The sequence below is a fragment of the Cannabis sativa genome, chromosome 7 (assembly GCF_029168945.1).
Source record: "Cannabis sativa cultivar Pink pepper isolate KNU-18-1 chromosome 7, ASM2916894v1, whole genome shotgun sequence".
Lineage (NCBI taxonomy): Eukaryota > Viridiplantae > Streptophyta > Magnoliopsida > Rosales > Cannabaceae > Cannabis > Cannabis sativa.
The window spans coordinates 52,348,463-52,416,400 of NC_083607.1; the positions used below are offsets into that span (position 1 = coordinate 52,348,463).

General features: G+C 32.9%; 2 protein-coding genes and 1 long non-coding RNA gene across 12 annotated transcripts; 1 reads left to right on the plus strand and 2 right to left on the minus strand.

Annotated features, from left to right (window-relative positions):
• Positions 1 to 12,193: 12,193 nt before the first annotated feature.
• Positions 12,194 to 14,003, plus strand: LOC115696851 (berberine bridge enzyme-like 26). Its single transcript, XM_030623735.2, has one exon. The coding sequence runs from the start codon at positions 12,241 to 12,243 to the stop codon at positions 13,864 to 13,866; it is 1,626 nt and encodes a 541-aa protein (XP_030479595.1). The 5' UTR covers positions 12,194 to 12,240; the 3' UTR covers positions 13,867 to 14,003.
• Positions 14,004 to 17,753: 3,750 nt separating this feature from the next.
• LOC115696854 (ras-related protein RABA5c-like) lies at positions 17,754 to 46,029 on the minus strand. Of its 9 annotated transcripts, XR_009688813.1 has the most exons (4): positions 38,461 to 38,591; positions 37,540 to 38,381; positions 36,508 to 37,382; positions 35,444 to 36,113 (listed from the first exon to the last, which is right to left on the minus strand). XR_009688813.1 is itself a non-coding variant. In XM_061118934.1 (2 exons), the coding sequence occupies exons 1-2, from the start codon at positions 45,797 to 45,799 to the stop codon at positions 17,900 to 17,902; spliced, it is 516 nt and encodes a 171-aa protein (XP_060974917.1). In that variant the 5' UTR covers positions 45,800 to 46,029; the 3' UTR covers positions 17,754 to 17,899. The 9 variants fall into 9 exon arrangements, 3 of the variants coding, with proteins under 3 accessions (XP_060974917.1, XP_060974919.1, XP_060974918.1); XR_009688814.1 differs by lacking the exon at positions 35,444 to 36,113 and adding an exon at positions 32,770 to 33,177 and having other exon boundaries at positions 37,540 to 38,572; XR_009688812.1 differs by lacking the exons at positions 37,540 to 38,381; positions 38,461 to 38,591 and adding an exon at positions 38,592 to 38,784 and having other exon boundaries at positions 36,508 to 36,525.
• Positions 46,030 to 49,599: 3,570 nt separating this feature from the next.
• LOC133039873 (uncharacterized) lies at positions 49,600 to 51,524 on the minus strand. Of its 2 annotated transcripts, XR_009688818.1 has the most exons (3): positions 51,191 to 51,524; positions 50,255 to 50,311; positions 49,600 to 50,143 (listed from the first exon to the last, which is right to left on the minus strand). It is a non-coding gene; the product is annotated as an uncharacterized LOC133039873 (long non-coding RNA). The 2 variants fall into 2 exon arrangements; XR_009688817.1 differs by having other exon boundaries at positions 49,600 to 50,311.
• Positions 51,525 to 67,938: the final 16,414 nt, after the last annotated feature.

The window sequence follows — 67,938 nt, forward strand, 5'->3', positions numbered from 1 at the left end:
CCTAATATGAATTCTAAAACAATGAATTAAACACATATAAAGTTTAGTAAACCTTACATTGGGTGCAGCGGAATATAATGACTCCTTCCATTCAGATCTCTAACCCTTGATTCCTTTATGTAGCAGAGCATTATCAAGATCTGAATCTGGATCTCTTTCTCTCCTTCCTTTGATGCTAATTCTCCTTCTTGTTGTTTGGATTCTCCTACAGTCTTACACTATGATTGAGATACCACTTGATGTGAGTGGGCACTACTCTATCACTCAAGGAATTTTCGAAATTTGAAGAGAAGAAAAGAGAGAGGAAAGTGGCTATTGGCTTTTTTTGAAAGAAACAAATGTGCAAAGTCATGAGTTTCTTGAAGCCAACACTTTCTATTTATAGAATGTCATCTAGGTTTAAGTTAGAATTGTATGGCATTAAAATAATGGTAAACCCTTTGCATAGTGGGCGGCCATATAAGAAAATTGGGCCTCACTTTGCAACTTTCCCATTTTGTTATTTTTCATTCTCATTTTCTCAAAAATGCTAATTTTCCAATTTTAACCATTTAAATGCCAATTCTAATTGTTTAATAACTTAAAAATAATTATTAAATAATATTGTCATTTAATATATTTATTAATTTAGACATATAAAGTATCTTAATTAATAAATAAACCTAGAATTTCTTTTCTTTACAATTTCGCCCTTGCTTAGTGAAAATTCATAAAGTAGACATAGTCTAACTTTAGAATTATAATTGATTAATTAAAATCAATTAACTGAGTCTTACAAGTAGTATGGTCTCAACTAGTATGGGGACTATGGGCCTATATATACCGAGCTTCCAATAAGTTGAACCGAATTTACCAAGTAAATTCCTTAACTTATTAATTCCTTATTGAATCCACACTTAGAACTTGGAATTGCACTCTCAGTCATATAGAACGCTCTATATGTTCCACGATATAGATACGTCATTAGTTATCCATTGTTATAATCCTACTTTGATCAATGACCCTCTAATAGATGATCTACATTGAATAGGCACTAAGTTACCGTTACACCTTCAATGTATTTTATCCTTAAAACACTTAGCTCCGTATAAATGATATTTCAGCATAGTGAAATGAGATCTCCACCATTTATCTCTGTTTAGCCAAGCTCGAAGGATATCATCGTTTCACTTCTAAATTCCTATAGAAGTTATAGACTCCATATTTATGTTAGCGCTCCCACTCAATTGAAGTTTCAACAGCATAACGACTATAATTGAACGTTTTCAAAAAATTTAAACCTATTAATAACAACAAAACATAATTTAAAATAATATAAAAGTATCACAACAACATTTACCAATACAAAAATTTACCATCCATCCGACCACAGTACATGTATTCGTAGAACCTACTTCACCACGGATGAATATTGAAGATATTCAAACTTATCTAACATGCATATTATTCTACCCATCAATCCGACTGCAATACAATACATCGGAGAACCTACTAAATTACTAGTTAGTATTAACTATAGTATACTAAATATAATTTGTAACTAACTAGTAACTAATTTTACTTTAAATTACTATCTATATAATAATTAGCGCGCATCACGCACCCATGATTTATCTATAACGAAAATTAACAAAAAATCCTAACAACCAAATTTAAGAGAAACTTATATCAAATAATTTTATCCTAACTCTATTGAAATTTCGGCAACATAACGGTTATAATTGAACATTCCCAAAAAATTTAAAGTAAATAAAAAAAAAACAATCTAAAACAAGTGATGATGACATAGATGATTAATCATCATTCCATTTCTTATTAATATTTTAATTCGAGTTTTTTGAGTCAAGTGTGTTCTAGGATAATAGAATTTAGGGTTCTAGTTCTAGAAACATAATTATCTTTACTTTAGTTTAAGTTTTAAGATACATCTTTGGTATGTTGAATTTTATGTGATATTTTATTCATCCTTAGGTATTCTAAATATTATTTCAGTATAATTTGTGAGACTTACGCGTCAAACGCCTCGAGACTTACGAAATTAATAACTAGTGTTATACCTGAAATTCGGCTGGATGACACGTCTCATGGTAAAGAGAATGTGAATCGGTGTAATATATTTTTATGGAGTAACTCATTAATTGCATAAGTATCAGAGTACATTTGTAACTCGCTGACTGGTCTTAGGCGAGGAATCAATATACGAACTGGCACTTAGTGTATTAACGAGAAACCATATATGTCGCTGAAGGAGAATAGCGAGGCACCGGAGAAAAGTAACACATACCTCAACTTGCAATAAGCAAACAAAGTGTAAAAGTCGGATCAGCTCGAAGAACAAGAATGCGAGATGACCATCTTGCTACGAGGAAACTTCCTATAGTTTCATCTCACTGACAAGAGCGAGGCTAATAACCCTGGAAAGTCAGAAGATTTCTGCATACCTGCGATCGACGTAAGACATATCTTGTCGATCTCAAAAAGAATAATGGTTCCAGCTCGCTATTGGGATCACTACAATCAAGTTTCTGTCGAGACATCTCCAGATTCAACAATTAAAGACGTGTTTAATACACGATATTCTTGACCCAGTAAAAGCGGGAAAATCACAGATATATGGTTTTCAAAATCATAGCTATATAATTTTCAAAATCATACACCGCATTTATATTTTTATGTAACCAGATCCTACGATTTTAGGGATAATGGCTGTAATCATATTTTGGTCAGCGTTGTAATTAACTGCCACTATGCAATTATAAATAGTGGCAAACAAACTTAAAAAGGGACGAAAAAAAACTCTTATGAAAGAGGCCCTAAAAAAATACTTAGAAATTTGAATAAGATTGACTCGTGGATTATGCAGAATTTTAAATGCAAAACCACGTAAAAAATTGGTGTTCATATTATTATTTCTCTATAGCTTTTATTTTTTCTGTGTTGAATTATCATCGTGATGCTCAAATTTGGTTAACAAAAATCTTCGTTAACAACTAGTAACTAAGTATAGTATACTAAATTACTAACTAGTAATTAGTGCTAATTCTACCAAAATTTCAGCACCATAACGACTATAATTGAACATTCTCAAAAATTTAAAGCTATTAATAACAATAAAACACAATCTAAAACAATCACAATAATATTTAGCAATATAAAAATTTACCATCCATCCGACCGCAGTATATGTATTTGCAGAACCTATTAAACTATGAATATGAATATGTAAGATATTCAAACTCATCTAACATGCATATTATTCTACTCATCTGACCGTAGTACAATATATCGCAGAACCTACTTCACTACGGTTAAATATTTAAGATATTCAAACTCTACTAAGCATTTAATAAAAGTTAGTAAATGTGTCCCTAGAGCTAGCTAGAAACCAATCAACACCAAATAAGTCAGATCCTTGCAAATTGACCTCACAACCTACAATGTAAAAAATACTACAAAATTAAAAAAAATATTTATTTTAACTACTTTTTAGTTATATAATTAATAAGTAACTAGTTACTAACTAGTTAATTTATTACTAACGAGTTACTAAAGAGTCGGTCCCCACGGTGGCCACCCGTGTAGCCCGATCCAAGTTTGGGTCTTCTCCTCTTAATCACATTGTGATCAACGCGCATGGACATGCATGCAACACATGCACACGTGAAAACAATCACCCAACATCCTTTTGAGCCTCATGGCTTGCAGCCGCAACCTTTGAGATTGGTTGCTCGTCATTTGTGGTCTAAAACTCGTCATCTTAATGAGTCCAGGGTTTACTTCTTAAACCCGAGCTTACTCATCAATAGAAGATTTGTGGAATTTTAATGTTACATTATTTAAAAAAATTTATAAATAAATTTAAAATAAAAATTACATCAAAACCTATACCATAAATATGGTGTACAACTTTTCTAGTAAAACTATAAAAATTCCTAACCCAAATTTATGATATAATTAACGTTTCACATTCATGCATAAAAATTAATTCCATCCATTCACAATATATCAATATATATAAATACATAATTACCAACACAATATTTAATCTATGTCATTATGAAGATTGCTTTGATACCAATTATTGGTTTTTATGGTCCATATCAGAGTCATAAAAGTGGAAGAAAATTTTTGATAAAACAGTTTTTTTATCTAATATGAATTACAAGCCCAAGGATCTCAACATAATATATATAGATTAAATCTAATCTACTGAAAGAAAATCAATTACCTCTTGAAGCCTATCGGGGTATTCTTATTTCTTTTTGTATAACAATTGGACATCCAATCTAAGAACTTCGTTGAAGAATCCACATCTTGATCTTCCAAGCTAGCCTCAATATTTAGGAGTAGACTGGGCTATTAGATCTTATTGAATGCAGATTTAGGTATTACAGTGTGCACTCAACTCATAAGACACTGTAATGAGATTAGAGTTTTGATCTCACACACACTTTGAATAGTGTGTACACGTGTGTGTGTGTGTGTGTGTGTGTGTGTGTGTGTGTGTGAGAGAGAGAGAGAGAGAGAGAGAGAGAGAGAGAGAGAGAGAGAGAGAGAGAGAGAGAGAGAGAGAGAGAGAGAGAGAGAGAGAGAGAGAGAGAGAGAGAGAGAGAGAGAGAGAGAGAGAGAGAGAGAGAGAGAGAGAGAGAGAGAGAGAGAGAGAGAGAGAGAGAGAGAGAGAGAGAGAGAGAGAGAGAATAGGGTTGAAAAATTCAATTCTATTTTCTCTCTGCTTCCTCAATTTATTTCTCTGTTAATTGTCTTTCTTAAAGTCTGTTAACTGTTATATTTATGATACTATGTATCCCTACATATAATGTTATAAATAAAACCTTTAATCTCTTATATAAATAAAAGATAAATATCTAATTTGATTTGAATTCAAAATTCAAATTCAAATATAAATATCTAATAATTAAATATCAAAATATTAGTAGATCTTTTATTTTAATAGTTATCCTTTTAATTAAATAATTATCCAGTAATTTATTTAATTAATAATTAAAAGATAATTAACTTAATTTAATTTAAATTATTTTAACTTAATAAAATAATTAAACCAACTTAATCATATGTCTTTATATGTCACCCTACACGTATAGAATGGGCCTACACGTGTGGGTCAAATTTTAAGGTCTAAAATTGATTTCTCAATTTTGCCATAAGTAAGATTTATTATTTATTCTACCAATAAATTATAATTGATTAATTCTCATTAATCTCTTATTTCACAAGGATTAAAAAATATATTTGTCTCTTTAATATTATTTAGTAGTAATATTATATTTAACTATTTAATATAGTTTTATCTAATAAAACTAAATAGTTAAATACCATTAAGTATACGATTTATAATTGCCATAATTAATCAAAACAATAATTTTACAAATTATTATTTGCCCTTAAAAATTTATTTCCAATAGAAATTAATTCTCACTCAAAATTTATTCATCAAATAAAACCTTTTCCTGTACAGTGTTGTATAGAGGTGACTTGAAGATCATGGACCTATATTTCAAAGCTCCAATAAATCTAAGATTATTGTTAATCTCATCAATAGAATGATCTGGTTTATTAATTCTATTATTACTCCACTATAAATATGGAATTCCACTCTTTGACAGTATAGAATTATATTTACAGAATTCTTACTTATAGTCCATTGATATAATTAATATAAGTAGTTCACCCTCTAATTATTAGTTTATGATTAGAGTTGGTTAAAATTATTATTTTACTCTTCTAATTATCTCTTGATTCCTTATGTATCATTAATTTAATGGGAACCGTTAATCTATAACTTATTATAGATTTGAATCCATATGTTAGCAGTACTCCTAGAATTAATACTATAAGGAAACTAATATTTGACCCATTAGGAAAGCTTGGATTTCACTATTGTATAATATGTTTTGAGCCACTCATGTTATTAAGCTCCCAACATAGAAGTTGTAAGAATCATCTTCTTTGAGAAACTTTAACGAGTGAATCAAAGAACTCAATGAATACAAACATGAGTTCATGTATACTCAGGATTCAGGCTGATCTACTAATGGTCATCATTGTGATATGATAAAGTCTTTTCATGGTAAAACGAAAGTTAATGAAAGATGTTTATTACATATTGATCTAGTCATATACAATCTAATTATACACAGTACCTTTACTACATGTCCATCGACATATGTGATCAAAATAAAAATCACACACACTAGAAGTATAGTGTATAGTAAACCGTACTTAGCAGTTCCATATTAAAGATTCCGAAAACTTTAATACACTACCTATTTTATTCATATTGTATAATCTAAAGTCTTTTGTATATCCTTACGAGAATATACTTTCTCCATATGAATAAATAATTTTCAAATATTTAATAATTATACTCTTATAATTAATATATCATTTATCTTATAATTGTATTTCATATATTCTCTAAAATTTTATTCATTAATTACTTACTTTTAAGATAAAAAACCCAACAAGCACATGTATCATACCACCATCCCTTCACTTTCTCTCTCATAAAATTCACCTCACTAAGAGTAGCAATGATATCCTCCTCGATAGTATTAACTTTGGGTCTTTTAAAGTCTTTTTTATGCTTACAATTCTTTGTATATTGTTTATTTTTTCCACACTTAAAATATGGATCTTTTCAACCTTTGAATTGGTTAGGATTAGACTTTGGACCCAAGGTGTTACTCCTTTAGTTATTACCCTTGTTCTTATTATGAACTTTATAAGATACATTTACTTTGGAAGTCTCTCCATTAGACCCCTCCACAAGCTCATCATTACATATTGATTCCTCCTCATTTCGAATATGTTTTTGGATTTCTTTCAAAGAATAATCCTTATTTTTATGAAGGATTCTCTTCCTATAATTCTTTCAAGATGGTGATAATTTTGCCACTATTGTACTAACTTGAAATGCCTCAAGAAGTTTAATTTTGAGCACTTTTAATTTTTAACAACTACTAGCAACTCATAAATTTGGGGTAAAAGAGGTTTACCATCAAGAAATTTTAAATCAAAATATTGAGAAATTAAAAATTTCTTGGTACCTTCCTCCTTGATGTTGAACTTCTTTTCAAGGTGATCTTGAATTTCTTTGGCATCTTTGGTATCAGTGTATAAGTTATAGAGCCTATTTTAGAATGAGTTCAGGATGTGTTGTTTACAAAGAAGATTGTCATCTTCTCTCTTTTTTCTTTGTGCCTTGACCTCATCGGTATCCTCCCTGGTAGACGTGAGTAAGGGCTCCAAAGTGGACTCAAGAATATAGGCAATCTTGAGTGTAGTTAGGAGGAACCTCACATTGTCTTGCCACCTAGTGAAATTGGTGCCATCAAAGCAGTCAAACCTCACCAAGTCTTAGTTCGTCATGTTGATTGGTTCTCCTTTCATTGAAAACAAAATAAGTTTTTTGATTGTTAAAAAATATAGAGATCGATGGAAGAAAATAAGTAAGATACAAAAAAATATATAATCAAGACAATTACGATTCTATTAAAAATGTTATAAGGACTGAAAGATTAAGTAAAGTATTACAACTCTAAGCACAAAAATACACTTAAAAGAGAGAGTATAAGATTAGAGTTACAACTCAAAACTCTAAAATATATATAAATATAAAATTAAGGGTAAATACTATTTTGGACCATGTGTTTTGCAAAAGTTACTAATTGAACCATCTATTTTGTTAAATGATAAAATGGACCCTGTATTTTCCAAAATGGTGAAAATAGGACCATGTGCTTAATTTTTGACAATTTTTTTTTTAATATAATCAACTTGAAGACAATTCCTAAAACGAACAGAAACATAAAATGTAAACTGTTTTGTCATAACACCTTTAGATCGAATTATTATTAAATTTTATTTTGACAAAAAATCAATTTAGGGTCCTATATTGTACCATTTTAGAAAATACAAGGTCCATTTTGTCATTTAACAAAATAGATGATCTAATTGGTAACTTTTACAAAACACAGGATCTAATGGTATTTATCCTAAAAATAATACCAGATTATATATATAAAAGTATATATATATGTATATATGATATATATATATAATATAGAAATTTATATGTGTAATATAATAGTTATACATGAGAGTATATCGTAACATATATAGTATATATAATATTATATAGGATATAATAATATATTATATAAAGTATATATATTATATAAAAGAGATGAAGAGTAGAATATAGTAATAGAAAATAGATTGAGAGAGGAAAAAGAATCCAAAGTGATTGAAGGAAGATCACAAAAAAGTTTGAACAAAGTTTCAACAGCTTTGTCTGAAAAGCTTATTTTCTCATCTACTAACACTTAGGTGGCGTTTGGTTGGGATGAATGAAAATATAATAATAGGAATAGGAATGAGAATAGTAATGGAATGGAATAGATATTATAATACATAAAAAAATTGATAAAAAAAATTATTAAATTTTTTCTCATCATGCATTGGAGTGGTCTTTCCTTCCATTTCAAAATAGAATAGTCATTCCACCAAAATGATGGAAAGGTCATTCCATTAGAATGACATTCTAAGACTTGAACATTATTTCCTCTTCATTCCATTCCATTTCATTACTTCCAACCAAACACCACCTTAGGGTTTTATGCAAATACTTATGGGAATTATCAAGTCTCAAAGAACCTTCTAGCTTAATGTTTGAAGAGAGAAAAGTGGTGTGTCCAAGAATGAACCATAGGACCCTATTTATAGTGTTTAAGATGAACTAAAATTGAAATTGAACTCCCACCCTTCCTTGGTGGTTACCAAATGAAAACATAGGATTAAAAGGGATGAAAAATGTTGGCATGGAAGTAGGAAACGCCACCATTAAAGAGGTGAACGTTTTGCAATATTTCACTGAAAATTATTTCTAGGCAACATATCACTTGGAGTGTTACCTACAAACCCGTATTGAGAATTCATCACAAAATGTCAAAAACCTCATAACGTCCCTTCTGGTGACATGTCGCCTAGTACGAGGCGATATGTCGCGTGGTACAGTTTCAACAACTCAAATTTGACTTTCTTAACTTCTCTTCGAGCCAACTTGTCACCAAATGTTTCAATCTTCATTTTAATCGTATAAATTATGTGAACGTTTTCCAATAAGTATAAACTCATAGTTATCAATCCCATAACTTATTGTCTAATAACTCACATATTAACATTATATAATCAAGTATGATCCATGAATTACAAATTCATATTCATATTTTATAACTCCTTATAAGTTACAATTTCTTGAGTAAATAAATGTAACTCCCATTCACTTTATGTATTTACTTCTTCCTATTACAGTAGTGATTGAGTAAAATACCTATTGATAGAGATAATAGTTTATAACCTTTGATTTAATCTAATGGCTTAAATTAACTCTCGAAAACTACACCATAATTAATATATTTATTTATTTATAATTAACTTTGAATATTATTAATTATAAATTTAACTAACAAAATTCCAAACCTAACTTCAAACCATAATGTCTACTAAAAATTTAATTTTAATTATATATTTTTTAATTTTAAATTTATACCATTTTAATTAAATTTATTTTAAAACAATAATTATACTTATAGAAAACTATAACATGTTCAACTTATAACAATCAATATAAGCACTCTTAAAACAATCAAAACGTTATGAGTTCAATCCTTAAAGTAATATTTTTTTTTCTTTATTTATATTTAATTTAAGATAATTTTAATTAATTTAATAATTTCAAAATTTTATCATATTATATTAATTAATTTACTTTTCAAAATTATAATGTTTATTGTATTTAAAAATTTTAGATATAAAATTAATTATTTACTTTAATTACATTATTTATATAATCATGCATAAAATAGTAAATAATACATATTTATAATATTTTTTTTCTTCAACTTAGTTCAATATATTTAAAATTTTTAAATATTATATTAATTATTTTTCTTAATAACACTATATCTATATAAATTATGCATGTACTAGTTAGCTATAGTAGTATACATATATAGTTAGAAAGAGTTAATGCACATTATCCTATCTCTTGTTAAGTGACATGAGTTCAAGCCTTGACACCTTCATTTAATAATTTTATACAATTTATTTTTTGCATATTTCATTTATTTCATTTTTTTGAAGAGTTTTTTATCTCTTCTGTACCATTCTCAATAACGGTAATCATACAATCCATTCCACACTATTTTGAGTGCATTCGATTTATACTAAGTAAGAATTTTATATTTTGGATTCAATCAAATCCACGTAATAACTCAAATCCAATTCGCAAAAGAGCGGATTAGATTGATTAGTTTTTAATGTTGAATTACTTAATGTTTTTTTTTTTCACATAACTAACAACAAAATAAAAATAAATTATTGTTATTTTATGTCGCCAACAACAATTTAAAATAAATAAAACAAAAAATAACAAACACAAGGGAAAAAATTATATGTATAAAAAAATATTTAGTTTTATTTTACTGTGTGTACTTGCATAGCAAATAAATTACCACTGTGTGTACTTACATAGTAAATAAATTTTACAACAATAAACTATTATATTTGGATGATATTAATGTCTTACCACACGTTTTATAATTATCCAAAGTTGTCATAGACTAACAAATTTAGATGAGATCGACGGTAATTGAGATCGTTCCGATATTTTTTAGTGCAAAACTTTTCATCTATTTATTATGCATTTTTATTTGGCAAAATTTATTATTCAATTTTTTATTTGATAAAATTTTTCATTTGATTATTATTATTACTGCATGTGTTATTTTATTGTTCACTATTATACTTTATGTAAAACAACTATCAGTATATATTAACAAATAAAAATTTAAGACTTTCCACCACAATAATTATAAATTTTAAAAATTTTATAATATTAAAATTGTTCCAAACCTTAAACCCTAAACCCTAATATCTCTATATCATAAAATGTAACCAGATTTATCAAAATATCTCTAGCAAGAATAAATACAGAAAATGTAACTAGATTTATCATAATATCTGTAGATCGAATTATCATTAAGTTTTATTTTGATAAAAAAATCAATTCAAGGTCATATTTGTACAATTTTAAAAAATACAGGGTCCATTTTGTCATTTAATAAAACAGAGGGTCTAATTGGTAACTTTTATAAAACACGGTGTCTAAAATTGTATTTACCCACATATATTAACAGAAAAAAAAATTGAAAATTTCCCACCACAATAATTACAAACTTTCAATTATTATAGTATAAGGATTGTTTCATATATACTAATAATGAAAAAATATTGAAGAAATTTAAATTATTATTTGGAAGAAAAATCAAATTATTCAATTAATTTAAAAACTTAAATTAAAAATAATAAAAAAACATTTCTTTACAAATGAATGAATTTATGACATTATAGTTGATGTAAGACAATTTTACCATTTACACTATGATTATATTATTGATTGTATTGATTATTTTGTACTCTTTTAGCTATAATTATTGTTGAGTAGAAAATAAAATTAATATATAAATTCAAAATTAATAACTAATTAATTAAAATTATAAAAAATTATAGGTTTGGAGTTAACTTTGGAGTATTGTTAGTTGGATCTAATTATTAATATTTAAAATTAATTATAAATAAAAAAAATATTAATTATGGTGTAGTTTCTAAGAATTAATTTAAGCCATTTGATTAAATCAATGACTATAAATCATTATACGTATAAATAGGTAAAATGTACAATACCTATTTTATTAGCTCCCACATATAATATATCACTTTATTTTTTAATATATAATATATCACTTATTTTAATTTTAAAATTATATTACTTAATTTTTAAATAATATAGCATTAAAGTGCCCAACACCATATTGATGTAACGCGTTGTAAGGGGTTAACCATTTCTTTATGTTATTTATTAAATTAAAATGTGTGGAACCCAATATTAAATTCCACTAAATAAGAGTATGCCCTTTCTCAGTTTTTGACACTCTAAGGTGGGCTTTAGCATTTTCTCAAAAAAAAAAAAAAATAAATAAATAAAAATAATAAAATGATAATTTTCTATCTCTACTCTCATCTAATCAACCTACCAATTTAACTTTGACTCACCGACATTTCTCTCTTCAATATATAAATATACAATTATGTAAACTGACACAATTGTCTATAAGAAGGAGAGCAAAATCAAGCTTGTTAGAAGATATATACGTTAACATGATTTCAAAATCACCATCCCTAGCAGTACACAAACTGCTACTATATTCTCTTCTTTTTCTCCAAACTTATTATTCATTGGCAACCTCAGCCAATTCAAGTACTGCTAAAAATTTCATTGAATGCGTCTCAATTAATTCTGAGCTTTCAGTTCCAGTCGTCACAACACTTTTCACACCAAACACATCGTCATTCACTTCTGTCCTCGGATCCACACCAACTAATCTCAGATTCTTAGAGCCCTCAGTTCCGAAACCCCAGTTCATCTTTACACCACTCCATGATTCCCATGTCCGAGCAGCTGTGATATGCTCAAAGCAGTTAGGCTTCCATTTCAGAGTTCGTAGTGGAGGCCACGACTATGAAGGAGTTTCCTACGTGTCTGAGATAGAAACTCCTTTTATTCTCATAGATCTCATCAACCTTCGACTCGTCCATGTTGACATCGAACATAACTCGGCTTGGGTTCAAGCTGGTGCTACAATTGGAGAACTTTACTACAAAATTTCTCAGAAGAGCAAAGTCCATGGCTTCCCAGCTGGGATTTGCCCGACTGTTGGAATTGGTGGCCATATCACGGGTGGAGGTTACGGTGCCATGCTTAGAAAATATGGCCTCGCAGCTGATAATGTTATCGACGCTCGAATCGTTGATGTTAACGGTGGAATTCTCGATAGAGAAATGATGGGAGAGGACTTGTTCTGGGCGATCCGTGGTGGGGGAGGAGGGAGCTTTGGAATCATTCTTTGGTGGAAGATTAAGCTTGTACCAGTGCCTGAAATAGTGACATTTTTTAGAGTTGGTAAGACGTTGGAACAAGGTGCAACCAAACTTGTCTACCGGTGGCAACAAGTTATGGATAAGCTTGATGAAGATCTCTTCATTGATGTTCTTTTTCAGATAGTTCATTCTAGCACTAATGAAAGAACACTCAAGATTAGTTACAACGCACTGTTTCTTGGGGACTCTAATAGACTGCTTAAGGTTCTTGGTGATGGTTTTCCTGAATTGGGTTTGGAGAAAAAGGATTGCATGGAAATGAGTTGGGTTGAATCAGTTCTTTATGTGGATGGATACCCAAAAGGAACACCAGTACAAAGCCTTCTCCAGGCAAAAAATAGATTCAGAACTTACTTCAAAGCAAAATCAGATTTTGTCTCAGTTCCAATACCTGAGAAAGCCCTAGAAGGATTGTGGACAAGGATGTTGAAGGAGGAGAATCCTGCTATGGTTTGGACTCCATTAGGTGGAATGATGAGTAGGATTTCGGAATCGAAAATTCCATACCCTCACAGAAAGGGAATCCTTTTCATGAGTCAGTACTTAACTACCTGGGCAGATGGAGACAAAGACCCAGAAAGGCACATTGATTGGATTAGGGAGGTGTATGAGTACATGACACCTTATGTTTCCAACTCTCCAAGACAAGCTTATGTCAATTATAGAGATCTTGATTTGGGGATTAACAAGAAGAACATGTGCTTCAATTGGCCAATTACTGATCATTGGGGTATAAGGTATTACAATGAGGATAACTTTAAGAGATTGGTACGTGTGAAGACCAAAGTTGATCCTCATAATTTCTTCAGGCACGAACAGAGTATTCCACCTTTAATTATTTACTAGATTTTATTTCTATAAGCACAATGAATAAATTGAGAAGATAATTATGAATTCTTCTCTTTCTTAAATTTTCATGTCGTCATTAATTGGAAGATGGATAATAAATTATAAATATTAATTAATGATGTTGGTTGGGCTTTCTATTAATCTTTATATAAATGTTCAAGTTATGTATTATTGTATGTTTTACTTGTGCTATACGTACTAACTTACTGTAGTTATTATTGAATAAAAAAATTGTTAGATTTGATATTAAATTATACTATTTAAATTTCCAAGTAATATGCATATTGTAGTATAGCTTGTCACATGGGACATCAATTTTTAATAAGTAAAATTAATATTTGGGTTCAAGTGGACAAGAAAGAAATACAACGTAATAAACAAGATCCTCGTTTTATGTGTTTTATGTACTGTTAAAATGTGGTTTGAATCTCAACCTTGATTCAATTAATATGTAATATTTCACGTGCATGAAAGTTAAAAGAAAATACAGAGCTGGAGATTGCTCCACCGGAGCTGTGGCAGGGGGGCGTGCCTGAGTGAGAATACTAAATTTTCAAAACTTTTTTAATCTAATTATGTATTTATTTATATCTATTACTTTGTATAAATTCCTAAGTAGAAATTACATAAATTATAAATTTTTTTGTAGTGTTTATTCCAAAGTCAACCTCTGACGGAGCGAGTTTCGACGATCGCGGAAGAGATCTTCGGTCTAACACTGTTGGAGGTCACAGACCTGATGGAAGTCCTCTGTGAGAAATTGGGTGTAACGCTCTATCGCATAAGGACGTCACGTGTGTGATTTTATAAACTAATTTAATACTAATAAATTAATTAATTATTAAAAAACGTGATAATATTAAAAACTTGACTAATATAAATCACTAAAAACAGACATTATAACGGCAGTAGAAAGGTATTTTTGGGATCTCTGTTATAAAAGATTTACCTAAAAGACTATATACAATAACAATTCAAAATACATTAGATACAACCAGTCCAAAATAACTCCTGGCAACTCGGCACACAGGCTGATTGGGTCAATATGTACATTGTTGGAGAAGACTCACTACACCAAAATTTAATATAAGTGACAGTTCAAAATGTTACTATTAGTTACTTATAGTGACATTTATGGTTTTAGTGGCATTTGTACCAAGTGTAAGATATGCCCGTGTGACTAAAGGTAAAATGTCACTATATTATTTGTTTAATAACATTTGAAAATGTCACTAAATTCTTTATTTTTTACAATAAATTTAACTGACATTTATAAAAATGTGAGTAAAATATATATTATTTTTAAATTTGTTATTTAATATATATCCAAAATGTAATACAATTTTTTTGTTATTTATTAAATATTATTTAAGTATCTCAATGCATAACTTTATATTGGTCATGTCATAATGACATTCTTGATAATTGATATATCATATGTAAATATGTAGTATTGAGAAAATTTCCAATAATATAAAATCGCCATTAATGGCATTATTTTTGTACAAATTATTCGTATAACACCAATGAAATGAAAAAGAAAATGTTTACATTAGTCTAATTTTGAAGAACAATAATAATCTAGAATAAAAAAAATACAACTTTTGGATCCAATACAAACACCATCTTCATGAACTTGCAACTTGTACATAAAGGCTAGGAGTCCAACTTGCTGATGACAAAGATGCAACATCGCTCACAATCATTATTTTCAATTTGTTGTTGATGAAGAAGATGGTTGGCTTCTTTTTCTGTCACGAAAAGAGTTTGGGAGAATAACATCTGTAAATAAATCACTCTCTCCCATTGTCAAATTATGCATTTGGATAATAATCAAGTATTGAAACATAGTATAGAGTCAATTCGTAAATTGTATATTAGCTAAGAAGAGCAAATCACAGTCATCTGCAAGTAATACTAAGCTCTACATACAATGCAAGTAATCCTATAATCATTCATCCACAATTTGATTAAGAAAATTAAACAGAGCATATAAACTACACACAGATAAACAAACATATTAAGGACCTCATTTATTAAAGAATAAACATTATAAAACAGTCACAATGTAAGTACAAACTATATGAACATATTAATGATACACAGGCTAAAAAAAGTACTAGAATATAGAATTAGAAATACTAGTATATTAGATATTGCTTACCGTGACCATATTGTCAATCATTATTATTTTCCTTTTTAATAATATACATAAATTTTGTTGTTTAGAAATACAAATCGTGCAATTCACATCTACATAAATTTTTTCTTTGTTTGCCAACTACTTAGCCACATCCCATTTATCAACTTAGACTTAGTTCATTGACCTTTTTCGTTTAAAACACTAGTTAGATTGCCTTCTCATAATCTGTTAGGCCGATACCAACTAATCTCATGATGAATAGTACTAAAATCAGCTGACTTCCAGCCCACATTTCATGTATTTTTTGATTTTTTATATGCTGCTTTTCAGAAAATCTGGATTACTGAAATCTTTTGACTAATTATCGTAGCGTGGAGAGGATGACAAAAAAGAAACCAATTCACAGGCTCCCAGAGACTTGCCTTTTTTGCCTGTGTTCGGCCTGCCTATTCTTCTGCTAAGTTTTTCTACTGTGCTTTTGTATGTGAGAATTTGAGCTGCTTAGGCTTACATGATCAATTTTGTATAAAATAGGATGATTATGGTCATGATCAATTGTTTATGTGTAATTCAAAGTTTAAGTTTTGTTATTTTATTTAATGGTGGTTTATATTTGTGTATATGTGAAATGCACGATTTGTAATAATGTGGTGGTGGTGGTGGCCGGTGGGGCAGTGATTCTGATTTTTTTTTTTAATTTTTTTTTGAGAATGTTTGTTTCGGTTCAAAAAGTCAATTACTGTCGGTGTACTACTATTTGCTTCGGTTATAAACTGAAGTAAAAATTAAAAGTTTTTGCTTCAGTTGATAACCGAAGCAAAAAATTACTTAGTGTCTTTATTATTATTCTTTTTTAATAAAAAAAGTATGAAAAGAACATTTAACAAAAAAAAAAGTCTTATGAGAAGAAATTAATGGTAAAATAAAATAGTCTTTAATTATATTAACTCTAACAAAAAAGGGGATATACATTTTAAATTAATTGAAGTGGAGCATTTTAATTTGATTGGGATAGAGAGAGAAAAATTGGGACATAAGATTTGGCTCCCATAAGGGGACCCCTCCCTTTGAAAACAACCAGCCATATGGCCATTAATTCTTACATATCAGCATAATAATTGTCCTACTCTTAACATAAAGCAGCTGACAAGAATCAAGTCTATCCATAAGGTTCCAAACGTCCATGGCCATCGGTCTCAACTCCCAGTAAGAGGAAATAAACATACAATTATGTAAACCGACACAATTGTCTATAAAAAGGAGAGCAAAATCAAGCTTGTTAGAAGATATATACGTTAACATGTTTTCAAAATCATTATCCGTAGCAGTACACCAATTGCTACTATATTCTCTTCTTTTTCTCCAAACTTATTATTCATTGGCAACTTCATCCAATTCAAGTACTGCTAAAAACTTTATTGAATGCGTCTCAATCAATTCTGAGCTTTCAGTTCCAGTAGTCACAACAATTTTCACACCAAACACATCGTCATTCACTTCTGTCCTCGGATCCACACCAACTAATCTCAAATTCTTAGAGCCCTCAGTTCCAAAACCCCAGTTCATCTTTACACCACTCCATGATTCCCATGTCCAAGCAGCTGTGATTTGCTCAAAGCAGTTAGGCTTCCATTTCAGAGTTCGTAGTGGAGGCCACGACTATGAAGGAGTTTCCTACGTGTCTGAGATAGAAACTCCTTTTATTCTCATAGATCTCATCAACCTTCGACTCGTCCATGTTGACATCGAACATAACTCGGCTTGGGTTCAAGCTGGTGCTACAATTGGAGAACTTTACTACAAAATTTCTCAGAAAAGCAAAGTCCATGGCTTCCCAGCTGGGATTTGCCCGACTGTTGGAATTGGTGGCCATATCACGGGTGGAGGTTACGGTGCCATGCTTAGAAAATATGGCCTTGCAGCTGATAATGTCCTTGACGCTCGAATCGTTGATGTTAACGGTCGAATTCTCGATAGAGAAATGATGGGAAAGGACTTGTTTTGGGCGATCCGTGGTGGTGGAGGAGGGAGCTTTGGAATCATTCTTTGGTGGAAGATTAAGCTTGTACCAGTGCCTGAAACAGTGACATTTTTTAGAGTAGTATATTCGCACTGATGCCTAATAACAATGCTCTAAATTATACTATTTAAATTTCCAAGTAGTATGCATATTGTAGTATAGCTTGTCACATGGGACATCAATTTTTAATATGTAAAATTAATATTTGGGTTCAAGTGGACAAGAAAGAAATACAACGTAATAAGCAAGATCCTCGTTTTATGTACTGTTAAAATGTGGTTTGAGTCTCAACCTTGATTCAATTAATCTGTAATATTTCACGTGCATGAAAGTTAAAAGAAAATACAGAGCTGCTGGAGATAGAGCTGTGGCAGGGGGGCGTGCGAGAGCGAGAATGCTAACATTTCAAAACTTTTTTAATCTAATTATGTATTTATTTATATTCATTACTTTGCATAAATTCCTAAGTAGAAATTACATAAATTATAGAATTTTTTGTAGTGTTTATTTTTTATGGCATAATTAAATAATATATTTAGTGTATAGGTTTTGTGTTTTGCTTACATTTTTGTGGGATTTTTATATGTCATATTTTTGTAAATAAAACTAATTTTACTATTATTTATAGTTTCTCCATATTTCGCTTCTCTAGGTTAACTGTTTGTTAGGTCAATCTGAACTTGCCTGCAACCATCCCCGCACCCCTCTCCAACTCGCCTGACCAACAAAATCGTCCGCCCTAGACTATGAAAAGAAAACACCAGAAGTGTTTTCATGCGTGTATGAAGATTCATTATCATCATCATCACTTCTTTTGATCTTCTTCCTCAATAGGTACCTGCAACCCTCACCAAACGTAATTGAACACAACTGTTTTGCTGGAGCAAAGTCAACCTCTGACGGAGCGAGTTTCGACGATTGCAGAAGAGATCTCCAGTCTGACGCTGTTGAAAGTCCTCTGTGAGAAATTGGGTGTAACGCCCTATCGCATAGGGACGTCACCTGTGTGATTTTATAAACTAATTTAATACTCATAAATTAATTAATTATAAGTGATAATATTAAAAACTTGACTAATATAAATCACTGAAAACAGACATCATAACGGCAGTAGAAAGGTGTTTCCGGGATTCCAGTTATAAAAGATTTACTCAAAAGACTATATACAATAACAATTCAAAATACAATAGATACAGCCAGTCCAAAATAACTCCTGGCAACTCGGCACATGGGCCGATGGGGTCAATATGTACATTGTTAGTAAAGACTGTCATCTCATGGTTGTTCTTACGTTTCCCTGCCCTTACCTGTACTATAGAGCACCGGTGAGTCACATAGACTCAGCAAGAAAAATAATAAAGAAGGATACATTAAATAGTTAATTATACATTTCATTATCAAAAAATGATTATACCATAACATTCATGAACAATAGTTAATATAACCAGCCATATGCATAAAAATAGATAGACTCATACATTTGCATTGCCTAATCAGGCAAGCCTGTGTCATAATGCAATATCATATATAATACTATTGCACCACTTAATCAGGTGAACTCGTGCCACGACTTGGCACCAATATAACGCATCGCCTAATCAGACAAGCTTGTACCTATGCCTAGTTCTCATATGTCATTAACGCCCATACCTACACCCAATAAGTCACGAGGAGGACACCTTACAACGGTTTCATTCTGTGCCATAACCTGATAATTTTCATACTACTATCGCCCGTATCTAATAAGGTACGCCGCTAGTTAGAAATCTAAAGCGATTTTGATCTATGCCATAAGGCAATTTTATATTATTGTCACCCGTATCTAATAAGGTATGTCGCTAGTTGGAAACCTAACTGCGGTTTCAATCTATGCCATAACCAGGCATTTTCATATTACTGCCGCCCGTATCTAATAAGGTATGCCGCCAGTTAGAAACCTAACAGTGATTTCGATCTATGCCATAACCAGGCATTGTCATATTACTACCACCCATATCTAGCAAGGTACGCTGCCAGTTGAAAATCTATTAGCGGTTTCGATCTATGCCATAACCAAGCATTTTCATATTACTGCCGCTTGTATTTAATAAGGTACGCCGCAAGTTGGAAACCTAATAAGGTGGATAGGGATCTAAGACCATGGTCGGCCACATCGTTGGTGGGGTATGATGTTATAAATATTATTGCCTAAAAATTAATAATTTTTTAATAATATATTTATAATTTTTTTATGTATAAAATAGGCTAATTCCGAGACGTGGGAACTTTTTTAGTGTTGTGGGCACTTTCCAAAAGTTCCACTATAAGAACAACAAATGACGCGATGAATACTCACAAAAATCGCATGTAAGTAATTTTATATCTTTTAGAAATACTTTTTATATTTAATTTATATTCAATATAATAGTTTATTAAATACTTTTTTAGGCCAAAATAGTTGAAATTCGTGAAACTTAACCAGCGCCAATCGGTGTCCCCCTACAATACGATGTAGACTCTACCCAGTTCCTCGCAGACATGCCTATTATGACACAGATGCTGGGTGAGTGGGCATGCCACTTGAGTAAAATGGGCCAGTTACCGAGACTTAGGGAGGGGGCTTAGAGGGCAACTTCCAGGGCAGGTCCCTCTGGGCAACCTACTATCACTCAGGAAGAATAAGAGGCCCTGAAGTAAAGGGTAAAAGAGTAAGAAGTACGGAACGAGTGACAACAATAAATTTTGCATACTAAGAATCAATACCTGGACACGTTTTAGGAGCAGTTCAGGTATTTGTCTAGCGTCGTTCCTGGCTTCAACATGCTTTCGATTGCTCCGATTCCACCGATTTCACCATTTCAGCCTCCTGGTCTTGGGTCTTCTTCACAGGCTAGCCCTCCCACTCAAGACGACAATAACGATGTTGTTGACTTGTAGTTTAGTTTTAGATTAACATTTTATTTAATTTTGTAATTATAATCTAAATTTTAGTTTTATAATATAGTTCGGATTAAAGTTTTTTAACACCTCAACGAAAAAAAAATCTCATCTTGATTATTTATCAATTTTATTTTCTTCAACTATTATTTAGAAAATATCAGTAACAATTATAGAGACCGTGAACCAAAAATTTATTATACATGAAATTTTTAAGCTTTAATATTATAAATAAAATATATAAGAAAAAAGATTATTTTTGAAAATTTTCCAAAGTTTTTCTTTTTGTAAAGGTTCTGATACCAAATACAGTTCATCACTTATGTAATTTAATTCTCATTTTTCTTAATTTTTATATAAAAAAGACAGAATCTTTGAATGGAATTTTTGTCTTACTCAGCAGATAGGAACCCAGATGATTATAAAATACCCAATCAATTAAAAAAAATTGCAATAAAAAATTGATGATCGAGTACCCAAAAATCTTATCTGTTTGATCATAATCGAAAATAATGAAATAAATTAAAGTGAAATTGAAATGGATAAGAAAGAAGATAAGATTAGTACTTACTGGTAAGTTCATCGAGCCAACGCTTGACACTTTCAAAGGTAGACTTGCGAGTGATATCGTAAACGACGAGAGCACCGACGGCGCCGCGATAATAAGCTGAAGTGACTGCCCTGAAACGCTCTTGGCCGGCGGTATCCCAGATCTGGGCTTTGATCTCTTTTCCGTCAATATCGACGACCTGGGTCTGAAACTCAACCCCAATTGTGGCTTTTGAAGTCGGGTCGAACTGGTTTGTAGCGAAACGGGAGAGAAGGTTGGATTTACCCACTGCTGAGTCTCCGATCAAGACTATCTTGAACAAGTACTCTTCTCCTTGTTCTTCCGCGATTGTTGATTAGATATATATATATATAAGACTTTTTCTTGATGTCTTATATATTATGTTCTCAGAGAGAACCCAGAAGAAGAAGAAGAAAGAAGAAAGGTTTAGTTTAGTGTGAGTTTTGGGGTTTAAGGAGATTTGTAGACACAATGCGTAATTGGCGGGGATGATTTTATTTTATTTTATTGACGCGTAAAGCTACACTAATTTCCACTTCAAACCAGATAATACATAACGATAATATCTGTTTAATCAGATTTATTATATAAATAAATAATATCTTTTTTTTTAATCAAAAGTATCCAGATTATAATATAGAATTGGAATAATCATATTCCTAATGAAATTAGAATTAATATTGTCCTATATATATATGTACCACCTATCTAATTAAAAAATTTATATTACGAGATAACACACACGTAGTCATAATAAATATGGATAATCAACCATTCTCCCAAGTTTTTATTTACCCAAGATTTAATAGTGGTTTTGAAGAAAATGATCCACCATCATCACCATTAATGAGGGTGGAGTTGAAAGTGATCCAAATGTACTATTCAGATACCGATCATAGCGACACCTTCATCTCATACAACTCCACTCACCAATTCCAATACCAAATTGATCACCTATTCCAAGAGACCTCACCATCCATCAACACACTCATTACCTCCATGTTTTCAGACGAACTGATCCCCTTCCCCTTGGTTAACATGTACTGGAGCAACCCCAACCTTCCTAACATGTCCCAGTTAAAGATGGCAGTAAGCTTCCACAGAATGGTCAACATGGTCTCGTTGCCCCTCACCCTCGTCAGTACTCTCCTTCACGTACACCGCCCTCGTCACCGTCGTCATGTCTCTATCACCTTGACTCTGGATAACAGGATAATGATCCCTAACAAGGTTTTGCTTGATCTACGTATCGCTCAGGCATGGGAAAAAGTACTTAATCGTTTAACGCCTGTTACCGCCTCTTTCCCCGCTCAGGCTGATCCTGAAGTACGTCACCCACCATCTTCGTCGACAAGTGTTGATAATGATGATCAAATGTTGAATCATGTTGACCCGAAGGAGGATGAGCATGATGATGAGGATTGGTTCAATCATGAATCACCTAGGTTATATGTGGTAGTATGAATACATGGAACGATCAAGATTTAGTGTAGTACAACACTTAGGGTAATTACTATAGAAACTTATTTTACATCTTATTTAGTATATTAATTAGTATCATAAAATGTGTTATTAAAATTTAGGACTTTAAACACAATGAATAAATGACTCATTCCCTTCAGTATTTTAATTTTTGAATTTTTTATTTACCTATCACTAACTACTCAACCCGACTCAAATCTTATTTTCTTTAAATATCTATGTAACTACATTCTATACATGTTCATTTTTTTTATACAGGCTTTCGATTTCGGTTTTAAGTTAATTATTTATTTAATTAAAATAATAGAATAATTAATTTTGATCAATAGCTAAGATTTATCAATCTTACTCAAAATCTAATTCAAGTCAATTTTTAAATTCTTATTACAACCATGTCATTAAATAAAATATTATTATTGATTAATTATATAACATTAATATAATATAGGGTAAATAGCGGTATAAGTACACAAAATTTTAAGCTTACAAGTAGCATAAACTCAATGTTTATTTTTAGTAGCATAGGTATCCAATTTTTCTAAAACATTAATTTTCTTCTAGTTTCGTCAGTACAAATTCTGTTTTGAATTTATTAAAAAAATATAAGAATTCAGGTCTTATATGTGCCATATTTAATATAATAACAGAGTTAGTACTGACACAATTAGAGAAAAATTATAGTTTTACAAACATTAGGTACTTATACCGCTAAAAATAAATATAGAGTTTATGCTGCTTACAAACTCAAAGTTTTTAGTACTTATGCCGCTGTTTACCCTATATATTATAAAAATATTTGTGAGATAAATATCTTATATTTTCTTATTCATACACTTATATTATACTAGGCGAAAGTTACGTGCATTGCACGTATGCTTAGTCGTATATATTCAATTTTATTTAGCAAGTGATAAAATATGCATATTTCTTATATTTTTATTTTACATTCAAATAGTCATTCTAATATGCTTAGAAATATTTCAACAGCAAAAAAAAATCAATTAATTTAGTATGTCTGCGCCTGTTGAATTAAACCACATATTACCTGTACACTGTAAAAACCAGATTATTACACAGAGATTTACAAGGCAGTAAAATAATCCCTAGGTGGCCTTTGGCCTCTATTAACCTAGACAAAAGCAGTTAAGTTAGTTACAAAGTTGATTAATACTTTGTAACTAACTCTCCTCTCTTTGTGCTATAATACAACATATATAAAAACCAGTATGAACAACAATTAAGTAACAGGCAGAGAAACAAAAACTCAGAGCAGTACTACAGAAACAGAAACAGAAAATCAGAGGCATAACAATATACAACAAAATCAGATCCTTTTCACAGAGAAGAAACAAACTGTTTTTTGGGGGAGTTTTTTGAAGGAGGCTTACAATGGAGTAAGCTTTGGAACCCAAGGTGTGGTTCGGATATCCAAGATCTCAGGAAGATTGTCCATGAAATAAAGAAGAAATACACAACAGTTAGTACAAAATTCGAGAGAAACAAAGAGAATAGAGAGGAAGAAAATACTGTAAACATATTCAGATTACCAAACAATACCTGTGTGTTTTGCAATCCCACCTTTTGTAATCATCTGATCATTGAAGATCCATAGTGAACGAGACGAGCTCGAAGAGGACGTACCCAACACGATTTTGGGGAACCTCTATAAAACTCGATGTTATTTCTTCCTTTTCTTTTCTGCACTTTTATTGTTGTGTTTTATTTAATTTCTGCTTGGGATTTTTTGGGTATTTTGTTGGTGTTCTTCGTGCTCTTCAAAGACGAACAATGAAGAACAAGGCTCGGTTTTAAGGGGGTTGTTCGAACTGGGTAGAGGGTTATTTCTGGGTTTAATTTTTGGTTTTTCTGGGCTGTTATTGGTACTGCTGTCTTCGTGTTCTTCAGAGAAGAACATCAAAGACGAAGGCAGCTCTAGGGTTTCTCTGCTAGGGTTTTGAAAGTGGAGGTTGGGCTGTGTGTGTTTGAGTGTTTGAATGCTAAAAAGGGAATATATATGTCTAATGCAATTTAGGGTTTCTAAATGATATAGAAACGACTTGTAGTACATGAAATAGGGGCTGTCGTTTGTGGGGTTTAAAATCAAGGGTCAAACTTGTGCTTGGACTAAGGATTAAAGGTCAGGTTTGACCTTGTATTTGATTTGTTTCTTTTGTTGTGGTGTAGGTTAATTTAGGAATAAATTCCTACAGTGGTATCAACAAGGCACAATCTGCAGCAAAGATTAATCAAGAAAGCATAAGGAATGCATAAAGTAATCATTAAGAAAGCATCAAGAAACACATTCATACCAGCAAGAATTCAAATACACAAAACTAGATTGCAAAGAACAACAACAGGATTATACTAAACTCATTATCTATATAATTTCTTTGAAATAACTTTATACATATACAATTATGAGTTCCATGAAGGTTGATATAGATAAGTTTGATGATTCAGGTGATTATCGTATTTGGAGGAAGAAGATTAGGGCTCTATTGGCTCAACACAAACTGTTGAAGGTTCTCAATTCACTACTGGAATCCTACAGGGAGGTTAAGACAGCCATTAAGTATGGGAGAACTGAGAGCACTCTTGAAGAAGTAATCTCAGCTTTGAAATCAAAAGATTTGGAATTGAAAGTTGAAAGACCGGGGCATACTAATGGGGATGTTAACATAAGTAGGGGAAGGCCTGGACAAAAGAAATCATGGCAAAACAGGGGTAGAAGCACTAGTAGGGGTTCACATAAGGGCATCAATCATCATCACAAAGGGAGGTCAAATTCTAAGGGTTCTAAAGATCCTAATGGGTGCTATCATTGTGGAAAGTTAGGGAATTTCAAGAGAGAATGCTACTTTTACAAGAGAAGCAATGGGAAACAAAATTCAGATCATCAAGAGGAATCAAACAAGCAAAATAAGACTAAGAATGACTATTAAAATGCAAACCTAAGTGATGGTTATGATAGTGGAGATGTCTATGTGGCTGCATCATCTTTTAAAGATGATTGGATTATTGATTCGGGTTGTACATTTCACATGACTAACAATAAGTCTTATTTGTTTGATTACAGAGAATCTAGAGGGGGCAAAGTAATTATTGGGAATGACCAAACATGCAACATTTAAGGTTCAGGTTCTATTAACTTTAAAATGTTTGATGGCATTATTAGAACTTTAACTAATGTTAGATTTCTATTAGTGTACTTGATGATCTTGGTGTTGTTAGCAAAATTGAGGTAGGTACAATCAAATTGGCCAAGGGGTCTATGACTATCATCAAAGGACACAAAAATGTTGGTCTATACTACTTGCAAGGAAGCCCCATAGCTTGCTGCCACAACACCAAGGAGTATGTTACAGAAGACACTAAGGTTGTCCTATGGCATAGAAGATTGGGACACATTAGTGAAAGAGGGCTACAACTCATGAGTGAACAAAAGCTACTTGGTGAGGATAAGGTAACCAAGGTAGATTTTTAAGAATTTTGTGTACTAGGAAAGCATCATAGACTTAAATTTCAAACTGACACACACAAATCACAAGGTATCTTAGATTATGTTCATTCAGATTTGTGGGGTCCTGAGAAAACCCTAACTTTTGGGGGTAGTGCCTATTTCTTATCTATTGTTGATGATTATTCTTGGAAGGTTTGTGTTTATCTGTTAAAGCATAAAAATGAGGCTTTTCAAAAATTTGTACATTGGAAATTACTTGTTGAAAACCTAACTAACCGGAAATTTAAAACCCTAAGGACAAATAATGGCCTAGAATTTTGTAATGATGAGTTTACAGGTTACTGTCAAGACAATGGAATCCAAAGGCACAGGACAGTGAGGAAAACCCCTCAGCAAAATGGTGTTGTTGAGAGAATGAACAGAACCATATTGAACAAAGCAAGGTGCATGCTTTTCAATGTCGGGCTCGCAAATGGATTTTGGGGAGAAGTCGTTGTAACTACTACATACCTAATCAATAGAAGTCCCTCTAGTGCAATTGAAGGTAAAACCCCTGAAGAAAGGTGGACTGGTAAACCACCTGACTTGTCTAATTTGAAAGTTTACGGGATGTGCAGCTTGTGCACATCAAAGTGTAGGCAAGTTAGAGCCTAGGACTCTAAAATGTGTGTTTTATGGGTTACCCCGAGGGTGTAAATGGCTATAGATTGTGGGTAAAAGGGAAAGGAGGTTTCAAAACTCTTATTAGTAGAGATGTGATTTTTCAAAAAAATGATTTTCCTTGTAAAAATACTAATGAGCTTGATGCAAGTTCCACAGAAACTAACCCTGCAGGTACATCTATTGGAGTCACTCAAACCGGCCCAACTGAAGTGGAGCCGAATCCAGATCAGGTGGAACCAATTCAAATGGAACCTCAAGAAGCACCAAATTAGGTGGAAAAAATTCAGGTGGAACGTGAAGTTCAAGATGAAGAAGACAGGAATCAGGAAGACCTTACAGAATATTAGCTTACAAGAGATAGAGCTAGAAGAGTTCCTAAACCTAACCAGAAGTAGAGTTACAATGTGTGGGATGAGAGTATTGCCTATGCCTATATGTGGAAACTTAAAGCTGAGATCTATGAGCCTCAATCTTATGAAGAAGCACTTAAAGATAGAAATTACAAGGCTTGGTTGAAAAGCAATGAAGGAGGAAATGTACTCTCATAAAGAATAAGACTTGGAGAGTTGTACTTAGACCTGATGGCAAGAGTGTGGTATCTTGCAAATGGCTTTTCAAAGTCAAGGAAGGGAGGACCGAGGATGAATCGGTAAGGTTCAAAGCGAGATTGGTGGCAAATGGGTTCACACAGAAAGAAGGGGTAGACTTTACATAAATATTCTCAACAGTGGTGAAATATAAGACTATAAGGTTGATGCTCTCACTAGCTACTCAGTTTGACATGGAGATTGACGAAATGGATGACCACAACTTTTCTACATGGGGACCTAGAAGAAGACATTTATATGGAGCAGCCAAAGGGGTTTGTGGCTAAATGCAAGGAAGACCATGTTTGCAAGCTTGACAAGTCTCTATATGGATTGAAGCAATCCCCGAGACAATGGAACAAACGGTTTGACACTTTTATGACCAAACAGGGGTTCAATAGAAGTTATTATGACCACTATTTGTACTTTAAAGGTTCGGAAATTGCTAAAGTCATTTACTTGCTACTTTATGTGGATGATATGCTAATAATTAGCAAGGAAAGGTCAAATGTTAACAAGGTCAAGGATTTGCTCAAGTCGGAATTTGAAATGAAGGACATAGGTGTGGCTACTAAGATTTTGGGGATCAACATTCTAAGGGACAGACGCAAAGGGAAACTCATGCTACATCAAGAAGACTATATCAACAAGATCATAGAAAAGTTTTCTATGAAAGATTCAAAGGCTGTTTCACTGCCGATTACCAACCAATACCTTATGTCTAAATCTATGTGCCCGAAGAGCAAGTTAGAGCAAGAAGAGATGGCTAATGTTCCCTACTCTAATGCAGTAGTGTCCATAATGTACTTGATGGTTAGTACTAGACCTGACCTTACTTATGTTGGAAATTATTTTACCAGGATCTTAGATCTACTCACAAGTATGTTGATTAACACCCTAAATATGAACTTCTAAAACGATTATAAAATAAACACATATAAAGTATGAGAAACCTTACATTGGGTGCAGCGGAATATTATGTCTCCTTCCGTTCAGATCTCTAACCCTTGTATCCTTTCTGTCGTAGAGTATTATCAAGATCTGAACCTGGATCTCTTTCTCTCCTTTCTTTAGTGCTGAAACTCCTTCTTGTTGAATGTCTTTCTTCACAATCTTCCTCACTATGATTGAGGTATCACTTGCTGTGTGTGGCCACTACTCTAACACTAAGAGGTTCGAAATTATTCAAGGAAGAAGAAGAGTATGAAGGTGGCGGCTAGGGTTTAAAAAGAGAAGGCTCAGGTTTTTCTCTGAAGGAAACCAGAAGTAAAAGTGTTAATTTCCTGAAGCCTTCACTATCTATTTATAGCATTCCACATAGGGTTAGGTTTGAATTATTTGGCATTAAAAAAATAAAAATATGAGATGATAAAGCCTATAAAAGTGGCCGGCCATGGCTATGTGGATTTGGGCCTCACTTTTTGCAATTTTGCAGTTTTATCATTTCTGCATCTCATTTTCTCAAAAACGCCAATTTTCAAATTCAACCATTTAAATGCTAATTCTAACTATTTAATAACTATAAATAATTATTAAATAATATTTTCATTTATCATATTTATTAATTGAACCATACAAAGTATCATAATTAACAAATATGCCCGAAAAACTCTTTCTTTACAATTTCGCCCTTACTTAGTGAAAAATTCACAAATAGACATAGTCTAATTTGAGAATTATAATTGATTAATCAAAACTAATTAAATGAGTCTTACAAGTAATATTATCTCAACTAGTGGGGGGATAATGGGTCTATATAACCGAGCTTCCAATAAGCAGATCAAGAATTTATAACCTAAATTCACTGACTTATTAATTCTTCGGTTAATCCACGCATAGAACTTAGAATTGCACTCTCAGTATATAGAGCGCTCTATATGTTCCACCATATAGACACGTCAATAGTTATCCATTGTTATAATCCTAATTTGATTAATGATCCTCTATATGAATGATCTACACTGTAAAGGGATTAGATTACCGTAACACCCTACAATGTATTTTATCCTTAAAACACTTAACCCCGTATAAATGATATTTCAGCTATGTGAAATGAGTACTCCACCATTTATTTTCGTTTGGTCAAGCTCGAAGGAGATCATCCTTTACTTACTATTCGCCAGATAGAAGCTGTAGATTCCATATTTATGTTAGCACTCCCACTCAATTGCACTACCGTGCTCCCAAAATGTACGTATCACCCTGACCCAAAAGTAGGCTTAACTAACAAATCAAAGAACACGAATAACACTCTTGAGATTGAGCCTAATCATTTCAAGATTTAGATCATTTGATCTAGGATCAACTAGGCGATATTGACTTGAATAGATATAACGGTAAGTTTAATAAATCTATGTCAAAGTTCAATATCGGTCCCTTCTGATGCATACTCCATGCACCCAACCTGAGCTTTACTTTAACCAATGCTCTGGAAAGAACATAGCATTTCTCCAAATGCAAGTAAACTCTGTTGTAGATTATCATATCAGTAAAACCCTGTGTCTGATAAATCTAGGAATCTTTATTCACATAGTCATGTTTACTTTCCAATGTGTTGACAACACAATAAACAGGATCAAGTTGGGATTGGTCCATCAGGGTCACCAAACACATCAGAACATTGAAGGGTTCACAGATGCAGATTATGCGGGGGACAGGGACATTAAAAGATCTACTTCGACCTACTTTTTCTTAACAGGGGAAATTGTACTAGTTGAAAAGTACAATTACAGCCAGTAGTGGCTTTGTCCACTACTGAATCTGAATATATAGCTACTACAGAAGCTATTAAAGAGGCCTTATGGTTAAAAGGACTTATGGAGGAGCTGAAGTTAATGAAAAAGGCTCCTAGAATCTACTCCGATAGTCAGAGCAGCATCTATTTGTACAAAAACTCGGTTTTTCATGATAGGACAAAACACATTGAGAAAAACTATCACTTTATCAGGAATAAAGTTTCACAAGGACAGATCGGGATAGACAAAGTGCCTACTGAAGTGAATCCATCAGACATGGGCACAAAGGTGGTGTCCCTCAATAAGTTTAAGCTTTGCTTAAGCTTATTGTGGATTGACACAGCTTGGTAAAACCCGTAATGGGTTCGAGCTAAGACCCTCAGTTACACTCAAACGACAACAAAGATATCCGTGTACAGTTCATATGGGGTTTAGGTGGAAATTGTTGAATTAAACCCCATATTACCTTTACACTGTAAAAACTAGATTATTACACAGAGATTTACAAGGCAGTAAAATAATCCCAAGGTGGCCTTTGGCCTCTATTAACACAGAGAGTTTTTTGGAGGAGGCTTACAATGGAGTATGCTTTGGAACCCAAGGTGTGGTTCAGATATCCAAGATCTCAGGAAGATTGCTCATGCAACAAAGAAGAAATACACAACAATTAGTACAAAATCTGAGAGAAACAGAGAGAATAGAGTGGAAGAAAATACTGTAAACATATTCGGATTACCAAACAATACCTATGTGTTTTGGAATCCCACCTTTTGTAATCATCTAATCATTGAATATCCATAGTAAACGAGGCAAGCTCGAAGAGGACGTACCCAACACGATTTTAGGGAACCTCTATAAAACCCGGTGTTATTTCTTCCTTTTCTTTTTTGCACTTTTATTGCTCTGTGTTTTATTTAATTTCTGCTTGGAATTTTTTGGGTATTTTGTTGGTGTTCTTCAGAGAAGAACAACGAAGAACAAGGCTCGGTATTAAGGGGGTTTTTCGAACTGGGCAGAGGGTGATTTCTAGGTTTAATTTTCGGTTTTTTTGGGCTGTTATTGGTGTTGCTGTCTTCGTGTTCTTCAGAGAAGAACATCGAAGACGAAGGCAGCTCTAGGGTTTCTCTGCTAGGGTTTTCAAAGTGGAGGTTGGGCCGTGTGTGTTTGAGTGTTTGAATGCTAAAGAGGGAATATATATATATGTTTGATGCAATTTAGGGTTTCTAAATAATATAGAAACGACTTATAGTACATGAAGTAGGGGCTGTTGTTTATGGGGTTTAAAATCAAGGGTCAAACTTGTGCTTTGACTAAGGATTAAAGGTCAGGTTTTACCTTGTATTTGATTTGTTTCCTTTGTTGTGGTGTAGGTTAATTTAGGAATAAATTCCTACAGAGCCTTTCTCTCTAAATAATTTTTGAACTCATGAATCACTTTTTGCACCACAATTCTTCAACTGTAATAGAAACATCACACCAAATTAAATAGTCAAAAAAAAAATGATCACGAGAAAAGTCCCATCAAAACTACCATTAAGCATTGAGAAAATAAATACACAAATATTGTATAAACTAGATTGAAGTTACGTGCAATGCACGTATATTTAGTTGTAATTTTTAATTTTATTTTTAGATAGTGTATTATGATATCTATACTATATCATTATAGTATAATTTAATAAATAATCATTTTTAAAATAATTTAAAAAATACATAATAATATATTCAAGAGAGAAAAAAGAGAACAATGTGTTAAGTTTTAATAAATTCTTATTTCTTGTTTATAATATAAGATAATTATAGGAGATATTTTTAATTTTGTATCACCTCAATTATTTAAATATCAAAAATAGATAAAACCATTAATTACTGTGATATTTTATTAATATGACGAAGACAACAATGAATAATAGTAATATGTTCTTCTAATTCCTTTTCATTTAACACATTTCAATCTAACATCCAATGAGTAAAAACTATTATTATATGAAAATGTTGTGCAAACATAAGAAACATCTCTCATATCAATAGATTCCTTGACTATATTGTAGCCATTTGTTACTTGTAACTCGAAAAAAAGACAACATTGAGTAAAAGATTTGCCATGAAAAAACTCATCAGTGAACAACAAATTAGATTGGGTTTTGATGTACATCATTTGATGTTAAGGACATTGCGCTGATGTCAAATAATAAAAGATATGCTCCAAAGCTTGCAAATCCACAACCAACATTAAAAAAATTTCTTAAACTTCCTCCATCGTTCAAAAATTTTGTTTGAAAAGTTTGAACATCTACCATTTTAATCACATACACATTATCTCTAGAACAAAATGTAAAAACGTTGAATATAAATATAAAAACTTAAGAATTGAATACAGAAGCTTGATAGTATAATCACATAATTCTAGAAATAATAAAACTAAAACACGTATTGAAAGAATGAAACTGAATGGGTTTCAAGTACAATTACAAACGATACTATAGTAAATTATTTAAAAGTGAACTGGAACAACCATCTCAACTCCCATTATTTAAAAGAAAGTGAAGTGGAACAACTATCTCAACTCTCATTTTAACAAGAGTATTTTGAAATTCACCCTTTCAGATCTTCCCTCTCAGCATCTAAATCAGTAAAAAATATTCTCTGCTATCATTGCCAAATCATCCTCATTTTTTTGGAAAAAGCTTAATAATTTTCCCCTCCAAGATTGCTGCAACAATAGGATTATCTGTAGACCAAACATGTAACACCCTAACTACCTTAGGCGTATTACGTGATTTTTAAACGTACTGTGCAGCTCGTTGCTAATCAACGAGGTTTATGGAAAAACGTGATTAATTAAAATTTTGCTTTTTCATTAAACTTATAAACCATTTTACAAAAGTCTCGGGATCCCGATTTATAAAAATATTTACAAAAGTTTTTAACTGTTTAACTTTTACATCAAAATGAAAGTCGTCTAACGACAGTTACAAAAATCTCAGCCCTGCTGTCCCGAGGATCGTACGCTCCAGGCCTAACCGCCCCGACATGTACAATCTCATAAGCTCGCTCACGGTCCATCAAGAATCGCCTTGCCTTTACCTACACATGAACATAAGCGTGAGTCGACGGACTCGCAAGAAAAGCATAATAATATCATACATAAAACTGACTGCCGTGTCCAACACGATACTGAGTCCCGCTACTGCCATGTCCAACATGGTACTGAGCACTACTGCCATGTCCAACATGGTACTGAGTTTTGAACGTTCAGGGGACGGTACTATTGACAAGTATCCTCCTGATCGGTCGAACCGGTCATACTCCGCCGCCGGTCATACTCCGGCCGTACCGACGGGATAGGTCAATAGCACCGAACCACCAACCGAGTGTCGGCTGATCGGTCGAACCTGGTCATACTCCGTTTCTTGGTCATACTCCAGCCTGTACCGACGTGACAGGGTTGGATGGTTCGAAGCCTAAATACATATCTAATGTAATCTAGCAGGCTTCCTACATGCACGCTAAACATGTAATCTACATATGCATACGGTTATACTAATCTTACCTGGATTCCGATTTCAGGTGTGTGGTCCAACCCGACCGGAACCGAAGCCGAACGGCGGACATCGGCTCCTAAACCATAAAAATCACAACGCTATAAGTGACACGCTAACTCACTTCCCGTGGACTAAAACTTGAAACTAAAAGTTTCCCTATCGATAAAAAGCATGGCAATACCCCTAAAAACCCAAAAACGAGGAAAACTAGGGTTCTGAAAAATCCCCCAACCGTGACCGGTTGCCCAACCTAATTCCGGTTCGGGAAATTCGAACCCCATCCGAATTCCGGATGCACAACCGAATTCCGGTTCCTCGCGAGCGACAACCATAAAATCTCATAACTTGACCAATTCAACCCCAATTGGTCCCAAACTTTCCGGACACATTCTATATGCCCCAAATAACAATTCTAGAGCATCAAACCTACCCAGAAATCACACATGCAAAATTCACCATTGGAGCTCAAGCTTTGAGTTCCAAACTCAAGCTTGAGCAAAACCACCTAACATGCATCCTAACCTATTTAATTCTACTCAAGTAAGCATATAATCATCTCTGAAAACATACAGAAACATCCAGCAATTCACAGAAACCAAACATAGCATTTTCTCTCAAAATTCATAACTTTTGCAATAATAAACCTCTAGCATGCTCAACCTAGTAATCAAGCATCAAAACAACCCTAAACTAACATGCTTAAACTCAAAATAATAATCAGATTACAGCAGCAACAACAACAACTATTCAAGCATGCATTTCATCTATTTTCACTTAAAATTCAAGAAAACAAAGTAGGAGATTAAGGCCAAGAATTACCTCAACTAAAAATCACAAAGATCTAGCAAAATCACTAGAAATCACCAACCAAAAATCCCAGCTTTGAACCCCCAAGCTCAGCCGAAAAAGAGAGGAAAAGAGAGAGAGAGTTGGAGTGTTTTTTCTAATTTCTTTTAAAATTTGACTAAGTGTGAAATGCTTGAGAAAAGAGGAATTTAAGTCATATTTTTCATTTATTTCAGCCAACATTTAAATCCAAATAAACATTTAATTTCCAACTAAAAACTCACATAAGACAAAACACTAATGGGGCAAAAAGACCATTTTGCCCCTCCACCATAAAATCATGAAAATCATACTAAAGGGGTATTTTTGGGACATTCTAAATTCCCGGCCATTCCCGACATTCCCAATGTCTAAAACCCGTCCCCAAAATACTAACATACTAAGTTGTGATTTCTACTGAGCCAAACGCCGCGTTCCAAAATACCGGACACCGGAAATGCGAAATATAAAAGCTACTGATAACATACTCATGCATATCTGAATTCCATAAATATCCATAATAAATTATTTAAATAGCTATAAATAATTCCATGATTAAACATAAACAACTGCTAATTTCCAAATTAACTAAGCGGGCTTTACAAAACATAATGTTATATTATATACTCTATCTATTCATCAATGTTTGGAGAAACAAACAATAAATAGTTTCAACAAAATATATAAATGCATCATCAAAATTCAAAATACTATCTTTAATTAATCAAAAAAATATAACCAAAATCAAAATACATTCATCATTACCCAAAAAAAAATACATTCATCATCACCGGCCATTAATTTGAATAGCCTCAGCCTTAGTAACGACTCCTACCACCATCACAAATTTATACATAGTTAAACAAATTATTATGTCATAAAATTACAAAAAGTAATATGAAATTACAAAATTTGTGATAAAACATATTTAATCATCCATATTCGAAACCAATATTTAATTTGAAAGATAACAATCACAAATAAAAAAAGGAAGGATTACTCTGATTTTGCATAACTTATCTTTCATACATGATTTTTTTTTCTGTTCAGATTTATTATTTGTTTTGTTCATCAACAAAAATTTATACAATACACAAATAGAAAATGTTCTTAGATTTATACTCAAACTCAAACTGATATCTAGAGCTAAAAGTACTCAAACCTAATTTAATTTGTGCAATGTCATTTATCAATAATTCAGAACCAAGATCCTTCTAAATTAGATCCTTAAGTACCGTTGTCCCCTCCAAATAGCTTACCAAGGAGAACTTCTAGCCAATACCAAAACCAACACAACCTGCAGTTTGATTGCACTTAACTATTTGATTATTCAAAATTGAAGCATATACATATACTTGTAGATGTATCACAATTTAATTACTAAACTGAAGTGGAAAACAAAAGTACATAGAATTTATAACCTTAATCATGCATATTAAATCAAACAATTTAATTTGTGATAAGATAGGCAGACATATTTAATCAACCTTGAAATTTCACTTGATTACTGTTAATTTAAGAGATCAACCTGCTATACTACATAAGGTATATAACCTGCCTCAATATTGCAAGTGTGTGTAGCTGTTTCTACATATAACCACAGCAGAAATCTCTATTCCTAATATCGATCTCACAAATATATTCGAATTGGGCAAAGATTGTTCATGTATTAAATTCAGCCATGGAAATACCTGCAATTGACGATCAACCTGATCAGTACTCATGTTATGGCCATGAGTATTAAAATTCAAAGAGGAAAAGAAGGGCACAAAAAATGCGTCAGCCATTTCAGATCCAGTACTCAACGCTATGTTGCCTCTTATATTTTTATTTTACATTCAAATAGTCATTCTAATATGCTTAGAAATATTTCAACAGTAAAAAAAAATCAATTAATTTAGTATGTCTGCGCCTGTTGAATTAAACCACATATTACCTGTACACTGTAAAAACCAGATTATTAAACAGAGATTTACAAGGCAGTAAAATAATCCCTAGGTGGCCTTTGGCCTCTATTAACCTAGACAAAAGCAGTTAAGTTAGTTACAAAGTTGATTAATAGTTTGTAACTAACTCTCCTCTCTTTGTGCTATAATACAACATATATAAAAACCAGCATGAACAACAATTAAGTAAGAGGATGTAACGTCCCCGCTTCAAGCCTCCATTGGGTCCTTACACCCACGGAATGAATGGCTCTTATACACGAATACGTCACTCTGGCTACTTCCTGGATTGATGACTGGCCCTACAGACCAACACGAGTGTTTCCAGCGTGCTTTGTCCTCACTCGCACGCTTCCTGGGAAAACTTCCCAGGAGGTCACCCATCCTTAAATTACCCCAAGCCAAGCACGCTTAACTGTGGAGTTCTTTCGAGATGGGCTACCGAAAAACAAGATGCACCTTGTTGACATAGGTAGTACCAATCAATCCATTTAAGCTCTCTTCAACTATGTAGTCCCATACCTACACAGGCTCAGAATCATCCCACTTGACCTTCCCCAGGCGGTGTGGGATTGCACAGCTTACCCGGTGTTTCCCCTTACGGATCCCGGGACTACTGACTGTCACAGAGGAAAAGAAACAAAAACTCAGAGCAGTACTACAGAAACAGAAACAGAAACAGAAAATCAGAGGCATAACAATATACAACAAAATCAGATCCTTTTCACAGAGAAGAAACAAACTTTTTTTTGGGGGAGTTTTTTGAAGGAGGCTTACAATGGAGTAAGCTTTGGAACCCAAGGTGTGATTCGGATATCCAAGATCTCAGGAAGATTGTCCATGCAATAAAGAAGAAATACACAACAGTTAGTAAAAAATCCGAGAGAAACAAAGAGAATAGAGAGGAAGAAAATACTGTAAACATATTCGGATTACCAAACAATACCTGTGTGTTTTGGAATCCCACCTTTTGTAATCATCTGATCATTGAAGATCCATAGTGAACGAGACGAGCTCGAAGAGGACGTACCCAGCACGATTTTGGGGAACCTCTATAAAACTCGATGTTATTTCTTCCTTTTCTTTTCTGCACTTTTATTGTTGTGTTTTATTTAATTTCTGCTTGGGATTTTTTGGGTATTTTGTTGGTCTTCTTCGTGTTCTTCAGAGACGAACAATGAAGAACAAGGCTCGGTTTTAAGGGGGTTGTTCAAACTGGGCGGAGGGTTATTTCTGGGTTTAATTTTTGGTTTTTCTGGGCTGTTATTGGTGCTGCTGTCTTCGTGTTCTTCAGAGAAGAACATCAAAGACGAAGGCAGCTCTAGGGTTTCTCTGCTAGGGTTTTCAAAGTGGAGGTTGGGCTGTGTGTGTGTGAGTGTTTGAATGCTAAAAAGGGAATATATATGTCTAATGCAATTTAGGGTTTCTAAATAATATAGAAACGACTTGTAGTACATGAAATAGGGGCTGTCGTTTGTGGGGTTTAAAATCAAGGGTCAAACTTGTGCTTGGACTAAGGATTAAAGGTCAGGTTTGACCTTGTATTTGATTTGTTTCTTTTGTTGTGGTGTAGGTTAATTTAGGAATAAATTCCTAAAGTGGTATCAACAAGGCACAATCTGCAGCAAAGATTAATCAAGAAAGCATAAAGAAAGCATAAAGTAATTATTAAGAAAGCATCAAGAAACACATTCATACCAGTGGATGTGCTTGTTGATGCATTCTCTTGAGCATTCTTTGTACACCCAATGTTTCACCTTTGTGCCAGTTGGGTATCTATATTTTTCTATGCATCAGATCTGTAAAGGATTTTTGTCTGCATTTTCAACCCGATCAGTTTGGAGCCATGAGTATTAAAACTCAAAGATGAAAAGAAGGGCACAAAAAATGCGTCAGCCATTTTAGATCCAGTACTCAACACTATGTTGCCTCTTCAAACCAAACGGGAGTTCACAGGCCACGGCGGCCATGATGTTGAGGTCGATCGAGTGAGGCCAAAAGGTTAACATTCTTTTGCTCTAGCCCAAGTCGCAGAAGGCACCCAAGTTCCACAGGAAGGAGAAGACTAATTCAGCAAGAAAAATTAAAATAAAGATATATTTATGAAAATAAAGGTTTTTTTTTTTCAAACAAAAAATAAAGGTTTATAGGAGTAAAAATTTTAAAATGAAACGTAAAAACGAAAAAAAAAAATTGGAAAAGGTAAAAATTTATTATACATGAAATTTTTAAGCTTTAATATTATAAATAAAATATATAAGAAAAAAGATTATTTTTGAAAATTTTCCAAAGTTTTTCTTTTTGTAAAGGTTCTGATACCAAATACAGTTCATCACTTATGTAATTTAATTCTTTTTTTTTTTTTTTTTGAGAAACCTGATGCTTTATAAAGAACCAAAGAAGAGTAAAGTCAACAGGTGTAACTGGAAGGCAAACAACCATTCCAGACGCACTCGCTACTAAGCCTGAGACCAATTTTAGCATGTTCATGAGCCAACACATTATGACCTCTACGAACATGCTTTACAACAAGGCCAGGACTTTGAGTTAGCAAGGCTGAGATACAATTAATTACATCACTTAAAATAGAATTGTTACAAAAACCATTATTAATTTTATCTACCACAACTTTACAATCCGATAAGAGGAGAAAAACTGGCATCTTAGTAGCCTGCAACCATTGCACTGTAGTTAAAATGGCTTTAGCCTCAGCAACATCCGGAGGAAAGACTCCCTGCAATGGTAGCATAAAACCAGCTTTAACTATACCACACTCGTCCGTGACGATGGAAGCTAAACTGGTTTTTTGATTAACCACATCAATTGCTGCATCTGTATGGACCTGCCAGGTTCCTGCTGTCGGGGTAGGAATTAGAGCCTGATCCTCTGAAGTTACAGCCCCCTGCTTGAGATTCTTGACACGAGCTATCTGAAATTCATCCAAAAAATTACAAGCAGACTGAAAAATATCTTGAGGCCAAGACCTTTTTTGTTGATGAAAGACTTTATTTCTATAATTCCAAATAGCCCAAATAAAACAAAACATTAAATCTATCTGATGGGAATCAAAAGCTTCAAAAGCAGCAACAAAAAAAGTATCTATAGAATTAGGCAAATTATTAATATAAAAGTCAATGAAGGTCGAAGTTTTCCAGGCTTTCCTAGCATATTTGCACTCCAAGATGGCATGTTTCACTGACTCCGTGGTTTGATGACAGATTGGGCAGACAGGAGATGGAATGATATGTCTAAAAAATAGAGATGAGGCAACAGGGATTGAGTGAGACAAGACTCTCCAAATTAAATGTTTGACTTTAGGTGGAACATTGGAAGACCAGACCTTAGTCCAAAATCGTTTGCTATTTTGAAAAGAGGAACCCGAAGCTATGCTACGATTGGTTAAGGCTAAGTGATAAGCACTCTTGACACTCAAAATTCCTGAAGAATCCTGTCCCCAGATGAGTTTATCAGAATCACTAATGCCAGAGGCTGGAACATGAAGGATATTGGCAACCATGGAGGAGTCAAAATGTTGATTGAGTTTGGCTAAATCCCAGCCACCTGAGGGAGAAAGAAAGAAAGAAAGAGCAGAGTCAGGAGGGGGAGGGAAGGCATAAGACTTATAACGAAGCCCAGGGATCCAATGATCCTGAATCGTTTGAATATTAGAGCCATCACCAACCTTCCAGATTAACCCTTTCTTCATTAAATCACGTCCCCAAAGAAGACTACGCCAGGAATAAGAAGGACTAAAGCCAGGGCCTGCCTCAAGGATAGATGAATTAGGAAAATATCTAGCTTTTAAAGTCTGACTGAGCAGGGAGTGAGGGCAAGTAAGGACCCTCCATGCTTGTTTGGCAAGCATGGCTTGGTTAAAATGAGTTAAAGATCTAAAACCCAACCCCCCAGTAAATTTGGATTGACAAATAACTCCCCAGTTTTTCCAATGAATTTTTGCATTATCCCCCGATGAACCCCACCAGAATTTAGCAATAAGGGACTCAATTTCCTTGCAGAGTTTAGATGGCAATCTAAAACAAGACATGGCATAAGTAGGAATGGCTTGGAGAACAGCTTTAATGAGGGTTTCCTTTCCTGCTCTCGAAAACCATTTATGATGCCAAGAATGAATAATGTTGGAGATTCGATCTTTAAGGAAAACAAAAGCAGGATACTTAGATCTAGTCAAACACTGAGGCAAACCTAAGTATTTTGTAATAAAAGGCTTATCTTCCAAAGGAAATGTATCAAAAAAGAGACTTCTGACTCCAGAATGAGTATTGGGGGAGAACAAAATAGAGGACTTATTAAAATTTATCAATTGTCCAGAAGCTTTGGAATAAAGTGTAAGGGCTTGGTTTAGGGCAGCACAAGAGGTAGGGTCAGCAGAACAAAAGAGTATACTATCATCAGCAAACAAGAGGTGAGAAATGGGTGGGGCATTCCTAGCGATCGCAAGACCCCTAAGAAGACCTCGGTTTTGGTAAGAATTAAGAATGGCAGAAAGACCCTCAGAACAAAGAATAAACAAGTAAGGTGACAAAGGATCCCCTTGACGTAAACCCCTAGTAGGCTTAATAGGCTCACTAACAACACCATTAACAGCAAAAGAAATTGTAGCAGAGGTTAAACACTTAAAAACAAGAGAAACAAAATTAACAGGGAAGTTCAAGTGAAACATAACATTCCTTAAGAAGTCCCATTCAACCCTATCAAAAGCTTTGGCCATATCAAGTTTTAAAGCAGCCCAACCCCTTTTACCTACTTTTCTATTAGTTATATTATGAACTAACTCATTAGCTAAAATAATATTGTCATAGATAATACGACCAGACACAAAAGCACTTTGAAAAGGGGAAATTACATTATCCAAAACATGCTTAAGACGATTTGCTAAAATTTTAGAGATAACCTTATAAAAAGTGGTACACAAACTAATAGGCCGAAAGTCCTTAAGCATATTAGCACGAGCCTTTTTGGGGATTAAAACTACAAGAGTGGAGTTGATTTCCGAAAAATCGACGCCTTTATTGAGACAGTCCAAGATAGCAGTTGTGAAATCATTGCCTAAAACAGACCAATTCTTCTGATAGAAAAAGGCATTAAGGCCATCTAACCCTACAGCTTTGTCCCCAGAAAGTTGAAACACAGCCCTTTTAACCTCATCAGCAACAAACGGCTGAGAAAGACTCTCTACACTATGATCAGGAAGCCCAGAGCCTAAGCAATCAAAAATGGATGCAGCAGCCTCAATATCACTTCCTTGGGAGGTAAAAAGATCAGAGAAAAAATCAGTAATTAAACCCATAATTCCCTCCAAAGAGTTGATTACCTCCCCAGTTTCAGTTTTAAGATATTTAATATGGTTATTTTTACGTCTCGAAGTGGCATGTTTATGAAAGAACTTAGTATTCCTATCCCCAGCATTAAGCCATTTAACTCTAGCTCTCTATTTCCAATAAATCTCCTCCTTATAAAGCAAAGCATCAAGTAAAGATTGTAATCTACCCAACCGAGCCCTATCCTCATTATTTAAAATCAACTGATCCTGGAGCATGTTAATTTCATGAGTAAGGTGTTGGATTCTAGTTTTAAAAAGGAGATTATTGTCCCTATTCCAATTTTTTAGGGAAGAGATGCAAGCCCCTTGCTTCTTGAGGAAACTCTTATACCCACCTATAAGGTGACTATGCTGATCATGATCAGAATTAGAAACACAAGCACTAGTCCAAACATTTTTAACCACACCATAAAAAGAGGGGTCCTCAAGCCAAGCATTCTCAAACCTAAATCGCCTAGTCCTATTAACATTGTAGTTAATATTAGAGGGAGCTAAGCTAAGCTTAAGAACACGATGATCAGAGCCATAATAACTAAGATGCTGAAGACTATGGTTTGGATAAAGATCACTCCAAGACTCAGACACTAAAACCCAATCTAAACGTTCTGAAATAGTTTTATTAGTCCAAGTATACCTATTTCCAAGAAACTGAACAGGGAACATGTTAAAGTTAGTCAAGAAATCAGCAAAGAGAGACATAGAGGAAGAGTCAAGATGATCACTCCCTATTTTATCCGAACTATACAAATAACTGTTAAAGTCCCCCATGACCAACCATGGAAGATTAGGAGCATTAGAAAACAAACTACACAACAATCTCCAAGTAACATGTTTAAAAGAACTAACAGGAGAACCATAAAAACACGTAAAATGCCATATATTATCATTAATATTTACAGTACAGTCTATATGATTAGGAGAAGAGTTTATAACAGTAATATTAACATCATTATCCCACAAAAGTAGAAGCCCCCCACCAAAATACTGCCTTGGGACTTCAAAACCAGACACAAAACCTAACGACTGCCTAAACTTATCCACAGAAAAGGCCTTCAGCCTAGTCTCCATCAAAAAAAGAACATTAGGTCGATGATTCTTGACCATTTGGGAAAGACGATTGAATGCTCGAGGACTCCCCAATCCACGAGCATTCCAACTCATAAAACTCATTTTTCTGGGCGGGTGTGCTCCGCATCACCCGCCTGTTCAAAGGTTCCAACAGAAGAAGCACCACCAGAATCAGACTCACCAGCACGGGCCCTCTTAAGCATCGACCGCAGAGAACCACCAACCTGGGCTTGAAAGGGTTGAAAACATGGCCTTTTAACCCCAGAAGCACAGGCCAACCCTTTTCCTCTAACCTGCAAGTCAGGCTGCAAAGCCTCCTCCACAGCAGCCTGAGAAGCACCCTCAGCATGACCCAAACCCAAGCTTGGCATAGCTGCAGCCAAAGAGTGAGCCGCATGGATCATGTCAGGAGTAACAGAGGCAGGGGTGTCACTGACAATAGTGGAGTCAGTTACCACAGGTTGGCTTACATGGAAGTTTGGGTTCATGGGAGTAGGGATCATGACACTAGCAGATTGCCCAGAAGCACTCAAATTGGAAATGGAGGCTATTTGAGAATTAAGCAGAGAGGTGAAGCCAACCGAATGCGCAAGGAAAGGGTTATTAGATTGGCCCTCGTGAGGAAAGTCAGTAACATCCAGGTCAGCTATGGTAATAGCTGGGGCATGAGGGTATTCGAATGGGAGAGGTTTCTCAGAAAGTTTTTCTTTACCACAAAGCAACCTATCATAAGGACAATGTGGTGGGGCAAGGGACTCATCACATTTCTGCAAATAAGCGTGACAGTATTTTTTAGTATGGTCAAGCTTACCACAGTAGAAGCAAAAGTCAGGCAATCGTTCATACTTAAAGTCTAGCCACTTAGTGAATTCTCTACCCATTTTGATAAAACAAATGTTAATTCCCCTCCTAATAGGCTTGTTGACATCTAACAGATACCTAGCCCTAAGATAAGGCCCAGTCCCATCTTTGAGGGTGGTGCTATCCACCTGAATCAAATCTCCCACCCCAGCAGCTATAAGTTTAGCTAAATCATAGGATTTACACCTAAAAGGGATCCCATACACCTGTACCCAAAATGGCACATAATGCATCTGATCAGGGGTAATAGGAAAGGAAACATCAGGGGCTGCAAAGATAGTGAGACTTTGGGCAAAATGCCAAGGTTGCCCATCTAGGATCCTACGCTTATCCCCCTCACAAAGAAAGGTGACAAGAAAAAGACCATCAGAGTGTTCAGAAATGGTAACAGGGAAACGGCACTGAGAGGTCCAGATTGGGGCTAGAGTTTTGATGAGGGAGGCACGATTAAAGTGTTTAACAGTACAGAGTTTGAGGAGAAGGCTAATTTCAGGGGAGGCTTCATCTTGAGTTTCATTCATGGTATAGACCATGTTCTCATCAGGAGTGAGCATTAGAGGGGGAACGGTACAGGAACTTAGAGAAATCATTTTGAAAACTGAGGAGTTACTCAACCCAAACAAAAACAAAAACCAAACAGAAATGAGGCAATAAAGAAAACGAAGACGAGATTTATAGATGAAAAAGATCAGACCTTTCAGGAAGACTCTTGGTTGATCCCTAGCATTAGCCTCTTGAGTAGTTTTGCAGACCATTGCTTTCCCCCAGGCTTCATCATCACCATTTCGCCTCCACGCCGCCTCTTCTATTAGAGAGAACATATCTTCAGACAGATTATTGATTTGATGGTGTGAGTAAATGAGGGTTATGGATAAATAAGGGGTTGACAAAAGAGGCTTAAGGCTTTGTGGGAAGAGAAAGTTGTAATTAATACTATGAACAGTTACAGCAGAGAGGATCTTTAGGAGATAATAACCATCAGAAGCATTAATTTCACAATTAATGCTCTGAGCAGGGAAATGATGAAGGGAGGAGAGAAGATGCCAAACCCAACTGCCACCACACCACCGTGGAGGGTGGACCAAAAACCCATTTTGGGTACCGGACGGAGGAAGGGAAACATGCCTCTTGAGAGTTCTAGAAATTGCCATTAACTCGGATTTGAATTTTACTATTTTTGTGTTATTTGTATGTAATTTAATTCTCATTTTTCTTAATTTTTATATAAAAAAGACAGAATCTTTGAATGGAATTTTTGTCTTACTCAGTAGATAGGAACCCAGATGATTATAAAACACCCAATCAATTAAAAAAAATTGCAATAAAAAATTGATGATCGAGTACCCAAAAATCTTATCTGTTTGATCATAATCGAAAATAATGAAATAAATTAAAGTGAAATTGAAATGGATAAGAAAGAAGATAAGATTAGTACTTACTGGTAAGTTCATCGAGCCAACGCTTGACACTTTCGAAGGTAGACTTGCGAGTGATATCGTAAACGACGAGAGCACCGACGGCGCCGCGATAATAAGCTGAAGTGACTGCCCTGAAACGCTCTTGGCCGGCGGTATCCCAGATCTGGGCTTTGATCTCTTTTCCGTCAATATCGACGACCTGGGTCTGAAACTCAACCCCAATTGTGGCTTTTGAAGTCGGGTCGAACTGGTTTGTAGCGAAACGGGAGAGAAGGTTGGATTTACCCACTGCTGAGTCTCCGATCAAGACTATCTTGAACAAGTACTCTTCTCCTTGTTCTTCCGCCATTGTTGATTAGATATATATATATATAAGACTTTTTCTTGATGTCTTATATATTATGTTCTCAGAGAGAACCCAGAAGAAGAAGAAGAAAGAAGAAAGGTTTAGTTTAGTGTGAGTTTTGGGGTTTAAGGAGATTTGTAGACACAATGCGTAATTGGCGGGGATGATTTTATTTTATTTTATTGACGCGTAAAGCTACACTAATTTCCACTTCAAACCAGATAATACATAACGATAATATCTTTTTAATCAGATTTATTATATAAATAAATAATATCTTTTTTTTTAATCAAAAGTATCCAGATTATAATATAGAATTGGAATAATCATATTCCTAATGAAATTAGAATTAATATTGTCCTATATATGTATGTACCACCTATCTAATTAAGAAACCTATATTACGAGAAAACACACACTTACTAAATATGGATAATCAACCATTTTCTCAAGTTTTCATTTACGGAAGATTTAATAATGATTTTGAAGAAAATGATCCACCATCGTCACCATTAATGAGGGTGGAGTTGAAAGTGATCCAAATGTACTATTCAGATACCGATCACAGCGACACCTTTATCTCATACAACTCTACTCACCGATTCCAATACCAAATTGATCACCTATTTCAAGAGACCTCACCGCCCATCAACACACTCATTATCTCCATGTTTTCAGGCGTACCAACCCCCTTCCCCTTGGTTAACATGTACTGGAGCAACCCCAACCTTCCTAACATGTCCCAGTTAAAGATGGCGGTAAGCTTCTACACCATGGTCACCATGGTCTCGTTGCCCCTCATCAGTACTCTCCTTCACACACACCACCCTCGTCACCGTCGTCATCTCTCTATGACCTTGACCGTGGACAACAGGATTATGATTCCTGAGAACGCTTTGCTTGATCTACGTATCGCTTCCGCATGGGAACAAGTACTTAATCGTTTAAGGCCTGCCTCTCTCCTCGCTGATCCTGAATTACATCAACCACCATCTTCGTCCACAAGTAATAATGATCAAGTGCTTGATAATGATCATGAGAAGGTGGAGGAAGAGCATGGTGATGATAATGATAATCAAGTGTTGAATCATGTTGACCATAAGGAGGATGAGCATGAGGATGAGGATGAGAATGAGGATTGATTCCATCAAATAATAAAAGGGCTATAACCTTCTAGTGTGGTAGTATGTAATTACTATTGTAACTTATTTTACATCTTATATATTAATTAGCAACTTAAAATATGAATACAATTTAATAAATGACTCATTTCCTTCAGTACTTTAATTTTTGAATTTTTTATTTACCTATCTATAAGTACTTAACCCGACCCAAATCTTATTTCTTAAAATATATATATGTAACTACATTATGTTCATTTATTTCTTTTATATAGGATCTCAGTTTTAAGTTAATTATTTATTTAATTAAAAGAATAGAATAATTAGTTTTGATCAATAGCTAAGATTTATCAATCTTACTCAAAATCTAATTCAGGTCAATTTTTAAAGGGCAATTTACACTAATGTATACATTATATAATTTTATTATAATATATGTGCATAATAATTTATTTTCATATAATCATACATTTTATCTATTATGAAGAAAATTATTTTCAATTTATTATACAATATATAAAGAGTAAGTATTTGATTATTTGATTTATTATAACTCATTATTATAGTTATTGAATGATGATATATTAATAATTATATATTTTTTATATAATTTTAAAAATCAACAATTATTACGAATATTGAAAATTTGTATTTAGATTAAATCACTATTTAATTCTTTCCTATAAAACTATTATCCAAATACAATATACTCAAGTTTTAAACATTTATGTTTATAAAAATTATAATAAGAAGATTAGTTTTTTTTTTTAATTTATTTACAAGTGTTTTTTTTTATTTGTATTTTTTTTTTATTATTATTTGTGCTATAAATGTATGCAATTTTTTTTTTATATATTTTGTTGATATATTATCACATTTTTATTTATTGTAAAATATATGATTCTCAATATTAATTTTTTTCATAAATAATTTTGTGTCCATTAGGTAAATTATATGCATATATACTTATCTACAATTTATATTTTATTTTTTCTAATTAAATAATGTTTGAAGTTTATAAAGTTATGTTTGTTTATTTATTTTTTGATGTAAGAATTTTTTTTTAATAGATAAATTCGTTCACTAACTCATTAGAAAATAATCAACATATTGAAACAATAGAAAACAAATATATTTATTTTAGTATAGTAGAAATATTACCTATGTTTTATGTATACAATTATAATAAACACACCAATAATATAAAATATTTTGTATCTATATATGTGTTTATTTTATATTCTATTAATTAAACATATTAATTTAATAAACAAAATAATAATATTCACATAGGTTTATTATATCACTCTATGTGTGTCATGTTTATTTTTTAATAATTTTTTAGAAAATAAATAATATACATAAAAAAATTGTTTTTTGTTTTTTGTTTTTTTTTTTTGTTTTTGGTGTTAGTTTATTTTTGCTAATTAAATAATGTTTGGAATTTATAAAGTTATGTTTATTTATTTATTTTTTGATGTAAGAATTGTATTTCAATAGAAAATTCGTTAACTAATTCATTAGAAAATAATGAATATAAAGAAACAATAGAAAGAAAATATATGTATTTTAGTATAGTATAAATTGGCTATGTCTATTTTTATATTTACAATTATAATAAACATACTAATAATATAAAATACTTTGTATATATATGTTTATTTTGTTTTCTATTTATTAAACATACTAATTTAATAAACAAAATAATAATATTCACATATGTTTATTATATCACTCTATGTGTATCATGTTTATTTTTAATAATTTTAAACATTGATTTATATTTATATACATTAATGTTTATAATTTTTATATTATATTTTATTGAAAAAAAAAAAAAAACTTAGCCCTCTGACCCGTTCCCAAACACTTGCAGGTTCTCTCAAAATTGTTTAGTGACATTTTGCTATTTTACCTCAGATCATTCCATTAACAACTTTTGTTATGGTTCTCCTTGGAAATAGACTATGGGGGATATTCATAGCATTATTTTTGGAATGATATATCCTTAACTTATCTCTCCCTCTTCTTGTGTTTTTGGATGGAATATGGAGAGACTTGGATTTAGAAACATGTCTGTTTTCATTAGTAGAGCGACTTGAAATTGGTGGTCTCACCTCATCACTTTTCCCACATGTTTTTTTGTTCTTACTGTTAACACTGCAGGATGTTACTTTGAGATAGTAATTTTGTTTTAATTGAATGATTACTTGCTTCTAAGATTGGGAGCTATTCTGATTTTCAATAGGGGGATGCAATTCCATGAGTTGAGCCCTTTAGAAGCTGAAGCTCTCATGCACCTATTTTTACTCATGCATGTGGTTGGACTAATATCAATTTTTTTACTGATTATTTATCAATTGTGCAGGGATTAAGGAGAGGGGCACTGCTTAGACCATGTTAGGAGGATGGTTGATCGGCCAATGTGTGATAAAGCAAAGACAGTAATTAGTCCTGGGATTGCTGAGAAAATCTAATGAGCTCCAAGATAAAGTGTTTCATCACCATGGAAAAAAACTTGCAAACAGGAGAATGATTTGTTAGAAAAATTGGGGAAGGAATTTGTACAATTAATTTGTACATCCAAACTGGCATAGTTGAATGGAAAAATATTGGGAAAATTTTTGGTTCAATGTCTCTATAATTGTATTAGTATGGTGGGTAAAATATTAAAGTATTGACTGTTGTTGAATGAAAATAAAATTGTATTAGTATGGTGGGTAAAATATTAAAGTATTAACTGTTGAATGAAAATAAAATTGTATTAGTATGGTGGGTAAAATATTAAAGTATTGACTAGTATTCTATCTTTGGCTATTACATGCTTCAGTTTCAAGAGCCCGAATCACTCTCGTATTATAAATCTTGCCGTGACTTTGCATGAGAGGTGCAGGATCAGGTGCAAAATCTACTAGCGAACCAATCTTTCATGCCGATGGTTCATTCAAGACATTATGAGCTCGTTTGGAACGCCGTATTAGGTCGTATTGTATTGTATTGTATTATATTGAATTAGATTATATATCATATTTTTATATAATACTATGTTAAACTTTAATTTATACTAAAATATTATATATTTAGGTGTCCATAAAAGATAATACCACACATAGTTTTACATAAAAATATTTCATAAAATACAATTTAATATAATACAATACAATACACTACGACCTAATACAGCGTTCCAAACGAGCCCTATGGTGCATAAATAAGCAAACCTGGCCTTGAAGTTGGAAGAAGATGATACAAATTTAGTTAAGAAAAAATACAACAAAGGACATTGTGGAAAACTACAACTAAGAAAGAAGAAATAAGAAACAATATCCTTTCTTACCTGCTCCATAAGATTACGAACGACTAATTAAGGCCAGGGGAGGTGGTAAACCATGAGCTGAAATATAATTTATTACAATTTTATGTCTTATTATTCCCAAACAGAAGGGTACAATGAAATTCAATCAAGCAAAGCTACTTAAGAATCTATGAAGACTTTATTCCAAAATTTAAACTTTGACTTACTATTTTAATTATGAGTTAGATGGTCAGTGCCTTTAAAATCAAAGATAGTGTATCAATAGAAAAGCCACAAATTTCATAATTTTTTTAGTCTAATTTGAAGCCTAAAAATATTTAATATCACCTTAAATTTGAAATATTCAAATTCTCAATGATATGAATCTCTACATAGCTGAAACAGAACTAATAATATACTAATTAAAGTTCATTCAATTCTCAATTTTCTTAGAGGCTACATGAAAAGACAAACACCCAAAAAAAAAAAAAAAAAAAAAAAAAACTTGATGAATAAACTTGCACTTGAAGCCTCAAGATTTATGGCGAATAATGTAAGTTGCGCGAATCACAGACGAGACAACATTACAACAACAAAGAGATACAAAATCAATGTAGCAATTCGTTAGAGTCTCATGCTTCCAATCCTAAGATGAATAATTATGATTTGTTTGTCATTTTAAATTATAATAGAAAGCAGGAAAAGCTGATTGGCAAACAAAAATTGAGTAAATCCAAGAAATGGCTCAATTACAGATCAAATAATTTTGATTCCTTGAGACCTAATTATCAAGTACAAAGTTATACCAAAATATCAACTGAAACTGCTAATCCTATTCTTTCAATCTCAATATTGCAAGTGTGTGTAGCTGTTTCTACATATAACCACAGCAGAAATCTCTATTCCTAATATCGATCTCACAAATATATTCGAATTGGGCAAAGATTGTTCATGTATTAAATTCAGCCATGGAAATACCTGCAATTAACGATCAACCCGATCAGTACTCATGTTATGGCCACGAGTATTAAAACTCAAAGATGAAAAGAAGGGCACAAAAAATGCGTCAGCCATTTCAGATCCAGTACTCAACGCTATGTTGCCTCTTCAAACCAAACGGGAGTTCACAGGTCACGGCGGCCATGATGTTGAGGTCGATCGAGTGAGGCCAAAAGGTTAACATTCTTTTGCTCTAGCCCAAGTCGCAGAAGGCACCCAAGTTCCAGAGGAAGGAGAAGACTAATTCAGCAAGAAAAATTAAAATAAAGATATATTTATGAAAATAAAGGTTTTTTTTTTCAAACGAAAAATAAAGATTGGAAAAGTTTGGTAATTTCCCTAAATGTTTTTAGCCATCAGATTTATTATATAAATAAATAATATCTTTTTTTTTTAATCAAAAGTATCCCGATTATAATATAGAATTGGAATAATCATATTCCTAATGTAATTAGAATTAATATATTGGAATAATCATATTCCTAATGTAATTAGAATTAATATTGCCCTATATATGTACCAACTATCTAATTAAGAAATTTATATTAAGAGATAACACACACGTACTCATAGTAAATATGGATAATCAACCATTCTCCCAAGTTTTTATTTACCCAAGATTTAATAGTGGTTTTGAAGAAAATGATCCACCATCATCACCATTAATGAGGGTGGAGTTGAAAGTGATCCAAATGTACTATTCAGATACCGATCATAGCGACACCTTCATCTCATACAACTCCACTCACCAATTCCAATACCAAATTGATCACCTATTCCAAGAGACCTCACCATCCATCAACACACTCATTACCTCCATGTTTTCAGGCGAACTGATCCCCTTCCCCTTGGTTAACATGTACTGGAGCAACCCCAACCTTCCTAACATGTCCCAGTTAAAGATGGCGGTAAGCTTCCACAGAATGGTCAACATGGTCTCGTTGCCCCTCACCCTCGTCAGTACTCTCCTTCACGTACACCGCCCTCGTCACCGTCGTCATGTCTCTATCACCTTGACTCTGGACAACAGGATAATGATCCCTAACAACGTTTTGCTTGATCTACGTATCGCTCAGGCATGGGAAAAAGTACTTAATCGTTTAACGCCTGTTACCGCCTCTCTCCCCGCTCAGGCTGATCCTGAAGTACATCACCCACCATCTTCATCGACAAGTGTTGATAATGATGATCAAGTGTTGAATCACGTTGACCCGAAGGAGGATGAGCATGATGATGAGGATTGGTTTGATCATGAATCACCTAGGCTATATGTGGTAGTATGAATACATGGAACGATCAAGATTGACAGTGTAGTATAACACTTTAGTGTAATTACTATTGAAACTTATTTTACATCTTATTTAGTATATTAATTAGCAACTTAAAATGTGTTTTTAAAATGATTAAATAAACATATTAAAATTTAGGACTTTGCTTATATTGGAAACACAACTAAATAAATGACTCATTCCCTTCAGTACTTTAATTTTTGAATTTTTTTATTTAGGTATCACTAAGTACTCAACCCAACTCAAATCTTATTTTCTTGATATATATATGTAACTACTAGTAGAAAAAATAATACAATAAATAATTAAAGAAAAAATATTATTCATTATTGTTTGAGATTATTAATATGTGTATTCAATTAATGTAAATAATATTGCTAATAATTAAAAGTAAATACTGAATACAATATATGAATGTTTAAGAAATCTTGATAATCTAACTGCAATTTGTTCTTAAGTTAATCCAAAAATAAACAAAAAATCAATGTTCGAAAAATAAAGCATACACAATTTAAATTTGAGTTAAATAAAAAAGATATTAAAATTTAATCTCTAAATTGTGGATAGGTAAAGATAACACATGTCTAAAAGTTGTAAAAAAGAAAAATAAGGATACTCTTAATGGTTGAGTTTTAATTTTCTTTTACAAAACAACAGTGTAATATTTGTATTTTGCACTTTTCATTCTATCTTGATCTGTATATAATTGAATTATTAATTTCTCTGTGGATAATTTGTATATGATAGTATCGACAAAATTATTATTTTTCATGTAAGATGGTAAGATATAGTGTAAATAATTAATTTAACAAATAAAATCTACTTATGATAATCAAGTACATTTATTTGATTTATTTAAAATTATATTTGTGCATTAAAGTGTATTATTTGGGCAGCTGTACATGACAGTATTTTTTTCATGATATCTGCAAACTGTTAAAAATATAAAAAAAATATTGTGTACATTTTTAAAAATTAAAGAAAACACGGTATACAATAAAGTAATCAAGGAAAAACTATTGTTTATTATGTTCGTAAAATTAAATTATATAAATTTTTGTTACAATTATTTAGAAAATAAAAATTAAACAAATAAAATTATAAATAAAATGAAATAAAGAGAGCTATAGCACTAATGCACGTGCCAACCTCACCTAGTAAGTCAAAAGAAAACTCCTTAGTTTTGATATAAGCCTAATTTAAAATGCATCGTGCATTTAATCGCAATAAGTAGATATCACAATGTGATGTTTTGGTATGTTGTATTAAGTCGTAATGTATTATATTGTATTATATTAAATTAGATTATATATCATATTTTCATATAATACTATGTTAAATTTTATTTTATACTAAAATATTATATATTTATGTACTCATACAAGTCAATACTACATAAATTTACATAAAAATATTACAGGAAATATAATTTAATATAATACTATACAATACAATACGGTGTACCAAACGAGCCAAATATTTATTTAATATATAGTTTTGAAATAAATAAATATCCAAATTATTTTAATAATATTATTTTTAAGAAAAGATAGAGAAGTACTTGATTGATTGAAGATCATGAAACCAAGGTCTATAATTCCAAATCAACACCTAAATAATAATATTAAATTATATAAAAATAATTATATAAGCTGTTAAATTATATATTAATATTAATATCATCATGAATGATGTCATTCCGTAGTAAAAAATTAAATTTTACCTAACTTAATTGAATATAAAAGAATAAATTCTGAGAATTAATAAAAAATGACAATACATATAACAACACTTATAATCTAAATTTTTTATTGAAGTGGTAAACGACGAATATTGCTTCATCTGTCTATGATGGTTTGATATCAACATGATTCTTTTATTGAAATGATAAACCACAAATAATAAAATGAATGTCTAAATATTAATGGAGATTTTTAAAAGATTGCCTTAACCAATTGGAAAAAAAAACAATTCTAAGTAAAATTAATCATTTAATCTGCTTTAATTTAATAGTGATACCAAGTCCTCTGTTCCCACCATAGTTTGGATGGCCAATCGAGACCAACCAGTCAACAGAAGAGGGAAAGCTTCAAATTCCCCACAGATACACTTCTTCCTAACCAAAATTTCACCATGAACACCAACCTTGTGTCTTCAAAATCCCAGACCAACTATTACTCTGGATACTATAACTTTTATTTTGACGATGACAACATCCTCCTCTTACGTTTTCAAGGTCCCGACCCGCTCGTATCAAGTGTGTACTGGCCAGCTCCTTGACTCGGGCCATTTCAAACTGGAAGATTTACCTACAACAACACCAAAAATGCAGTGTTTACCTCTACTGGTGACTTCGCTTCATCGGATAATCTCGTGTAAAGAACAGTGTAAAGAACAATGTAAAGAACAGTGCAAGGAAACAATGTAAAGAACAATGCTTGAACAATGTAAAGACACACTAATATTTATTGGCCATGGTTCCTTCTGATGGAGCTCCCGATGAGTAATTCTTGGATACAGAATTTTGAATTTAATAATTATTAAAAAAAAATATTAAGTAGCGACTTTAAATAAAAATATTCTGTGAACCTCAGCCAAAAAAACTGTTATTTTTTGAATGTAATGAAATTTATTTTATTATATATAAATAAAAAGTGACCCGTAAATTTCTCATAAATTATTTTATTTTTAATAATAAACTATTTTATTTTTAATATAAATAAAAAATCACCCATCAATTTCTCATAAACCAAAAATTCTGTTATATAGGCACACTTTATATAGAATAGACATTCTATACATGTTCATTTTTTTTTTATACAGGCTTTCGGTTTTAAGTTAATTATTTATTTAATTAAAATAATAGAATAATTAATTTTGATCAATAGCTAAGATTTATCAATCTTACTCAAAATCTAATTCAAGTCAATTTTTAAATTCTTATTACAATCATGTAATTAAAAAAAAATATTATTATTGATTAATTATATAATATAAATATAATATAGGGTAAATAGCGGCATAAGTGCACGAAATTTTAAGCTTACAAGTAGCATAAACTCAATATTTATTTTTAGCAGTATAAGTATCCAATTTTTCTAAAACAGTAATTTTCTTCTAGTTTCGTCAGTATAGATTCCGTTTTGAATTTATTAAAAAAATATTTAGAAGTAATTGATACTACATGTTTCTATCTAGACCCAATGATTTAGAATTCAGGTCTTATATATGCCATATTTAAGATAATAACAGAGTTAGTACTGACACAATTAAAGAAAAATTATAGTTTTACAAACATTAGATACTTATACCGCTAAACATAAATATAGAGTTTATGCCGCTTACAAACTCCAAACTTTTAGTTTTATGCCGCTATTTACCATATATATTATAAAAATATTTGTGAGATAAATATCTTATATTTTCTTATCCATACACTTATATTATACTAGGCGAAAGTTACGTGCATTGCACGTATGCTTAGTCATATATATTCAATTTTATTTAGCAAGTGATAAAATATGCATATTTCTTCAATTTTTATTTTTACATTCAAATAGTCATTCTAATATGCTTAGAAATATTTTAGCAGTAAAAAAAAATTCAATTAATTTAGTATGTCTGTTTAGCCTGTTGAATTAAACCACATATTACCTGTACACTGTAAAAATTAGATTATTACACAAAGATTTACAAGGCAGTAAAATAATCCCTAGGTGGCCTTTGGCCTCTATTAACCTAGACAAAAGCAGTTAAGTTAGTTACAAAGTTGATTAACACTTTGTAACTAACTCTCCTCTCTTTGTGCTATAATACAACATATCTAAAAACTAGCAAGAACAACAATTAAGTAAGAGGCAAAGAACATTTCAAAAAAAAAAAAAAGTATGAGGCAGAGAAACAAAAATTCAGAGCAGTACTACAGAATCAGAAACAGAAAATCAAAGGCATAACAATATACAACAAAATCAGATCCTTTTCACAGAGAAGAAACAGACTGTTTTTTGGGGGAGTTTTTTGGAGGAGGCTTACAATAGAGTAAGCTTTGGAACCCAAGGTGTGATCCGGATATCAAAGATCTCAGGAAGATTGTTCATGCAACAAAGACGAAATACACAACAGTTAGTACAAAATACAAAAAGATACAATGTTTAGGTTTTGAGATATAGGTTTCTGAAGAGTAATACAATACAAAGAATGCTAAAGTTTGTTTAAGTTTTGGGATATAATGTTTTGGATTAAGAGAAAATGTGAAGCTATAGCTTAATACATATACAGAAATATATTAACTTCTTAACCAAAAATGAAATTAGAGAGTTGTATAATATAAAATCTAGTTTCATATATCAATTTATGTTTTGTTGATAAAAAGTATTTATACAAATATAAATAACTTTAATGTATCTTTAAACATTTTTTTAACTTTAATTTATAAATTTATAATTGATTTATTATAGGGATAATTTCAAAAAAAAAAAAAACATAATAACAAAAAAATTACAAAAATGCAGTTGTATAAAATTTTAAATATTTTTACGATTTTATTTACAGAAAATATGAGTTTTTAATGTATTTTTATATTATACTTTTATTAATTTATTGTTAATTTTTTGTTATTTGTATGTTATTTTAATATTGTTTGGATATTATTTTTCTGTTATTTTTATATATTTATTTTTGTTGTTTTTATATTATTTTTATAGAACACCATAAAAATATTAAAAAAAATATAAAAATATATAAATTTTATGAAAATTACTACTTTATCCAATTATCCCTTCATTATAATCAATCTAATTTACTTATTATTCATCATGTTATTACATTTACTTATTATAGAACACCATAATAATCATATTCCTAATGAAATTAGAATTAATATTGCCCTATATATCTACCAGCTATCTAATTAAGAAATTAATATTAAGAGATAACACACACGTACTCATAGTAAATATGAATAATCAACCATTCTCCCAAGTTTTTATTTACCCAAGATTTAATAGAAGTTTTGAAGAAAATGATCCACCATCATCACCATTAATGAGGGTGGAGTTGAAAGTGATCCAAATGTACTATTCAGATACCGATCATAGCGACACCTTCATCTCATACCCCAATTCCAACATCAAATTGATCACCTATTCCAAGAGACCTCACCATCCATCAACACACTCATTACCTCCATGTTTTCAGGCGAACTGATCCCCTTCCCCTTGGTTAACATGTACTGGAGCAACCCCAACCTTCCTAACATGTCCCAGTTAAAGATGGCGGTAAGCTTCCACAGAATGGTCAACATGGTCTCGTTGCCCCTCACCCTCGTCAGTACTCTCCTTCACGTACACCGCCCTCGTCACCGTCGTCATGTCTCTATCACCTTGACTCTGGACAACAGGATAATGATCCCTAACAAGATTTTGCTTGATCTACGTATCGCTCACGCATGGGAAAAAGTACTTAATCGTTTAACGCCTGTTACCGCCTCTCTTCTCGCTCAGGCTGATCCTGAAGTACATCACCCACCATCTTCGTCGACAAGTGTTGATAATGATAATCAAATGTTGAATCATGTTGACCCGAAGGAGGATGAGCATGATGATGAGGATTGGTTCGATCATGAATTACCTAGGCTATATGTGGTAATATGAATACATGGAACAATCAAGATTTAGTGTAGTACAACACTTAGGGTAATTACTATAGAAACTTATTTTACATCTTATTTAGTATATTAATTAGTAACTTAAAATGTGTTATTAAAATTTAGGACTTTAAACACTATGAATAAATGACTCATTCCCTTCAATACTTTAATTTTTGAATTTTTTATTTACCTATCACTAACTACTCAACCCGACTCAAATCTTATTTTCTTTAAATATCTATGTAACTACATTCTATACATGTTCATTTTTTTTTATACAGGCTTTTGGTTTCGGTTTTAAATTAATTATTTATTTAATTAAAATAATAGAATAATTAATTTTGATCAATAGCTAAGATTTATCAATCTTACTCAAAATCTAATTCAAGTCAATTTTAAATTCTTATTACAACCATGTAATTAAATAAAATATTATTATTGATTAATTATATAACATTAATATAGGGTAAATAGCGGTATAAGTACACAAAATTTTAAGCTTGCAAGTAGCATTAACTCAATGTTTATTTTTAGTAGCATAGGTATCCAATTTTTCTAAAATGTTAATTTTCTTCTAGTTTCGCCAGTACAAATTCTGTTTTGAATTTATTAAAAAAATATTAGAATTCAGGTCTTATATGTGCCATATTTAATATAATAACAGAGTTAGTACTGACACAATTAGAGAAAAATTATAGTTTTACAAACATTAGGTACTTATACCGCTAAAAATAAATATAGAGTTTATGCTGCTTACAAACTCAAAGTTTTTAGTACTTATGCCGCTATTTACCCTATATATTATAAAAATATTTGTGAGATAAATATCTTATATTTTCTTATACGTACACTTATATTATACTAGGCGAAAGTTACGTGCATTGCACGTATGCTTAGTCATATATATTCAATTTTATTTAGCAAGTGATAAAATATGCATATTTCTTCAATTTTTATTTTACATTTAAATAGTCATTCTAATATGCTTAGAAATATTTCAAAAGTAAAAATAATCAATTAATTTAGTATGTCTGCGCCTGTTGAATTAAACCACATATTACCTGTACACTGTAAAAACCAGATTATTACACAGAGATTTACAAGGCAGTAAAATAATCCCAAGGTGGCCTTTGGCCTCTATTAACCTAGACAAAAGCAGTTAAGTTAGTTACAAAGTTGATTAATACTTTGTAACTAACTCTCCTCTCTTTGTGCTATAATACAACATATATAAAAACCAGCATGAACAACAATTAAGTAAGAGGCAGAGAAACAAAAACTCAGAGCAGTACTACAGAAACAGAAATAGAAAATCAGAGGCATAACAATATACAACAAAATCAGATCCTTTTCACAGAGAAGAAACAAACTGTTTTTTGGAAGAGTTTTTTGAAGGAGGCTTACAATGGAGTAAGCTTTGGAACCCAAGGTGTGGTTCGGATATCTAAGATCTCAGGAAGATTGTCCATGCAATAAAGAAGAAATACACAACAGTTTGTACAAAATTTGAGAGAAACAAAGAGAATAGAGAGGAAGAAAATACTGTAAACATATTCGGATTACCAAACAATACCTGTGTGTTTTGGAATCCCACCTTTTGTAATCATCTGATCATTGAAGATCCATAGTGAACGAGACGAGCTCGAAGAGGACGTACCCAGCACGATTTTGGGGAACCTCTATAAAACTCAATGTTATTTCTTCCTTTTCTTTTCTGCACTTTTATAGTTGTGTTTTATTTAATTTCTGCTTGGGATTTTTTGGGTATTTTGTTGGTGTTCTTCGTGTTCTTCAGAGACGAACCATGAAGAACAAGGCTCAGTTTTAAGGGGGTTGTTCGAACTGGGAAGAGGGTTATTTCTGGGTTTAATTTTTGGTTTTTCTGGGCTGTTATTGGTGCTACTGTCTTCGTGTTCTTTAGAGAAGAACATCAAAGACGAAGGCAGCTCTAGGGTTTCTCTGCTAGGGTTTTCAAAGTGGAGGTTGGGTTGTGTGTGTTTGAGTGTTTGAATGCTAAAAAGGGAATATATATGTCTAATGCAATTTTAAGGTTTCTAAATAATATAGAAACGACTTGTAGTACATTAAATAGGGGCTGTCGTTTGTGGGGTTTAAAATCAAGGGTCAAACTTGTGCTGGGACTAAGGATTAAAGGTCAGGTTTGACCTTGTATTTGATTTGTTTCTTTTGTTGTGGTGTAGGTTAATTTAGGAATAAATTCCTACAGTGGTATCAACAAGGCACAATCTGCAGCAAAGATTAATCAAGAAAGCATAAAGTAATCATTAAGAAAGCATCAAGAAACACATTCATACTAGCAAGAATTCAAATACACAAAACCAGATTACAAAGAACAACAACAGGATTATACTAAACTCATTATCTATATAATTTCTTTGAAATAACTTTATACATATACAATTATGAGTTCCATGAAGGTTGATATAGATAAGGTTGATGCTTCAGGTGATTATCGTATTTGGAGGAAGAAGATTAGGGCTCTATTGGCTCAACACAAACTGTTGAAGGTTCTTAAAGATCATGTGGAATGGTCAGCTGATACAACCAAAGATCAGTAAGAAGAGTTGCTAGAAACAGCAACCGGATTGATCATTTTCAACCTCTCTGATGCTATAATCAGATTGGTTGACAAGGAAGATACACCTGTTAAGATTTGGAACAAGTTGGAAGAACAATTTCAGAAGAAATCATTGATCAACAAGATTTACTTGAAGGAGAGAATCTTTAGTTTTAAAATGAGTCCATCTAAATCTCTAGAACAAAACATGGATGAGTTTTTGAGATTGCACATTGAGTTAGCAAACTCGGGGGAAAATGAGGCCTTAAGTGATGAGAATAAAGAAATTATCATTCTCAATTCACTACTGGAATCCTACAGGGAGGTTAAGACAGCCATTAAGTATGGGAGAACTGAGATCACTCTTGAAGAAGTAATCTCAGCTTTGAAATCAAAATATTTGGAATTGAAAGTTGAAAGACCGGGGCATACTAATGGGGATGTTAACATAATTAGGGGAAGGCCTGGACAAAAGAAATCATGGCAAAACAGGGGTAGAAGCACTAGTAGGGGTTCACATAAGGGCATCAATCATCATCACAAAGGGAGGTCAAATTCTAAGGGTCCTAAAGATCCTAATGGGTGCTATCATTGTGGAAAGTTAGGGAATTTCAAGAGAGAATGCTACTTTTACAAGAGAAGCAATGGGAAACAAAATTCAGATCATCAAGAGGAATCAAACAAGCAAAATAAGACTAAGAATGACTATTAAAATGCAAACCTAAGTGATGGTTATGATAGTGGAGATGTCTATGTGGCTGCATCATCTTTTAAAGATGATTGGATTATTGATTCGGGTTGTACATTTCACATGACTAAGAATAAGTCTTATTTGTTTGATTACAAAGAATCTAAAGGGGGCAAAGTAATTATTGGGAATGACCAAACATGCAACATTGAAGGTTCAGGTTCTATTAACTTTAAAATGTTTGATGGCATTATTAGAACTTTAACTAATGTTAGATTTCTATTAGTGTACTTGATGATCTTGGTGTTGTTAGCAAAATTGAGGTAGGTACAATCAAATTGGCCAAGGGGTCTATGACTATCATCAAAGGACACAAAAATGTTGGTCTATACTACTTGCAAGGAAGCTCCATAGCTTGCTGCCACAACACCAAGGAGCATGTTACAGAAGACACTAAGGTTGTCCTATGGCATAGAAGGTTGGGATACATTAGTGAAAGAGGGCTACAACTCATGAGTGAACAAAAGCTACTTGGTAAGGATAAGGTAACCAAGGTAGATTTTTGAGAATTTTTTGTACTAGGAAAGCATCATAGACTTAAATTTCAAACTGACACACACAAATCACAAGGTATCTTAGATTATGTTCATTCAGATTTGTGGGGTCCTGAGAAAACCCTAACTTTTGGGGGTAGTGCCTATTTCTTATCTATTGTTGATGATTATTCTAGAAAGGTTTGTGTTTATCTGTTAAAGCATAACAATGAGGCTTTTCAAAAATTGGTACATTGGAGATTACTTGTTGAAAACCTTACTAACCGGAAATTTAAAACCCTAAGGACAAATAATGGCCTAGAATTTTTTAATGATGAGTTTACAGGTTACTGTTAAGACAATGGAATCCAAAGGCACAGGACAGTGAGGAAAACCCCTCAACAAAATTGTGTTGTTGAGAGAATGAACAGAACCATATTGAACAAAGCAAGGTGCATGCTTTTCAATGTCGGGCTCGCAAATGGATTTTGGGGAGAAGCAGTTGTAACTACTACATACCTAATCAATAGAAGTCCCTCTAGTGCAATTGAAGGTAAAACCCCTAAAGAAAGGTGGACTGGTAAACCACCTGACCTGTCTAATTTGAAAGTTTACGGGATGTGCAGCTTATGCACATCAAAGTGTAGGCAAGTTAGAGCCTAGGACTCTAAAATGTGTGTTTCTGGGTTACCCCGAGGGTGTAAAGGGCTATAGATTGTGGGTAAAAGGGAAAGGAGGTTTCAAAACTCTCATTAGTAGAGATGTGATTTTTCAAAAAAATGATTTTCCTTGTAAAAATACTAATGAGCTTGATGCAGGTTCCACAGAAACTAACCCTGCAGGTACATCTATTGGAGTCACTCAAACCAGCCCAACTAAAGTGGAGCCGAATCCAGATCAGGTGGAACCAATTCAAATGGAACCTCAAGAAGCACCAAATTAGGTGGAACAAATTCAGGTGGAACGTGAAGTTCAAGATGAAGAAGACAGGAATCAGGAAGACCTTACAGAATATTAGCTTACAAGAGATAGAGCTAGAAGAGTTCCTAAACCTAACCAGAAGTACAGTTACAATGTGTGGGATGAGAGTATTGCCTATGCCTATATGTGCAAACTTAAAGCTGAGATCTATGAGCCTCAATCTTATGAAGAAGCACTTAAAGACAAAAATTACAAGGCTTGGTTGAAAGCAATGAAGGAGGAAATGTACTCTCATAAAGAATAAGACTTGGAGAGTTGTACTTAGACCCGATGGAAAGAGTGTGGTATCTTGCAAATGGCTTTTCAAAGTCAAGGAAGGGAGGACCGAGGATGAACCGGTAAGGTTCAAAGCGAGATTGGTGGCAAATGGGTTCACACAGAAAGAAGGGGTAGACTTTACAGAAATATTCTCAACAGTGGTGAAATATAAGACTATAAGGTTGATGCTCTCACTAGCTACTCAGTTTGACATGGAGATTGACCAAATGGATGTGACCACAACTTTTCTACATGGGGACCTAGAAGAAGACATTTATATGGAGCAGCCAAAGGGGTTTGTGGCTAAATGCAAGGAAGACCATGTTTGCAAGCTTGACAAGTCTCTATATGGATTGAAGCAATCCCCGAGACAATGGAACAAACGGTTTGACACTTTTATGACCAAACAGGGGTTCAATAGAAGTTATTATGACCACTATTTGTAGTTTAAAGGTTCGGAAATTGCTAAAGTCATTTACTTGCTACTTTATGTGGATGATATGCTTATAATTAGCAAGGAGAGGTCAAATGTAAACAAGGTCAAGGATTTGCTCAAGTCGAAATTTGAAATGAAGGACATAGGTGTGGCTACTAAGATTTTGGGGATCAACATTCTAAGGGACAGACGCAAAGGGAAACTCATGCTACATCAAGAAGACTATATCAACAAGATCATAGAAAAGTTTTCTATGAAAGATTCAAAGGCTGTTTCACAGCCGATTACCAACCAATACCTTATGTCTAAATTTATGTGCCCGAAGAGCAAGTTAGAGCAAGAAGAGATGGCTAATGTTCCCTACTCTAATGCAGTAGGGTCCATAATGTACTTGATGGTTAGTACTAGACCTGACCTTACTTATGTTGGAAATTATTTTACCAGGATCTTAGATCTACTCACAAGTATGTTGATTAACACCCTAAATATGAACTTCTAAAAAGATTATAAAATAAACACATATAAAGTATGAGAAACCTTACATTGGGTGCAGCGGAATATTATGTCTCCTTCCGTTCAGCTCTCTAACCCTTGTATCCTTTCTGTCGTAGAGTATTATCAAGATCTGAACCTGGATCTCTTTCTCTCCTTTCTTTAGTGCTGAAACTCCTTCTTGTTGAATGTCTTTCTTCACGATCTTCCTCACTATGACTGAGGTATCACTTGCTGTGTGTGGGCACTACTCTAACACTAAGAGGTTCGAAATTATTCAAGGAAGAAGAAGAGTATGAAGGTGGCGGCTAGGGTTTAGAAAGAGAAGGCTCAGGTTTTTCTCTGAAGGAAACCAGAAGTAAAAGTGTTAATTTCCTAAAGCCTTCACTATCTATTTATAGCATTCCACATAGGGTTAGGTTTGAATTATTTGGCATTAAAAAAATAAAAATATCAGATGATAAAGCCTATAAAAGTGGCCGGCCATGGCTATGTGGATTTGGGCTTCACTTTTTACAATTTTGCAGTTTTATCATTTCTGCATCTCATTTTCTCAAAAATGCCAATTTTCAATTTCAACCATTTAAATGCCAATTATAACTATTTAATAACTATAAATAATTATTAAAAAATATTGTCATTTATCATATTTATTAATTGAACCATACAAAGTATCATAATTAACAAATATGCCCGAAAAACTCTTTCTTTACAATTTCGCCCTTACTTAGTGAAAAATTCACAAATAGACATAGTCTAATTTGAGAATTATAATTGATTAATCAAAACCAATTAAATGAGTCTTACAAGTAATATTATCTCAACTAGTGGGGGGACAATGGGTCTATATAACCGAGCTTCCAATAAGCAGATCAAGAATTTATAACCTAAATTCACTGACTTATTAATTCTTCGTTGAATCCACGCATAGAACTTAGAATTGCACTCTCAGTATATAGAACGCTCTATATGTTCCACCATATAGACACGTCATTAGTTATCCAATGTTATAATCCTAATTTGATCAATGATCCTCTATATGAATGATCTACACTGTAAAGGGATTAGATTACCGTAACACCCTACAATGTATTTTATCCTTAAAACACTTAACCTTTATAAATGATATTTCAGCTATGTGAAATGAGTACTCCACCATTTATTTTCGTTTGGTCAAGCTCGAAGGAGATCATCCTTTACTTACTATTCGCCAGATAGAAGCTGTAGATTCCATATTTATGTTAGCGCTCCCACTCAATTGCACTACCGTGCTCCCAAAATGTACGTATCACCCTGACCCAAAAGTAGGCTTAACTAACAAATCAAAGAACACGAATAACACTCTTGAGATTGAGCCTAATCATTTCAGGATTTAGATCATTTGATCTAGGGTCAACTAGGCGATATTGACTAGAATAGATATTACGGTAAGTTTAATAAATCTATGTCAAAGTTCAATATCGGTCCCTTCTGATGCATACTCCATGCACCCAACCTGAGATTTACTTGAACCAATGCTCTGGAAAGAACATAGCATTTCTCCAAATGCAAGTAAACTCTGTTGTAGATTATCATATCAGTAAAACCCTGTGTCTGATAAATCTAGGAATCTTTATTCACATAGTCATGTTTACTTTCCAATGTGTTGACAACACAATAAACAGGATCAAGTATGTGAAAAGGGTTTCAGATGAATTTATAAATCAAATAGACAAGCAATTGATAAGATGAACCAAAACATACACAAATGAATGAAAAATACTTCTGTTTCTTTATTGATGTTGAATAAAATGGATTACATTGAAATGGAGTTTTATTTAGGGCATAAAACCCAACAGCTTATGCAATCAGTGTGCTAAGCAGGTTCATGTTTAGTTTTGGGAAAGAGCATTGGAAAGCCATGAAATGGCTTAGGTACATCTAAGTTGGGATTGGTCCATCAGGGTCACCAAACACATCAGAACATTGAAGGGTTCACAGATGCAGATTATGCGGGGGACAGGGACACTAAAAGATCTACTTCGACCTACTTTTTCTTAACAGGGGAAATTGTACTAGTTGGAAAGTACAATTACAGCCAGTAGTGGCTTTGTCCACTACTGAATCTGAATATATAGCTACTAGAGAAGCTATTAAAGAGGCCTTATGGTTAAAAGGACTTATGGAGGAGCTGCAGTTAATGAAAAAGGCTCCTAGAATCTACTCCGATAGTCAGAGCAGCATCTATTTGTGCAAAAACTCGATTTTTCATGATAGGACAAAACACATTGAGATAAAATATCACTTTATCAGGGATAAAGTTTCACAAGGACAGATCGGGATAGACAAAGGGCCTACTGAAGTGAATCCATTAGACATGGGCACAAAGGTGGTGTCCCTCAATAAGTTTAAGCTTTGCTTAAGCTTATTGTGGATTGACACAGGTTGGTAAAACCCTTAATGGGTTCGAGCTAAGACCCTCAGTTACACTCAAACGACAACAAAGATATCCGTGTACAGTTCATATGGGGTTTAGGAGGAAATTGTTGAATGAAACCCCATATTACCTATACACTGTAAAAACTAGATTATTACACAGAGATTTACAAGGCAGTAAAATAATCCCAAGGTGGCCTTTGGCCTCTATTAACCTAGACAAAAGCAATTAAGTTAGTGACAAAGTTGATTAACACTTTGTAACTAACTCTCCTCTCTTTGTGCTATAATCCAACATATATAAAAACCACCAGGAAAAACAATTAAGTAAGAGGCAGAGAAACAAAAACTCAGAGTAGTACTATAGAAACAGAAACAGAAAATTAGAGGCATAACAATATACAACAAAATCAGATCCTTTTCACAGAGAAGAAATAAACTGTTTTTGGGGGGAGTTTTTTGGAGGAGGCTTATAATAGAGTATGCTTTGGAACCCAAGGTGTGGTTCAGATATCCAAGACCTCAGGAAGATTGCTCATGCAACAAAGAAGAAATACACAACAGTTAGTACAAAATCTGAGAGAAACAGAGAGAATAGAGTGGAAGAAAATACTGTAAACATATTCGGATTACCAAACAATACCTGTGTGTTTTGGAATCCCACCTTTTGTAATCATCTAATCATTGAAGATCCATAGTAAACGAGGCAAGCTCGAAGAGGACGTACCCAACACGATTTTAGGGAACCTCTATAAAACCCGGTGTTATTTCTTCCTCTTCTTTTTTGCACTTTTATTGCTCTGTGTTTTATTTAATTTCTGCTTGGAATTTTTTGGGTATTTTGTTGGTGTTCTTCGTGTTCTTCAGAGAAGAACAACAAAGAACAATGCTCGGTTTTAAGGGGGTTGTTCAAACTGGGCAGAGGGTGATTTCTGGGTTTAATTTTCGGGTTTTTTGGGCTGTTATTGGTGCTGCTGTCTTCGTGTTCTTCAGAGAAGATCATCGAAGACGAAGGCAGCTCTAGGGTTTCTCTGCTAGGATTTTCAAAGTGGAGGCTGGGCCGTGTGTGTTTGAGTGTTTGAATGCTAAAGAGGGAATATATATATATATATGTTTGATGCAATTTAGGGTTTCTAAATAATATAGAAACGATTAGTACATGAAATAGGGGCTGTTGTTTGTGGGATTTAAAATCAAGGGTCAAACTTGTGCTTTGACTAAGGATTAAAGGTCATGTTTTACCTTGTATTTGATTTGTTTCCTTTGCTGTGGTGTAGGTTAATTTAGGAATAAATTCCTACAGAGCCTTTCTCTCTAAATAATTTTTGAACTCATGAATCACTTTTTGCACCACAATTCTTCAACTGCAATAGAAACATCACACCAAATTAAATAGTCAAAACAAAAATG

What these genes read in the sequence shown, in the direction of transcription:
- LOC115696851 (XM_030623735.2), top strand. Translation starts at nt 12,241, where the DNA reads ATGATTTCAAAATCACCATCCCTAGCAGTACACAAACTGCTACTATAT.
- LOC115696854 (XM_061118934.1), bottom strand. Translation starts at nt 45,799, where the DNA reads ATGGCGGAAGAACAAGGAGAAGAGTACTTGTTCAAGATAGTCTTGATC. An exon ending in TTGGCTCGATGAACTTACCA is followed by an intron (nt 18,088 to 45,471) that starts GTAAGTACTAAT and finishes TCACTGTTTCAG; the next exon opens with GCACTGGTACAAGCTTAATC.